The sequence below is a fragment of the Zingiber officinale genome, chromosome 8A, assembly GCF_018446385.1.
Source record: "Zingiber officinale cultivar Zhangliang chromosome 8A, Zo_v1.1, whole genome shotgun sequence".
Classification (NCBI taxonomy): Eukaryota; Viridiplantae; Streptophyta; class Magnoliopsida; order Zingiberales; family Zingiberaceae; genus Zingiber; species Zingiber officinale.
Window position 1 is genome coordinate 47,451,248 of NC_056000.1, and position 60,948 is coordinate 47,512,195.

General features: G+C 38.9%; 3 protein-coding genes and 1 pseudogene across 9 annotated transcripts; 3 read left to right on the top strand and 1 right to left on the bottom strand.

The window, feature by feature from the left end:
• Positions 1 to 34,886: 34,886 nt before the first annotated feature.
• Positions 34,887 to 35,580, top strand: LOC122011528 (plastocyanin-like). The gene has a single exon (XM_042567918.1). It carries the CDS (start codon positions 34,961 to 34,963, stop codon positions 35,459 to 35,461), a length of 501 nt encoding a protein of 166 aa, XP_042423852.1. The 5' UTR covers positions 34,887 to 34,960; the 3' UTR covers positions 35,462 to 35,580.
• Positions 35,581 to 36,406: 826 nt separating this feature from the next.
• LOC122008866 (probable protein phosphatase 2C 60) lies at positions 36,407 to 46,707 on the top strand. Of its 3 annotated transcripts, none has more exons than XM_042564755.1 (5): positions 36,407 to 36,582; positions 37,063 to 37,474; positions 38,050 to 38,417; positions 39,759 to 39,995; positions 46,073 to 46,210. In XM_042564755.1, the coding sequence occupies exons 2-5, from the start codon at positions 37,156 to 37,158 to the stop codon at positions 46,079 to 46,081; spliced, it is 933 nt and encodes a 310-aa protein (XP_042420689.1). In that variant the 5' UTR covers positions 36,407 to 36,582; positions 37,063 to 37,155; the 3' UTR covers positions 46,082 to 46,210. The 3 variants fall into 3 exon arrangements, with proteins under 3 accessions (XP_042420689.1, XP_042420687.1, XP_042420688.1); XM_042564753.1 differs by having other exon boundaries at positions 36,410 to 36,582; positions 46,110 to 46,707; XM_042564754.1 differs by having other exon boundaries at positions 36,410 to 36,582; positions 37,117 to 37,474; positions 46,110 to 46,707.
• Positions 46,708 to 47,831: 1,124 nt separating this feature from the next.
• Positions 47,832 to 54,534, bottom strand: LOC122008867 (E3 ubiquitin-protein ligase MARCHF2-like). 5 transcript variants are annotated; one of them, XM_042564760.1, is made up of 7 exons: positions 54,363 to 54,530; positions 52,372 to 52,659; positions 52,132 to 52,217; positions 51,809 to 51,955; positions 51,071 to 51,173; positions 49,274 to 49,386; positions 47,832 to 48,689 (listed from the first exon to the last, which is right to left on the bottom strand). In XM_042564760.1, the coding sequence occupies exons 2-7, from the start codon at positions 52,610 to 52,612 to the stop codon at positions 48,597 to 48,599; spliced, it is 783 nt and encodes a 260-aa protein (XP_042420694.1). In that variant the 5' UTR covers positions 52,613 to 52,659; positions 54,363 to 54,530; the 3' UTR covers positions 47,832 to 48,596. The 5 variants fall into 5 exon arrangements, with proteins under 5 accessions (XP_042420694.1, XP_042420691.1, XP_042420693.1 ...); XM_042564757.1 differs by having other exon boundaries at positions 54,347 to 54,530; XM_042564759.1 differs by lacking the exon at positions 54,363 to 54,530 and adding an exon at positions 54,162 to 54,331.
• Positions 54,535 to 55,049: 515 nt separating this feature from the next.
• On the top strand, positions 55,050 to 60,203 carry LOC122008868 (annotated as a pseudogene).
• Positions 60,204 to 60,948: the final 745 nt, after the last annotated feature.

Here is a 60,948-nt window from a genome sequence, read left to right on the forward strand (position 1 = left end):
TTTTTCCTTATACTGTAGATAAAGGTAAAGGAAAGATGGACTAGCAGAGAGAGCTGGAGGACAATGCAAAGGATGGTGTGTGTGGCAGGAACTGGAATAAAAGACCTTGGAGAGTTTAGCAAATTAGAAACTAGTTCTTCCTTAAGACATTTTCTTATACTTTGCTTTTTATGCATTTCTAGTAGTTAAAGGTTATGAGTTGATGAACCTTGCTTTAGCTTAAGTTTAGAATTGTTACTATATGTTATTAGAATAGTTTATCATGCATTAGATAGTTGTTATGCGGTATTTTGGCACGCCAGTCTTGAAATCGAGTTCAGAATCGAACTCGATCGGTCTCGACCGATCGAGCTCGGCAATGTCATCGATCGGCCGATCCGAGACGATCTGATATGCTCATCAGATTCTTCGATCGGCCGACCGATCCAGATCGAGTTAAAGCTCGATCCTGGATGACGGTCGGAGACCAATCCAGAAGACATCTGAAGCGATGCGACACGGATCGGTCACCGACCGATCCAGGTGTTCATCCGTCGGAAGGGCTGGATCGATCCGTGGATCGATCCATCGAAACGATCGATTCAGTTTGGATCGATTGGGAAGCCGATTCCCAAGAAACTCAGTAGATCAACTTCTAGTCCATGGGGGATGTAGGATACGCTTTGTGTTCCTCAGATTACATCCTTTAGCACATGTAGAACCAAGAACAGTCATCAATTAGTAGAAAAGTTTAAATTAGATCAGTTTTCCGCACAGTCAGTACAGCAGCAACTGTAGCGATTCGCCTTACAGCCTAGTAGTTAGAAGGCGGGTCATTACAGAGTGGTATCAGAGCAGTGTTCCATACTTCCTACACACACATCAGCATTGTACCTGCAGCTTCCAAGTAAGAATACCTCTACTCTCTTTATTGTTCTTGCTTTCTAGTTACAGTTCATGTTTATATGTCTACTGCTTGTTAGCGTGTGATAGCTTTTAAACCTGATATCAGTAGTTATATAACTGTAATTACTTTAGATACGTTATGTTCTCTATGACTTTAGAAATGGCACGAGGACGCCCAGCTAGAAGGGCACTAGCTACTGAGCCCCAGCAAGAGGCAGGCAGTTCAGTGCCTCCTCCAGACCTTACAGCACTAGTGGCTCAGTTACAGTAGCAGCTAGCTGAACAGCAACAGGAAATAGCCACCTTAAAGGCTAATCAGCAGAATACCCCCACAGTCACCCCGGAACCGAATTTGACGACTCCAGTAGTCTTGGAGGTTCCACCAGCTCAGCCTACAGCACCAGCACCAGCAGCCGCAGCAGCTGAGCCAAGAAAGGAAGCCTATCTGATCCAGTGGCAGCGGGTCAAGCCAGAGAACTTCTCAGGCGCTAATGAACCATGGGATGCACAAGCCTGGTTCAAAACACTGGAGAGCACGATGGAGCTTCTGAACTGGCCAGAACATGAGAAGGTGAAGTGTGCCTCCTTCTGCCTGACAGGAGACGCACGCATGTGGTGGGAAAGAATCAGAACGAAGCGCCCAGTGAACCAGATGTCATGGGCTGACTTCGAGAAAGAATTCTTCGAGGAGTTCTTTCACATACGGGTTGCAAACCGCCACTACGACGAGTTCACCGAGTTTCGTCAGGGCAACCTTTCAGTTGAGGAAGCCGTGAAGAAATTCAACAGGTTAGCTCGTCTGTGCCCAGAGCTAGTCAGCACAGAGAAGGAACGAATCCGGTTGATGCTCAAGATGTTGAGGCCAGAGATAGCAGTGAACGTGGCTGGTGGCATACATAGGCCACAAACCACAGAGGAGCTAGTGAGCAGTGCCTTGACCTCCTTGTACCGCAGATAAAGCAAAGAAAGCAAGTCTCTCCGAGTCCAAAGGCCAAGGAAACTCTCACACTCAAAACAGCAAGGCAACTCTAACTGGAAAGGGAACTCCAACAGCAAGCGCAAATCAGGGAGTGACCCAAAAGGAGGACCATCTAGCAAGCGACCCAGTTATCCAAAATGTGCTACTTGTGGGAAATTCCACCCAGGGGTTTGTCGCAAGGGCACACGAGGATGCTTCGAATGTGGACAAGAAGGGCACATGGCCAAGCAGTGCCCGAACAAGACCGGTCTTCCTCAGCCACAGCAGATTCAGTATGCAGGCAAGCCAGCTCAGTTATATCAGATGCAGGCCGCTCTAGAAGGTCCACTTATCAGCCAGGGCAGATTAGAAGCCCCTCCAGCTATGGCGAATGCAAGGATCTACTCACTCACCAGAGAGGACGTAGCCAATGCCTCGACAGTTGTTACAGGTCATCTTAGCATTTTTCAGCAAGTAGCAACTGTATTATTTGATACTGGGGCAACCCATTCCTATATAGCTAGGGTGTTCGCCGTAAAGTCAGCAATAGCTCTAGAGGTACTCAGTGGTCAGTTTCTGACGACACTACCTTCGGGAGAAGTTATGGCGTCCACGCACTGGCTCAGGGCAGTGCTAGTCATTATAACAGACAGGGAGCTCTTTTGTGATCTGATCCTGCTAGAAATGACTGACTACGACGTCATCCTTGGAATGGATTTCCTTATCAGATACGGTACTTCCATAGAGTGCCATAAACAGAAAGTTGTGTTCCAACCCGAAGCAGAAGCACAGTTCGAGTACATCGGAGAACCAAAGAGAAAAGCCAGAAAATTTCTCTCAGCTATGAAGGCACAGAAGTTGATGGATTCAGGATGTACGGGGTACCTAGCACATGTAGTCAATACCAGCCAGGACAGGAACCAACAGCTAGCAGAGGTCCGAGTTGTATGTGACTATCCAGCAGTCTTCCCTGAAGAGTTACCAGGCTTAGCACCAGACAGGGAGATCGACTTTGAGATAGAGCTCATTCCCGGTACAAATCCTATCTCCAAAGCGCCTTATCGCATGGCTCCAGCAGAACTGAAGGAGCTTCAGGAGCAACTACAGGAGCTGCTTGACAAGGGTTTCATACGCCCGAATCACTCACCATGGGGAGCGCCTGTATTGTTCGTGAAGAAGAAGGATGGAAGCATGCGACTGTGCATCGACTACAGATCACTGAACCAAGTCACAATCAAGAACAGGTATCCCCTTCCCAGAATAGATGACCTGTTCGACCAACTGAAGGGAGCAGCAGTGTTCTCTAAGATAGATCTCAGATAAGGTTATCATCAGGTGAAGGTTAAAGAAGGGGATATACCCAAGACAGCATTCAGAACCAGATACGGACACTACGAGTTCGTAGTCATGCCCTTTGGCGTGACCAATGCTCCAGCTACATTCATGGATCTCATGAACAGAGTATTCAGGGAGTATTTAGATAAGTTTGTTATTGTGTTTATTGATGACATTCTTATCTACTCAGGAACTCAGGAAGAACACTGAACACCTGAAACTAGTATTGCGGACCCTTCAGAACCAGCTTTACGCTAAGTTCACAAAATGTGAATTTTGGTTAGATCAGTGTCCTTCCCGGGTCACATCATCTCAAAGGATGGTATTATGGTAGATCCCAACAAGATGAAGCGGTAAGTAACTGGAAGAGACCTAAGAACGCCAAAGAAATCAGGAGCTTTCGGGATTAGCAGGATATTACGAAAGTTTGTGAGGACTTCTCAGGATAGCCTCCCACCGGCTCTTACCAGGAAGAATAGGAAATTTCAGTGGACGGAGGATGTGAGAAATGAGCTAAAAGGAGATTGACCGGTGCTCCCATTTTGGCTCTACCGGACAACACCAGCTTTGACATCTAAAGTGATGCCTCTAAGTTGGGACTAGGAGCAAGTCTTGATGCAAAACGGCAAGGTGATCGCCTATGCCTCCAGACAACTCAAGGATTATGAGAAGAATTATCCTACTCATGACCTTGAGCTTGCAGCAGTAGTGTTCGCCCTCAAAATTTGGAGACATTACTTATATGGAGCTCAGTGCAGAGTGTATACAGATCATCAGAGTCTGAAGTACTTCTTCACTCAGAAGGATCTGAATATGCGACAGCGCAGATGGTTAGAGCTGGTCAAAGACTACGATATAGACATCCTCTACCATCCAGGGAAAGCAAATAAGGTAGCAGATGCACTTAGCAGGAAGTCCAGTGCTACCTTATTATCTCTAGCAGCCATGTCACCAACCCTACAGAAGGAGATCGTAGATTTCGGTCTCGAACTCATCGTTGGACAGCTCTCTACTATGACCTTAGAGTCTACCTTACTTGGTGATATTCAGTCAGCTCAGGAGCAGGACCTTGAAATTCAGAAAATCAAGCAAGGGCTAGCAGAATCAGAAAGTAGAGAATTCAGAGTGTCCGATAGCGGGGTGTTGTATTTTGGTGACAGACTCTGTGTTCCAGATCGGGAGGAGCTACGGAGACAAATTTTAGATGAGGCTCACAAGACTCCCTATGCGATGCATCCAGGTTCCACCAAAATGTATCAAGACCTGAAGAAATGTTTTTGGTGGCCCGGGATGAAGCGAGACATCGTCAGATATGTTAGCGTCTGCCTCACCGCCGAGGGTCAAGGCGAACATCACGACTGGAGGAGTTTTGCACCTATACAAATTCCGAATGGAAGTGGGAGGATATCTCTATGGATTTCATAGTGGACTGCCCGTAACCACGAATGGTTTTGACGCCATCCGGTAATAGTCGACGGGTTGACTAAATCACCCACTTTTAGCTATCAAGATATCCTACTCCATGGAGAAGCTAGCTCGGTTGTATCTCCGGGAGATCGTCCGACTTCATGGAGTCCCACGTACCATTATTTCGGATAGAGATAGCAGATTTACATCACACTTCCGGGAGTGTACAACAAGATCGGGCACGAGTTAAAGTTCGACAAGATTCCATCCACGCATGATGGTCGACAGAGCGAGTAAATCGTGTACTCAAGATATGCTCCGAGCGTGTGCCCTAGACTTGAGGAAGTTGGTGCAAATATCCGAGCTTAGCAGAATTTGCATACCACAACAACTATCGTGCCACTATCGGCATGGCACCTTATGAGGCTCTCTATGGGCGAGGTGTAGATCTCCAATCACGGTATGAGAGTGGTGAATAGAAAGAACTAGAGCTTCAGACGGATCTAGTAGCAGATACCACAGCCGCACAACAGATCCGCCAAAGGATAGAGACAGTTCTAAGAGCTATCTGATACACGCGCAGACCCTTAGAATTTTCAGTTGGGGATTCAGATTCCTCGAGTAGCTCCCATGAAGGGAGTAATGCGTTTTGGGAAGAAGGGCAAGCTAAGTCCCGATATGTGGGATCATACCTTATCGCCAGAAGAGTGGGCAAGGTAGCATATGAGCTAGAGCTACCCCAGAAATGTCACCGTCCACAACGTATTTCATGTCTCTATCTTGAAGAAGCATACCCGGATGCCACCGGTGATTGAGCCGTACAGATCCGCGAAGACCTCGGCTATGATAGTCGGCCTATTCGGATAATAGACCGAGCGGTTAAGAAATTATGGAACAAGGAAGTACCATTAGTCAAAGTCATTTGGCACAACACAGAAGAGGCAACTTGGGAGATGGAAGCTGAAATACCCAGACTATTCTAAGTTCGAGGACGAACTTTTTATAAGGTATGGGGAGTTGTAACGCCCGAAAATTCTCAAATTATTTTTATAAATATTCTATGATTTTTCTGAAATTTTTAGATATTTTTCCGGAATTTTTCGAGTAGCGGAAGCAGCAAAAAAAATTAGAACCACAAAATAGCTTAGGCGGGAATCGAACCCGAGACCTATGGTTTCGGGATAATGTTAGTAACCGGTTGAACCCAGCAGGGTCGTGCTAGAAGAAAGAGGAACCAATTACATTTATATTAGAGTTGGGTTTAATAATCCACTTAATATAAATTAAGAACTTAAGTTGGGTTTGGTTTAATTTGGTTCGGCAGCCCTCTCCTCACAAAACCTCACGCCACCTTCTCCTCTCAAACCCTCACCGCCGCCTCTCCCTCTCCTCCTTCTCACGGCACACCAAGCCCCAAGGGCCAAGGGAACTTCTTCCGGCGACGACTCCAACACGAAAAAGGTTCTTCTCCGCGAGAGGAACGTGAAGACGCTAGTGGATCGTCGAGAGGATCGTTTCCATCGGAAAACCAACGATTTGAATCGTAAGAAATTACGAATAGGAGGTAAGAAACCCCTCACCTGCAGTATAATAGCTCCGTTTGGTTTCTACGCATTAGTTTTAGCTATATGCAGGTTTTTCGGCACATAGGGTGTGTTTAAACCCTCCTCAAGGATTAGGGATCTAGTTGAGCACCTCTAGACGGGCCGGACACGTTGGTCTCCTTTAGTTGGAGATTCTAGACGTTGTCGGGTGCCTAAAGGTGATCTCCCTATTAGAGGAGAGAGTTGGAGCACACCAAGTGTTCGGTAAAATGTTAGTGTAGCTAAATACCACCTCAGTTATGTTTAATAGCTCAGTTAAATGCATTAGGAGCATTTAAAATAGCACATTAGTTTAGTTCAGTTTATGGGACTACGGTCCAATGGGTGGGCTCCCACAGTCGCCTCTAGGTTCAGATAACCTAGCTCTAGGTTCAGATAACCTAGAAACAGCAAGTTAAAACAGTTAGCTATATTCAGTATTTTATTTTCAGTGGCACTGTATCCATTGGGTTGGACTCCCACAGTCGTCCCTAGGTTTAGATAACCTAGTTAACCCTACTAAATTCGGGACTTGCAAACCCGGGTCTAGTTAGGGATGCGCGCACAGCAAGTACAGTTGCCGGGCCCAAACAGCATGATTACTATTTTCACTTATTATGATATTAGCTTTCAAATTCTTAATCTAATCCAGTGATTATAGTTTAAGCTCAGTATTAGCGTAGCTCAGTTTCAGTATCATGCTCCAGTTTAGTTTTTCCCTGTGAATATGCATGATAACTTATGTGCAGTTGTTATACATGTTTTTATGTTCCGGTTTAGATATGCCATGATTGTATGCTTATATGCCATGCCATGCTAGTTTATTCAGTATATCCAGCATATGTTTTAAACAGCATGATTTAAAATCATATTTGCATCGTTGCATGTTTTTGTGAGGTAGATGGTTTCTTACTAAGCTTTAAGCTTACAGATACTATTTTTCCTTATACTGCAGATAAAGGTAAAGGAAAGATGGACTAGCAGAGAGAGCTGGAGGACAATGCAAAGGATGGTGTGTGTGGCAGGAACTGGAATAAAAGACCTTGGAGAGTTTAGCAAATTAGAAACTAGTTCTTCCTTAAGACATTTTCTTATACTTTGCTTTTTATGCATTTCTAGTAGTTAAAGGTTATGAGTTGATGAACCTTGCTTTAGCTTAAGTTTAGAATTGTTACTATATGTTATTAGAATAGTTTATCATGCATTAGATAGTTGTTATGCGGTATTTTGGCACGCCAGATCAAATCGAGTTCAAATCGAACTACGATCGGTCTCGCACCGATCGAGCACAAGCAATCCTTGGATCGGTCGACCGATCCGAGATAGATATAAGATATCCTCTGGATCGATCGGCCACCGACCGATCCAAAGACGATAGTTTCGAGCTTGGTACGGATCGGCCACGGACCGATCCAGACATACTGGATCGTGCCGCCGATCGATGTACTCTGGATCGGTCGGAGACCAATCCGAAGATCTGACGATGCGACGGATCGGTCGGTGACCGATCCAGTGTTCATCCGATTGCATGTACTGGATCGATCCGTGGATCGATCCAGCGAAAGCAATCGATCGATTCAGTTTGGATCGATTGGGAAGCCGATTCCCAAGAACTCAGTAGATCAACTTCTAGTCCATGGGGGATGTAGGATACGCTTTGTGTTCCTCAGATTACATCCTTTAGCACATGTAGAACCAAGAACAGTCATCAATTAGTAGAAAAGTTTAAATTAGATCAGTTTTCCGCACAGTCAGTACAGCAGCAACTATAGCGATTCGCCTTACAGCCTAGTAGTTAGAAGGCGGGTCGTTACAGATGACCACTGGGTTTCGGCAACTAGACATATAGATGCACTCAATACTTCAAGCTTTACGAGTGTCTGATCAGCCCCACCTCCACCTGCCGATGATGATCAGACTTGATTGTATTCAGTACACTGCTATATATTGTATATTTGTTTGACTTGATCTATGTATTCATCTATTTTTACTTGACCACTTTATTTGGATAATCTAGGAAATTCCTTATTAGAGTAGGATATGCTTTTCAAGTGATTTGTAAATTCTAGGGAAGCTCATTATTTATATTTTCTTAACATTTTTATTTCTCTTGCATTTCAAAAATAATTTTAGCCTTAGTGTAGATCGCACCCATAGAAAGTATGATCCTATAGATCTAGGTAGCGAGTAACTTACAAACACACTAGGTATACCTTATTTGTTTATTTAAAACCTTAGAATGATATGAGATGTGTAAACCTATTGCCTAGACTTTAGATGTTAATATCAGTGATCAGGTTAAGTAATTTATTATAGTCAATCACTAACTGGATGCATTTACTTAATTTGACTAATCAAGTGAACACTTCTATCTTTTGATAGTCAGTTATTAACTAATGGTTAGACATTTAAGGATAATTTTTAGATGATTATTTTTTTCAAAAAAATTATAAATATCAGGTTCAGGAGGAAGACATTTAAAAACTACTCTCAAAGTAATTTAATTCCTTTCTTACTCCTTTTTGCAAACTACAAAGGATTTTGAAACTTACTCATTTTCCTAAAAAATATTTTGGTTAATTTGCTTTGAAAAACCCTTTGTAAACTTTGTTAGAGAAATAGTTAAAAATACTTTACAAAAAAGATTGATTTGAAAAACTCTTTTCTTTGAAAAGTTTACTTTACAAAAATTGCTTTGCAAAAAAACTCTTATACTTTCTCAAAATGTCTATTTTGAAAACTAAGAAAATATGTTGCAAAATCAATTTAAAAAATTCGTTGAAAAAGTATTTTATCCCTTTAAAAATTATTTTAAAAAGTACTTGAAAATCATTTTAAAAATATTTGGAAATTTTTTTTCTCAAATTACTTTGGAAATATTTTAAAACTCTTTTCAAACATTTTTTTGCTGCAAATTCACACTTTATAAATTATTTTTGGCAAGTGTTTTGAAAAATATATTGAAAAAGTTTGTTGGCAAACTTATTTCAAACTTATTTTTTCTTTAATGCTATATTAAAGATGTTTTCAACCTTGTTTTGCTCAATAAGTGTTAAAACCTTTGAAAAGTTCTTTCAAAAATACTTAAATTTTTTTAAACTCTTCCCTTTACTAAAACTTGTAGATTTTTGTAATTACTTTGAAAGTTTTATACTTTACTACATTTATCTGAATTTTTTGATGAATTCTAAAGGGGGAGGGGTAAGAGTTAAGTAAGAAAAAGACAAACTAAATCTTGAAAACCTTAATCCTAAAATGATCAAGAGAATAGAATAACAATTGATCTTAAGTTTTTTTTTTCTTGAATCATATTATTACTCTTTTATTTTTGCATATCTTTTCCTAAATTTAACCCACATCATCATTGCATAAAAAAAGAGGAGATTATTGGTACAATTTTCACTAATAGTCTAACTCAGATTTTGATGAATAATGAGTGAGTTAAGTTAGATGTTATTGTGATCTAATACATTTATGGAGCATGCAGAGATTGGTGGGTCTAGGGGACTTGACACTAGGATGAAGACCAACTAGGTCTGAGGACCTGATAGTTGGTACGAAATCTAGATAGGTCAAAGGGCTAATTTTATATCTGGCGAGAAGTCCGGCTAGGTCCGCGAGACCTGATAGCTGGCCAAAATCCAGTTGGGTATGCGGACCTAACAATTGGCGTGAAGACCTAGTGAGTCGAGAAGTTAGTCGATAGACTGTAAGTTGATAACTGAAGGTAAATCATTAGAGGAGTGTGACTCAGTGAGAACGTATCACGATTGAAGAGACAGTAGGCACCTATCTAGTCTAGGTCCATTTTGGATTCATAAACTGAAACTTTGACTAATTCCTAGTCCTAGAAGGAAAGGAAGTAGGTTTACTGCTTATTATTATTTGTGCTAACTTTATTTTGTAGGTTAAATATTTTAGTATTGGACTAGCATATTTTATAGGGTAAATGGAGCACAAAGTGCCTCGGGTGAACAGTACCCAAGGCGCTTTCAGGAGCTTCAAAGGCGCCTTGAGCACTGTTCATGGAAGGCGCCTTCGAAGGCTTGGAAAGCGCCTTCCATCGGATAAAATCAGAGACTTTGTCGACAATAGGGACCAACATTTTTTGGAATAAAGTTTTGCCTATGGAAGGCAGCTTTAGAACTATGAAAGGGGTCTTCCACACTATAAAAGAGATGCTTGACCAAAGCCTCAAAGACATCACTTCTACGATCTACTGCACATCTGTTTGAAGTTCTAATCGCTTTGACTTACTATTGTTGCTTCCAAGAAGTTATTCTACCGCCAAGTTATCTTCCGAGTCATCCAATCATCTTCGGCGGACCAACATCAACACATCGAGAGCTTTAACTTATTAGTAACATTTTATTAGTATTGCATTCTTCATACTATTGTTTTAAAAGGGAAGTGTAGGCTATTACACTATCCCCATCTTTTGTATTTGATTACCTCTTCTGACAATTATGAAAGAGACACTTAATGGATTACTCATCGATAGGTCTGCCGGACCTGAGTTTTAAAATAGGAGTCACCGAAGGCTCCGAACCAAGTAAAATCAACTGAGTTTTTCTTGTATATTCTTTTAATATCTCTATTGCAAATTACTCTATTTTCAAAAAATACGTGATTCACCCCCCTCATGTGCTCACGATCCAACACACAGTCTAACTTCATTATTTTTCCTAAACTTATCAAGCTTAATTAGAACAAACACGTGGAGTCGTTTGAAGCATCAATCTTAAAACATGGTAGATTAACTCCTACACCTATCAAGATTAGTAACTGATAAGTTGAAATACACTATTACAAACCTTATCGGGGTGTAGGGCACCTCTGCCACTGATAGTGCTCTAGGGTTGTGCCTCTGCTGCTGAAGGACCTCAATGAGGGACGGGGTGCTACGCCTTTGTCATTAAAGGAGCTTGAAGAGGGATGGGAGTGCTATGCCTCTGCCATTGATAGAGATCAAAGAGAGGGGGTGATACAGAGCTGCTCGAAGAGGGAGGGGTGGGGGCAAAGTTGATTCGCTGATAAAGCTTGAAGAGGGAGGGAAAGGGGGTGCAGTGATTCCAAGAGGGGAGGGGTGGGGGGGGGAGGCGATGCCGACAAAAGAGGGAGGTAAAGGGGTTCGAAGAGTTGGAGGGGGTGCCAAGATCTTGAAGAGGGAAGGAAAGGGAAGGGGGTGGCAATGCTAGGGTTGTAGTAGTTAGGAAATTGCTCACATGAAGAGGACGGGCGACGACTTGCGCTAAGAGGAAGAAAAAGGGTTTTAAAGTGAAAAAAAGGGGGTTTTTTAAACTACGCAAGAATGAAGTTAGATATTTAACAACATATCCACAACAAGCTGTGATGCACTGTTAAAAATTTTTTTAACTTCATATCTTGCACGCTACAGATGCTCTATTATTAATTAATATTAATAGCATGCATTGAGCACTGTTAAAATTATATTTAATAATATATTATTTTTATATGCTATTATTCATAAAAATATAATAGTATCTACAACACGCTTTATTTGGTGTGCTATAAAAATAATTATTAACAACGCGCTATAAATATGTGTTAGTGATGACACATTGCAGAAAATCAGATTTGTTGTAATGACTATTGGGAAGGTATTAAGAGAATTCTTCGTTATTATAAAGGAACTATTTTACATGATCTTCTTTTATATCGTCAATCCTCAAGAGAGATGATTGCCTACAGTGATGCAGATTAGGTCGGATCTCCTGATTATATCGCCAGTCCTCTACTAATGGGTATGCCATATATTTGGGGTAAAATCTTATTTCCTGGCTTTCAAAGAAGCAACATACTATTGGTGCAGTTAGCACCAATGATAAAACCTGAGTTTTGATGAATGATAAATAGATTAAAGTTAGATGTGTTGCGATCTAACCTTGTTACCGAGTGTGCAGACTCCAGTTAGGATGTTCGATTCCTGATTAGTTGAAGACCGGATGTCTGGTTCCAGCAAGTCGGGATGTTTGATTCTCGACAGGTTGAAATCTAGATGTGAGATTCTGACAAGAGTTGGGATGTGCGATTCCAGACTGGAGAAGATCGGATGTGCGACTCTGACAAGTTGTGATGTACGATTCCCGATTGGAGAAGACGGAATGTGCGATTTCGGTAGGTGAGGATGTTTGATTCCCAAAGTCCAGATGTGTAATTCTAGAAGGTAACTCTACACCTGATAAGTAGAGGTAAGTCACTAGAGGATAGTGACTATGTAAGGATACATCCCCGTTCGAAGGGACAGTAGGCGTCAGTCCAATTTAGGTCTATTTTAGAACCTAAATTGAGACCCTAATTGGATGTTGGTCTCAAGAAGATAGGGTCCAATTACTACTCCTTATTATTACTATGCTAACATTTGTCTTGCAGATTATTGGACTAACATTTTTTGTAGGGCAAAATGAGCAAAAAGGTCTCGGGTGAACAGTACCCGATGCTCCTTCAGACATGAAGGCACCTTTGTATTGTTCACAGAAAGCGCCTTCGGTATTGTGGGGGGCACCTTCTGTAGGATAAAATTCAAACTTCGTTGCAGATAAAGAGCAAGAAGTTCAGGGCCAAACTTCACAGGTTGGGTATCTCGACTAAGCTTCAAGTATTAACTTCAATATGATCTCCTACGCACCCGATTTGACTTTTCGACTGCTTCGGCTTGCTGCTACTGCCCTGCTATGACTCTACTACACTCGACTACCATTGAGAAGCTGTCTAAACACCAAGCTCAAAGTAGATCGTCTACGAAAGTGTTTAGTAACCTAATTTAATTTATTGTACTTACTTTCAGCAAACGGGAAGTGTAGCGTGTTATACTTCTCCGACTCTCTTTATATTCGATTACTCTTCCGCGGTTCCGGAAGAAATTTTAGTGAATTACCCATCGATAGGTCCGCGGGACATAGGTCTTGGAGTAAGAGTCGTCGAAGACTCCGAACCAAGTAAATCCTTGTGTTTGTGGTTTTTTATTTCTATCTATTTCTTTTTTCGCTACATACTCTTGTTTTTTTTTAAAAAAAAAGATAAGTTTTTCAAAACTACGTGATTCATCCCCCCCTCTCACGTGCATCTTGATCCAACACATACAATCTCTCTTTCTCAAACACTAAAACTGAATATAAAGCTATAGATAACGTGACATCTGAAATTATTTAGCTATAATATTTTCTTTCAGAATTATATCTTTCCCTAACCGCTACATCTAAAATTTGGTATGATAATATAGGAATGACTTATCTTATGGTAAATCCGGTCTTTCAAGCTCATACTAAATATGTGAAGATAGATTTTCATTTTGTCCTTTAACATGTGACAACTCGACAACTTTCAGTTTCTTACGTCTCTACAGAAAATTAAATTGATGATATATTCATCAAGTTAGTAATCAAATTCAATGTTCAAGCACTCTTGTTGAATTTTTTAGGGGGGGGATAATTATAGGGCCGAAAATCATGATAGAGAGGAGGTAAACATCGCTCGTTTGAAAACTTCTTTATACTTCTTCTATCTTCATAAAACCAAATCAAAATATATTAGTAGTAGAATAAAAGTAAAGACAAAAACATAATCAGTTTTACTTGATTTATAGCCCAGCCTACTACTACACCATAGCCTGCGATCTTTGACCGCTTAAATGGACGATCCACTATATAGATGAAGCAAACTCATACAATAAATGAAGGTGGATAGTAACAAATTATTATCACCTTAAATAAATACAAGTAATAAAACAGATATACCGACAATCAAAGAAGCAGAAGATTATGTAGATTGTTGGAGAGCCTCTCAGCATCGTAGTAATAACACTTGCACGATTTAAACACCATGAAGAGTATGAGATGTGGAAGAATTGATTGTGCGGCCTCTAACTTCAAGACTCTTTTTATAACCTTTTTATTCGGTTGACTGATCCTTTTTGGTCAACTGACCTCTAGAATTTGCCCAACTTCATGTCTAGGTTCATGATCTACCTAGATCATATCTTCCACGAAATCTTCCTTTTATCGGTCGATCAAATCCCAATTTGGTAGACTGAACAATACCAATCACTTCCTTTTGTTGCTTGATCCAATCTGATCTGATCTTCGCTTATCGAATGTGTTTAGTTGACCGAATACATGTTTGGTCCACTTAACTCTATTATTTCCCTCCTCATGTGACCGAATACATGTGATTCGATCTTATCTGATATCTGGTTATCAAAGTACATTTGGTTAACTGATCATTCTTTCGGTCGACTGAATCATTATTTCTTTCTTTAATTTGACTCACTTTGAATTTGATCTAATCACTGGTGATTAGTCGACTAGACCACTTGGTTCGGTCAATCAAACCTTTTGATTACCATAAAATTTATTTTTCTACAAAATAAAGTTAGCACGGTGTAATAATAATGATCCTGTAAAATAGAGTTATGAACAGATAAGTATGCATGCATTAATATGATAGTAAAGGCAGTTTTGATCTCAACTTAGATACTTTCGTTGGTTTCTTGAGTTAGATCATTGCCTAAGGTTGTCTTTGTTGGTGCAGTTTACATTAACGGTCTAACTCAGGTTTTGATTAATGACAAATAAATTAAGTTAGATGTATTTGTGTACTAAGTACTTACCAAGTGTACAGGAATTGACGGATCTAAAGGACTAGACACTAGGTTGAAATTCAGCTAGATCTGAGAGATCAGATAGCTGGTGCAAAGTTTAGATAGGTCAACGGATCGACCTGATATCTGGCAGAAAGTCTGGTTGGGTCCGCGAGACCTAACAACTAGTAGAAGTCCAATTGGGTATGCAAACCTGACAACTGGTATGAAGACTTGGTGGGTCAAGAGGCTGGGCAATCGACTGCAAGTTGGTAAGTAAAGGTAAGTCACTGGAGGAGAGTGACTCGGTGAGGACACATTCCAATTAAGGGACAATAGGCGTTATTCTAGTTTAGGTTCATTTTGAATCCCTAAATTGAGACGTTGACTATATCCTAGTCTCTAGGAGTCAGAATCTAATTACTATTCAGTATAATTATGCTAACACTTGTCTTGTAGGTTATTATTTAGTTTATTAGACTAACACACTTTGCAAGGCAAAAAGAACGCAAAAAGCCTCGGGTGAACAGTACCTAAGGCGCCTTCCAGGAGATGGAAGGTGCCTTGGCACTCTTCATAGAAGGCGCTTTCAGTGCATGGAAGGTGTCTTCCGCAAGATAAAGTTTAGACCTTGTCGCGGATGAGGGCCAGCTTGTTCGGGATCAGAATTGCCGCATTGGAGGCGCCTTCAAGGCTTCTAACTTGTGTTTTTTATTTCTTTATTTTTCGCTGTGTACTTTGCCTTTAAATTTGAAAAGAAAAGATAAGTTTTAAAAAATCACATGATTCACCCCCTCTCACGTGTGACTTGATCCAACAAGTGATATCAAAGTAGATTCTACTCTGAATTGATGCAACCATCAATCAAGTAAGGGGGAATTGATTTATTTTCTTTGAATTTTAGTTTTTCACATTCTATTTGAATTGGTAAAAGTTTTTCTCTTCAAATAATTTCTTCTCGTTCGGTTTTTTTTCTCAAAGTTGGTGCAACACCAATCGAGTTCCTCGATTTCTCTTTCTTAAAACTCTACTAATCCAAGACCAAGTCTTGGTACCTTCTTCAAGTTTTCTATTTTAGTTCTAAATGGCCCAAAATGAAGGATATAGCACCGTTCATCCACCACTTTTCAATGGAGATAATTTTTCATATTGGAAGAAGCGGATAGAGGTGTACCTGAAGACTAACTTTGACCAATAGTTCAGCGTCACCAAAGGATACAAGGCACCTGTCGACAACGTCGGAATTCCAATAGACCTAGAAAATTAGAATTCAAAAATGAAGGAAAAGGCCCAGATCGACTTCAAGACCCTCAACAAAATCCAGTGTGAATTAACAAAGGAGGAGATGAACCTCATCGGCCCATACGAAAACGCAAAGGAGCTATGGCACAAAGTTGTAGAACTACACGAGGGAACTAGTGATGCCAAGGTAACAAAAAGAGACCCACTTTTAAATAAATTATTTAATATAAAAATATAGGAAGGAGAATCCGCTAGTCAGCTACACGTAAGAATAAAAGACATCCTCAACAGGTCTACACAATCGGTTATCAAATGGAGAACTGAGACTTGATAAGGTATGCCCTAAATGTCTTTCCTCAGAATGCATTGTAGGCATCCATCGTGGATGCCTACAAAATATCGAGGAATCTATATAAACTTAAATTAGATGAACTTTTTTGTGAATTAGAACTACAAATAGACTAATGCTAACCCCGAGAAAGGTATTGTTCTTGTTGTAGGAATTCCAAAAGAAAAATTTAGAACTATACCAGAACCTGAAGTTGAGTCTGACCCAAACTCAAACAATGAAGAATACTTGGTGAACCTAGTAAGAAAAATGTTCACCAGGAGAAAGAAAATTTTCACCAAAAAGGATCTGTAGAAGATCAACACCACTTCTAACTCCAACAACAACAAGACGAACGTCACGTTCTTTGGATGCAATAAGAACGAGCATTACAAGAAAAATTGCCCAAATCTCAAGAAGAAGAAAACCCTCAAGGTGACTTGGGATGAATCATCCGTGGAGGAATCAGACGACAAGAAACCAAGGCATACCAACTACCTCGCACGGATGGCATATGGACCAGAGTTGGAGAGTGAATCGAAGACGGGTCTGAACCCGAATCGAGCCATGAGTCCGTACTCGTTTTCGAAGGTTCCGACGAGGTACAGTTTACCTTAAGCAAAAAGTTTTTTAAATTATTGCTTGCTTACATAAGAAATTGACTGTATCTAAAGAACAAATAAATGAACTAACCAAAGAAAATAAAATATTTAACAAACAACTAAATTCAAACTCAATAATTAAGCCAATTCAACCTGAAATTTTGAGTCAAGTTGCACAACTTGAGGAGGATAATTCCAGATTGAAAAGCAAAATACTTGAACTAAAATAACTATTAGAAAAATTCACAATAAGATCTAAGTATTTGGATATGATACTTGGATCACAAAGAGCTGTGTACAATAAGCCAAACTCGGATACAAGTCTAGCTCAACTAACAAAACATCTATATCTTTAGTCAACCAGTATAAAAATCAAACCAAAACCTGGGTTCCGAAAGCATGCCTAACCACGCAAGTTGGAATCAATCAATAGTACGTACCTAAGAATAAAATACACTACCTAAAACCAAATAAACCAAGTAACTCAACCTCAATCTCAAAAGTTAAACCCACTAAACTAAATTCAATAAGATCAAACGAATCAATAACCAAACCTAAATTAAATAACAACAAATTAATCAAAACTCAAGCTATAACCAAGTCTACTATAACTATAAAATAAATTGGCACAAAACCTAAACCCAAAGTCCAACAATTCAAGGGGAGGCTCCAAACTAGTTGGCGCCTCCAAAATCAATAACTTACTTGAGTGGGTAATTAGTGTTGGATCGTAAGCGTTCGATAGAGGGGGGGTGAATATCGATTAAAAACTTTCGTCGAGTAAACGCAGCGGAAAAGTAAAGACAAAGTAAGAAGGCAAGGCTAACACAGTTCGGTTTTACTTGGTTCGGAGCCTGTGTCGACTCCTACTCCAAGGCCCGCACTCGTCGAGTGCTTTCGTTGGGCAATCACTATCAATTCGAAAGATGTTACAAATAAAGTACAGGAATTAATAGAATGAAAATATCGACAAACTGAAAAGAAGTAAACTGAAGACAGCGCTTTGTCGGAGCAGCCTCAAGGCGTCGCAGGAGCACAGTAGAGCAGAGAGTTCTGAGTTGTGTTTGAAGCTCCACCCCTGTCCCTTCTTTTATATGAAGCTCGGGGTGCCCCGGATCCCTTCCAGGCGCCCTGGTGAGACGTGGCAGGTCCAACCAGCGAGCTCCACGTGGCGACGCGCGATCGGGATAAAACTTGCCTCCCGGGCGCCCGGATCCCCTCCGGGCGCCCGGACCACCTTTCTCTAGAAATCAGCTTTCCTGCAAGACAAGGTTAGTCCGAGGCAAATAAATAGTATATATCCTGCAAAACAGAGTGTTAGCACAGTTCATAAGTTTAACATAAAAAGTATGACTTAGATTCCATCTTTCCGAGACCGGAATCTAGTCACGATCTCGACTTAGATATCCGAAATGGATCTAAGCCGGATCGACGCCTAATGTTCCCTTCCCGGGAACGCGTCCTCACAGTCACTCCCTTCCAGTGACTTACCTTCACTTACCTGACAGACGTCCGGTCAGCCCTTCGGCCCGTCTGGACTTCTTGCCAAGCGTTCGGTCTGCCCGTCGACCCGCTTGGACTTCTCGCCAGCTATCCGGTCAGCCCGTCGACCTAGCTGGACTTCTCCCCAAACGTCCGGTCAGCCCGTTGACTCGCTTGGACTTCGTGCCAAATATCCGGTCAGCCCGTCGACCTGTCTGGACTTCGTCTGCACACTCGGTCAGAGTGTTAGATCACAACAAGCCTAACTTAACCCGATTTGTCATTCATCAAAACCTGAGTTAGACCGTTAGTGCTAACCACACCAACAATTAAGACTAGTTTAAATAAGGTCAAAAGTTTAACTTGATAAATGATACTGGTGAAGTTTAGATAATAGTAGGTTAGGAAAACTCTATCTATGCATATTTAGGAAGATATGACTTCGACCTGGTGCATTTGACTTAGTGGAATTAACTAAAGCTATCTCTTACAAATCCTAACTGGTTAGACCAGAGTTTTATATTAAGTTCAATGGATGGGATTATTTAGAAAATTTTGAAGACGTGGTTACTCTAATGATATCCAGGTAACTCACCATAACTTAGAAGTTTATCCAAAAAATGTCTATTTGTTGAACCCAAAACTAAACTTGAATCTAACATAAAGCTAAACCCAACCCTAAAATTCAACCTAATTTATCTCACAACATTATAAGATTCCCTAATTGAAAATATAAATCAGGTGAGATGATTAAGGATTTAAAATTAAAACTAAAATTTAAATTAAATTGAAATTAAAACTAAATTAAATTTGAAACTTAAATTAAGAATTAAAAAAAAACTGCGCCACTGAAGGTGCCTTCGTGACAATCAAAGGCGCCCTTGGAAGGGCGGGAAAAAATCCCGCCCTAATCAACTGAAGGCGCTTTCAGTTGATTGAAGGCGCCTTTCATAGCACATGGAAGGTGTCTTTCGTCAGGTAAAAGGCGTCTTTAATCGAATTTTTTCTAGCAAACAGAGGGCAACTCTGTTCGCGAATCAACTGACAGCAAGGCACCTTCCAGCGATTATTTTTCACGACTTCTCAAATTTTTCACCACCAACCCTCAATAATACCTCGTAGGTATACTCTAACTCAATCTATCTAGTTAATATTTGAATACTTGTGTGTTCCCTTTGTTAAATTTGTGCTTACATGTTTACAATTTTAGGAAACAATGACATGTTTGTTGGCGCAGCGGGACCGGTCAGAGGGCACAGTGTCTGTAAGAGAAAAATAAAACCTTTCTCTATTTTTCAACTAAGATTAGTAGCATTATCACAATAATTATAATCTCAAAAATGAACAACTAATAAAAAGAATAGGTAAACATATTTGACTTGGTTACAACCTAGGTGGTTGTTAATCCAAGGCGATTACCAAGCTCTACTAGAAAAATCTCCTTCTCTGTAGGCGGAGAAGCCTCTTGCACTCTTTGAAAAGCTTAGAAAGGACTAGAAAATGATTACAGTAGTTGTTCTCAAGTTGTTGTTCTATTTTCTAGCTCTATGGGTCTTTTTATAGCTCCTAGAAATCCTATCCTAAGCTTGAGGGTGCCTCCAAGGTGGATGGAGGGCACCTCCAGCAAGGCAGCAGCGGATAAGGCTTTATCCACTACCAACGGTTCGTTTGACTGGCCGAAGGTGCCTTCACACTATTCATCGAAGGCACCTTCCAGTCATGGAAGGCGCCTTCCATAGAAGGTGCGAAGGCGCCTTCAACAGCCTTTGAAGGCACCTCCAGCAACACTTGCAGCTCCATTTTGCTCCTTTGCTTCTACAATCTCCTGGGTGATTTCGGCCACCGGAATAGGATTCATCCGAACCCAATTTCCGGCCTTTTCCTCAAGCAGGCTTCCTCTCCAGCTTCTCGTCCTCGAACATCACGTACATTCTTCTCATCAACCGATGTACTCTTCCACAACCCTTTCATTCCTCGGATGCACCGAGCCCGTCAGCTCCTTTCTCGTGTCATCCTTTTTGCTAACTGCGTCTTCCGCTCAACTTTTTGTGCTCCTAAGCTCCTGCACACTTAGACACAGAGATCAAAACTAAACATGACCCAACCTAACTTAGTTGATCACATCAAAATAACTACGGGATTCAACAATAACCCTAGCTCTTGCAATACCCCATCTGCTGATGCTAGATTCCCCACTGAACGACTTAGGTTATATTTTTTACAACATACATATGTTGTACTTGTTGGTGCAGTCAACCTCTAGGGTTTTGATGTTTAACAATATACCTAAGTCTGGTCAGTTTGACCAAGGGTTAATCCAAACAGGACTTGATGTTTAGAAAAGAATAGTCTAGTCAGGACTAGATGACTAGCAAGGAGAAGTCCTAACTGGAGGTTCGGCAAAGTGGAAGTCCTGGTGAGTGAATCCAGGCCCTAGTGAGCGTAGCTGGGTAGTGGATGGAAGTCCTAGTGAGTGAAGCTAGATAGTGGAAGTCTTGGTAAGTGAAGCCAGACCCTAGTGAGTGAAGCTAGGTAGTGGAAGTCCTAGTGACTGAAGTCGGGCCCTAGTGAATGAAGCTAGGTGATGGAAGTTCTGGTGAGTAAAGCCGAGCCCTAGTGAGTGAAGCTAGGTGGAGGAAGTCCTGGTGAGTGAAGTCGGACCCTAGCGAGTGAAGCTAGGAGGAGGAAGTCCTGGTACGTGAAGCTAGACAATGGAAGTCCTAGTGAGTGAAGCTAGGCAATCCTAGGGGAGATAACCCTAGGTTATACTTGAATTCTATTTTACCTTACCATTTTATTGTTGGAATGTATACTAAAAGCCTAACTTTTTGTATAAACATTTATTTAGAAATAAGAATCACATTGGTCAAATGTCTACATTTATGCTAAGTGTAGTTGTCCATTTAATTTATATTGTAGATAACATGGTGTGAGGAGACACACAGAAGATCATGTTATCAGATCCTTATAAATTATAAATAGTAGCTCACAACTAAGATGGAATGAACAAACCATTGGAGTGGTTGTAGTGTAATTTGGTATTAGTTTATCTAGACTATAAAATTATACTAGTACACTATGAGTATATTGAGCAGGACCATTTGAGATAGTTTCTTTTTATATTGACTATATAAAAGAACAAAACCTCTGTTATTATGGAAGTACGTACTCTTAATCATAATATAATAATAAGCACGTATATTTAATATTTATTTCTTTAATTTATCAAAGGGTGTGATTTAGCTCATTAAATCAATAGGCCCGATAAGTTAGGAAATGATATTATTTATATGGTGTGTTGTTGATTATAGAATGAAACTGTGTCCTAGTAATTTAGGTTGATGATACCCCCTTGAGGAGCTCATAAGGATTGTCATGTAAACTCTGCAGATGGACCTAGTCCGACATGACAATGAAGTTGAGTGGTACTACTCTTGGAGCTAGATATTAATTAAGTGAGTTGTCAGTAACTCATTTAATTAGTGAACATTCTATATCTTAAACACAGGAAGATTAATGCACTTATAATAAGAAGGAGCCCATAATGTAATTTGGGATTGGTGCGATAGTTTAATAATAACTCTTTAGTGGCATGAGTTATTATTGATGAACTTGTTGGACCTCTTGGTAGTTTTGATGTGATCAACCAAGTTGGTTAGGTCCTGCTGTGTTTGATCCCTGTGTCTGAGTGTGCAGGAGCTTAGGAGCACAGGAAGTCGAGCAGAAGACGCAGCTAGGGAGAAGGATGGCACGGAAAGGGAGCCGACGGGCTCGGTGCGTCCGAATGACGAGAGAGCTACGGAAGAGTACTCTGGTGGGCGTGAAGAGCGTGCGCGACGTTCGAGGGACGTTAAGCCGGACGGAAGGCTGCTCGAGGAGAAGGCCGGGAATTGGGTTCGGGTGAGCCCTATTCCGGTTGGCCGCAATTACCCAAAAGAACAGAGCTTCGGAGGCCAAAGCGAAGAAGAAAAGGAGTCAAAAGAGGCTAGAAATTACTGTAGCAGGAAGTTACTGTAGCAGAAGTTACTGTAGCTTGAAGGCGCCTTAAACAAGCTTGAAGGCGCCCTTAAAGGCGCCTTCAAGCCTGTTGAAGGCGCCTTCAACAGGTCTGTTTTGACCATTTGCACTGCGGATAAAGTTTTATCCGCTGACCAAGCTGGAGGCGCCTTAAACCTTGTTGGAGGCGCCTTGGACCCTCGGGATAGACTTTCCAGGAGCTATAAAAAGGCCCCTGGAGCTAGGAATTCAACAACAACTCAAATATTCAATCTGTAGTGTTTCCTAGCAATAGTTCTGAGCTTTTGAAAGTGTAAAAGGTTTCTCCGCCTTCAGCAAAGGAGATTTTTTTTACTGCGCTTTTTCTACTGCCCTGGATTAACAACCTCCTTGGTTGTAACCAGGTTAATTCTCCTGTGTCTTTATTTTACTGTTTTATTTAACTATTGCACTAATTGAGTTGAAAGTATGAGGAGGGTATATTTATTTTTTTAGGAGCAATTCACCCCCCCCCCCCTCTTGCCGGCCTCCGCTGCACTAACAAGTGGTATCAGAGCCTGATCGCCTCAGAAGGACTAACTGCCAACTGAAGCACTATGATCAAGACAATGGCCGGCGCGAACATCTATCCCTCGAAGTTCGACGGAGATTTCGCTACATGGAAGCAAAAAATGGAGGTATTCTTCAAAACCGAGTTCGATATCTTACTAACAATGAAATATGGTTTTTCAGCTCCTAAAGACAAAGAAGAGTTCCAATGGACGAAGAAGGAGCAGGCAGATTTTGTGGCGAACGGAAAAGCTGAGTTTCACTTGCTCAGCGTTCTTCCGCTCCAAGAGGTAAGTCGGATCGGAAGCTATGACTCCGCAAAAGACTTCTGGGAGAAATTCCTAAAGCTCCACGAAGGCACCTCGGAAGTAAAGCTAGCGAGGCGCGACATTCTTCGAACACAACTAACGAATCTCCGAATGAACACCGGCGAGAAGGTAGCGCAACTCCAAGCATGGATCAAGGAGCTGAAAACGCAACTGACGAATCTAGGCGAAACGGTAACGAACCGAGACTCCATCCGATACGCGCTCAACGCCTTCCCGAGGACTCCGGAATGGGCGTCCTTAGTAGATGCTTACTACATCTCTAAGGACCTTGAGGTAAGTACCTTAGAAAGTTTGTTTTCTACCTTTGAACTTCACGAGTCTTGGATTGCAGAGCCTAAAAAAGTAGTGAAGTCAAACCTCGACGTCGCCCTACAAGCAAGGAGGGACGATCCCGATTCCGAAGCTTCGATCGACGAATCCGAAGCGGCATTACTGGTAAAACGGTTTAATAAATTTGTAAATTCTAACAAATTTAGATTGCAGTCGAAAAGCTCCAGCGAAAGAAAAGGGTGGTTCGTTGCTACAATTGCAACGAAGAAGGACATATCAAAGATGACTGTCCAAAACTGAAGAGCAAAAGTAAGGAAAGGAGCAAGAAGCCCACTCGACCCAAACACAATCTAAAGGTCACGTGGGATGATTCGTCGTCCTCCGACTCCGAAGTCGAAGAATTCTCGGGACTAGCACTGATGGCCAACCATCAGCTAGAAGAAACGTCCAGCTCAGAAATGAGCATAGATGAAGGGGGAGGAACATCAGAAGGAGAAAGCAATGATGAAGGGGGAGCATCGCAAGATGAGGTAAGTAAGGTACGTGCCCTAAACTCTAAACAATCTTTTGAGTTTATTAAAGCTTTGTCTAAAGAATTAGATCAATTAGAAAAAGAAAATGAAAATTTAAAATATGAAAATAAAAATCTAAAATTAGAAATTGAGAAATTAAGAAATAATACATGTTTAAATAGATTTCCAAATTAAAAAATTAAAGTTTATGGAAAATTGAACTGGTACATTAGAAACTATCAGGGTCAACTTAGAAGAATACCCAAAAATTATGTACCCCCTAAGTATCTGAATAATCCTGTAGGTAGGAACCTCTATTGGGTTCCAAAATCTGTGCTTACTTAATTTTTCAAAAATTAAAAGCTTACAGTAAGAAAATTAAACATTGAAATTCTTTATGAAAGTTTTGTCTAAGGAAGTGGTTGTTGCTCCAATAACCAAGAAGGCCTAGTGCCTCGCCACGACCTGGAAGCTAAAATATTGAAAGAAAATGTTTAATTAACTTTATGAAAAAGCATTAAACAATAATTAAATAATGCTTTGAAAGTTTATCAAATGTTTGTTAAAATAAACAAAAATTCCTTAGAATTTTTTTTTTTAAAAAAAATCTAACTTAATTTTTTTGTGGGTTAGAAATTTTCTTCTGGAAAATTCTAAAAAATTATTCACTTGACTTAGAAATTTTTTTTGGAACATTTGAACATTTACTTAGGATTTTTTTACTTAGATTTTTTTTTGGAAAATTGATTTTAACTTAGCAATTTTTTTATTTTCAAAAATTCATTTTTAACTTGGAAAATTTTCAAAAACTTCAATCTTACTTGAAAATTCTTAAGACTCCATTTTTGCTGTGATCAAAGGGGGAGAGAAAAGTACAAGTTTAGGGGGAGTTAGAAATTTTTTTTTTAATTTAAAATTCTTTGTCTTACAATTTTACTAATTGTAAAAATTATACTTAACTTGTTAGTTTAGTAATTTTTTCTTTAAAATTACTGTTTATGTCTATTTTTAACCCTAACTTGAACTTGGGTTGATGCACATCAAAAGGGGGAGATTGTTGGACCCCGTGGTAGTTTTGATGTGATCAACCAAGTTGGTTAGGTCCTGCTGTGTTTGATCCCTGTGTCTGAGTGTGCAGGAGCTTAGGAGCACAGGAAGTCGAGCGGAAGACGCAGCTAGCGAGAAGGACGGCACGGGAAGGGAGCCGACGGGCTCGGTGCGTCCGAAGGACGAGAGAGCTGCGGAAGAGTACTCCGGTGGGCGTGAAGAGCGTGCGCGACGTTCGAGGGACGTTAAGCCGGACGGAAGGTTGCTCGAGGAGAATGCCAGGAATTGGGTTCGGGTGAGCCCTATTCCGGTTGGCCGCAATCACCCAAAAGAACGGAGCTTCGAAAGCCAAAGCGAAGAAGAAAAGGAGTCAAAAGAGGCTGAAAATTACTGTAGCAGGAAGTTACTATAGCAGAAGTTACTGTAGCTTGAAGGCGCCTTCAAGCCTGTTGAAGGCGCCTTCAACAGGTCTGTTTTGACCGTTTGCGCTGCGGATAAAGTTTTATCCGCTGACCGAGCTGGAGGCACCTTAAACCTTGTTGGAGGCGCCTTGGACCCTCGGGATAGACTTTCCAGGAGCTATAAAAAGGCCCCTGGAGCTATAAAAAGGCCCCTGGAGCTAGGAATTCAACAACAACTCAAGCATTCAATCTGTAGTGTTTCCTAGCAATAGTTCTGAGCTTTTGAAAGTGTAAAAGGCTTCTCCACCTTCAGCAAAGGAGATTTTTTTTACTGCGCTTTTTCTATTGCCCTGGATTAACAACCTCCTTGGTTGTAACCAGGTTAATTCTTTTGTGTCTTTCTTTTACTGTTTTATTTAACTATTGCACTAATTGAGTTGAAAGTACGAGGAGGGTATATTTATTTTTTCAGGAGCAATTCACCCCCCCTCTTACCGGCCTCCGCTGCACCAACAGAACTTGAGTTGGGTGTTCGGGGCGAACACAAGAAGCTCAAGCTCATCGGGAGACCAAAAGTAATTTTTCCTCTCAGTCCCTGTTGTAGCCTCTATAAAACCTTATATCCACAAAGTTCATTTCTTACCCAAGTAATGGGTCAGCTACATCCTTGCTTGGTGCAAGGGGTCGGCCAAGCATGAGCTTGGAAGCCAAGAGGTGGTCGGTCATAGCTTGGTGCCCAAGCTAAGGGTCGGCCACATGGAGAATAAAAGGAAAATGAAGTTTTGTTTTGAAACAAAATTTTGTTAAAATCTTTCCTTATTTGATCTACAATGGATAAAAGAGAGATTTTATTTTGTTAAAATCTTTCCTTATTTGTAGTTATCTACAATGGATAAAAGAAATATTTCAATTTCCTTTTATAGTCATCCTCATGGTTTTAAAAGAGAGTTTTAAAATTTTAAAATCTTTCCTTTTATAGCTATCTATAAAAGATTAAAGAGAGATTTTAATTTTGTTAAAATCTTTTCTTATTTGTAGTTATCTATAATGTTTAAAAGAGATATTTTAATTTTTGATAAAACTTTCTTTTTTTGTAACCATGATTTAAAAGGAAAAGTTTTAATTAATCTTTCCTTTTTGTAGTTGTCTACATGTTTTAAAAGAGAGAGATTAATTTTAAAATTTTCCTTTAATGTCATGTACAATAGGAAATTTTAAAAGAGAGATTTTAATTTTGTTTAAAATCTTTCCTTGCTTAGAGCACAAGCTTGTGGCCGGCCACACCATGATAGAAAAGGAAGTTTAATTTTTTTGTTATAAAACTTTCTTTTTTTACCTTGACCAAGGATTATAAAAGAGAAGGAGAGGGTGCCTCATGGGGTAACACAACCCTATTCTATTCCTCTCTTCTATTCTTCCTTGGTGTGGTCGGTTTCTCCACTCCCTTCTCTCTTCCTAAGGCCGGCGGCACAACCTTGCTTCCTCTTTCCCTTTCTTCCTTCTAGGGTTGCACTCCATATCATCTTTGTGGCCGGAGGTTGGAGAAGAAGATAAGAAAGAGCATAGAGGTGGCCGGTTGCTTGGAGAGGAAAAAGAAGAGAAGGAGTTTCCTATTTTGGCATCCCTTGGTGGCTCGAGAGTCTTGGAGGAGAAGAAGTGGTTCGAGTGGATTCTATATTGGTAGATCATTGCCCACACAACGTCTAAGAGGAGAAGAGGAATACAACAGAAGATCAAAAGGTCTTTAGCTACTAAGAAAGGTATAACTAGTTATTTGTTTCCGCATCATAACTAGTTCATGTTCTTTGTTTAGATTTTGAAAAACCAAACACAAGAGGCTATCTGTTTTAGTTTATTGTTTTGTTATCAATTTTATTTTTCAATTTCATGTTTCAATATTGTATTTCTATTGAGGTCTCTGTGGTTAAACCTAGTTTACTGTGAGAAGTTTAAATATCCAATTTCTTTGAAAGGCTTTGTCTAAGAAGTGGTGGATGATCTCATACCCAAGAAGGTCTAGTGTCTCGCCACGTTTGACCTAGAAGTCGATCCTTGAAATAGATATTTGATCAAGTTCTGTAATATGATTTAACTTAGGAAGATCACATTGGTTAAATTTGAAGTAAGAATGTTATGTTTCGTTCCCAATTCAAGTTTAACTTCTGAAGGACAATTTGGATTAATAATGTTAAGCATCATTTGCAATCCAAATTTAACTTCAGTAGAGCACATGGGTAGCTAGGATAGTTCTATGCTTATACAATTTTTGTAAAGGGACCTAGGACGGTAATCTGAGTAGCAACCAACATTTATCTATTGTGCTAACTCAGTGTTGCAGGGAAGTCCAGCTAGTTCAACGGGCTGACCAGATAGCTAACACAAAATCCAGACAAGTCGACGGGCTGGCCAGATGTTTGGCAAATAAGTTAAGGTAAGTCATTGGAGGGGAGTGACTTGATGAGGACGCGCTCCCCGTTCGAGGGAACAGTAAGCGTCAATCCAACTTAGAACCATTTCGAGAATCTAAGTTGAGATCGTGACTAGATTCTGGTCTCGGTGAGACAGAATCTAATTACTACCCTTTTACTATAATTATGCTAACACTTTATTTTGCAAGGTAGTATAAATTGTATGTTGTCTTGGACTAATATTTTCTTATAAGAAAATGATTTTCTGGAAAATGGTGGTCTGGGCATCCGAAGTTGGTCCGGGCGCCCAGAACTGGTCCGAGCGCTCGGAAGGCAAAACTTATACTCATCACAGCGTGGAGTGTGCTGATTGGCTGGGCCAACATCACGGTCCAGGCGCTCGGAAGGGATCTTGGCACCCGAAGCACTCCTATAAAAGGAGTCTTCCTCTAGAGCTACAAATAACAACTTCTTTCCATGACTGCTCTGTTGCGCTCTGCTCCTGCAACGCTGCAAAGTTTTTCCGACAACCTGTGGCTCAAGTTCTTTTCAATTGTTGTCGGTATTTCTTTTAAGAGTTCTTGTATTTATATTTGTAATCCTTTTTGCGAACTGCTAGTGAATTGTCCAACGAAAGCACTCGACGAGTGCAGGCCTTAGAGTAGGAGTCGATGAAAGCTCCGAACCAAGTAAAATTGGTTCGTGTTAGCATTGTGTCTTTCTTATTTTCGCTGCGTACTCAACTTGACTTTATTACGAATTTTTCGATCGCTATTAACCCCCCCCCCCCTCCTCTAGTGAATTCTACGATCCAACAGTCCTAAAGTCTAGGTTTTTGAGTAGGTATTTCTTTATCAGATACTATGCACCTATCATAGAGATTATTGATTACTACCCCTTAGATAGGCTAGTTTACTGTAGTCATGCCGTAAATCTAGACTTATGTGCATAGTTTTACAACAATCTTAGCTTATTAAAATTAATGACCAGACTTATTCTACTAGAGTTGGTGGGAAGGACTTTCACTTCTCCCCCACTCTATTATATCATAGCTTTGAACTCAGGAGGTCAGCCTGTCCATTTTTATGCTACCTTAGTAGGGATTTGTCATTTGGTGAACTCTACTCCCATATTACATTAGATACTATCTATATGTATTTTTTGGGAGGAGAGACTACCTACTGTGACTAATTTTAGGTCACTCTCCCTTAAGGTCCAGAACTATATCTTGTATCGAGTCCTGACCACATGCATTTTGTTAATCACATCTCGCGATGTTGTGATAATGCAACCCTCTCACTCTTTCTTCCTATATGCACTTTGTTAGCGTCTTGACATCGGCATCACATGACACATATTTCATAATGTCATTCATGCATCTAGTCTTGTCACTAGGCGTCAGGTTTATATACCTTATTGTCACATTTTGACATACATATTCTCGATCATAGGGGTAGATATGACACAGGGTACATCCACTCCACTTAGTGCATATGACGAGATTGATCAGCGATAGCTCGTACTAGTGCATAAAGAGGTTACTGCTCAGGGGGGACTAGCATGGAGAGTGGGACCATAGCCATACATACCAGGTGAAGCCGAGGATGATTTTTCACCTATCATTTTGGTTGAGGAGAGGAGTGTTGGTGCAATTGACCTAGGTTTGATCAGTACGATCATGGTTTTGATGTGTGTGCCAAAGAGTTTAAGTTAGACTTTTATATGTATTTGATATGTATTTGAGTCATGCAGGACTTGGTGAAACATATGAGGAACTTGGTGCAGCTAAGTTTGGGAAGCTCATCCAAGGGCTCGGATCCTTGAGTCGGTGAAGGATGGTGTGAAGACATCCGAGGGACCGTCAGACGAGGAGCAACGAAGTGAAGTTAAAGGAAGCGGACTTCAAAGCAACGTGAAGGATGGCACGGAGAGGAGCTGCGGGATCGGGTGCATCTGAGAGACGAAGGCTGAGGAAGAGGGCTTCAAGGGCGACTTCGGAAATGATGAGTGTGAGTGTGTAACCAGGACCAGTCGACTGATGGAAGTTCCAGTTGATTGGTCCAGCTAACTATGCACTCGACTGGGAGTGAACAGAAATATTATGTTCGCTTAGCCAACAGTGACCAGTCAATTGGTATTTTCACTAGTTAACTGGTAAGTGATCGTTGTCGATCATTTGCAGAAACTCTGATGTTATCAAGTAGCCGTTGGCTGTGTTCAATGGTTGCACTAGTCGACTAATGGAAGTGCCAGTCGACTGGTGATCAACTCTTTCCTCTCTATATATTGGAAGCTTAGGGCATTGAAGGAGGTTACTGATCTTTTTGATACACTCCTAGTCTTGGCCTCTAGGCTTCCAAAGCCTAACACTCTTCTTCCAATTCCTATTCTCAATCTTGTAAAGAAAAAGAGTGCCTTGTGAGAGGTTGTACTCCACCGAGAAGGAGTAAGGTTTATCTGAAGATTGCTAGGGACTAATCCACCGAAGGATTAAGGGTTTGTCCATCTCAAGGACAAGCCATGGAGTAGGAGCAAATAATCTTCGAACCACGTAAAAGGAATCGTGTTAGCGTTTGCCATTCTTTCTCTACATTGCTTCGAACCACACACTAACCTTGCAGAGAAGAAATCAAGTTGGGGGTGACCTAGCCTATTCAACCCCCTTCTAGTGGCCATCCGATCCCCAACAAGGAGTTGCCGACATTCACGGCCAAGGTGCTCTTTGGACAGCCTCTGACTCTAACCCAGCCCTCGGCCTCGACCCATCCTTCGACCTCACTATCCATTGAGGATCGACTAGCACGACTTGAGGAGTCTTCGACATAGCTCTTGCAGTCAGTCTCGGACGGATTCAACACTCTTTGGGGAGAGTAACCACCAGATTCTCCTTGCTCTGGGAGGAGATGACCACTGGACTTCAACAGATTCTCCGAGCCTTGCGAGTACCTGAGCAATTCCCACCCCCTCTAGCTAATGAGGACTAGATTTGATCATCCTAGTACACTATCATACTTTGTATACTTGGTTGACTAGATCTATCTAGTTGTCCACTTTTTGTCATCTTATTTGGATAATTTATGATTATGTCTCATAGACTAGGCCTGCTATTCTCAAAATATTTTTTCAAATAATTTATAAATTATAAGAAAATTTTCTTACTTTCTAAAAATTCTCATTTGCTTAGATTTTCAAAAATTGATTTTAGCCTTAGTCTAGATCAAATTCATAGAAAGTATGATCCTATAGACTTAGAACTTGAGCATCTCACAAATACACTAGGACTCCCTTGATTGTGTATTCAAAAACTTAGAATGGTGTGAGATTATAGGCAAATTGCCTAGACTTATGATGCATATATCAGTGCATCGATACAAGTCTAGACAAAAAAAAAATACTAAAACTATAATAATCAAGTTAGGTAATCCATCTTAGTCAAACACTAACTGGATACATGTACTTAACTTGACTACCAAGTGAATACTGCTATCTCATGATAATTAGCTAGTAACTAAAGCTAGACATTTAAGGATAATTTCTAGATATTTATTTTCCTTAATATATATCAGTTTCAGGGGGAGAACACTCTCAAAAATATTTTCTTTAACTTACAAACAAGTTTGAAAAACTTGCAATCTTTGAATATTTTTCTAAAATAATGTCTTCAAGTATAAACTCAAAAAGTACTATTTTGTTTTAAAAATTTGAAAAATGTCTTTGAAATTTTTAAAACTTTTTCTAATTTACAAATTCTTATTTAAAATTACTTTGAAAATATTTCTAAAGTTAAAATTCTTTTTTTTTCAAAAATATTTTACAATTATAGAACAGAATTTGGGCTTAAAACTAAGGTTGGTTATTTTAAAAAGATAAAAAATACTTTTGAGAAAAATTATTTATCTTGAAAAACTACGTAATTATGATAATGTTGAAAAATCATATCATTTTTAAAAAACCTGAACTTTTTTCAAAATTATTTTTCTACCTGCTTTCCAAAAAAAACCTTATATTTTTTCAAATCTATTATGCAAAGTTGATTTTTTTGGAAAGGTGGTTGAAAAGTGTTTCACTTAACCCTTTTTTTAAAGCTATTACTAAACAAAAAGCTTAAGTAATTTTATGTTTTCAAAATTTAATTCCTCCCTCCAAATTGGTGTTTAAAATGTTTTTACTAACATTTTATTACTTTCAGTGTTTCTTTTACTTAACTTATTTTGAATTATATATCTATATATTTTTTTTATTAATGTCAAAGAGAGAGGGTTAGGATTTAAATTAGAAATCCAAGAAAATCATGAATACTTAAACCTAAAAGTGATTAAGAGAAATAAGTTTTACTACATATCTTTTTCTTCTTTTACTTCTCTTAAATCATTTTCTATATTTGCTGCATATTTTTTCTAACTTTAACTCAGATTATTTTTTTATCAAAAAGGGGGAGATTGTTAGTGCAATTTACACTAACGGTCTAACTTAGATTTTGATAAATGACAAATGAGTTTAGTTAGGTGCATTTGTGCACTAAGTACTTTAGCAAGTGTATAGAAATTGACGAGTCTGAAGGACCTGACACCAAGCTGAAATTCAAGTAGGTCCAAGAGATCGGATAGCTGGTGCAAAGTCTGACAGTCGGTAGAAGTCTAATTGAGTTTACGGACCTGACAACTAGCATGAGCACCTGGTGGGTCAAGAGGTTAGTCAACAGATTGCAAGTTGGTAAGTAAAGATAAGTCATTGGAAGAAAGTAACTCGATGAGGATGTGTTCTGGTTAAGGAACAGTAGGTGTCGATCAAATTTAAGTCAATTTCAAATCCCTAAACTGAGACCTTGACTAGATCCTAGTCTCTAGGAGACAAGACTTAATTACTACTCAGTATGATTGTGTTAACACTTGTCTTATAGGTTACTATTTGGTTTATTGGACTAACACACTTTGCAAGGCAAGAAGAGCACAAAAAGCCTTAGGTGAACAGTACCCGAGGCGTCTTCCAGGGGAAGGAAGATGCTTTGGCCCATAGAAGGCACCTTCTGCATGGAAGGTGCCTTTCGCAGGATAAAGTTTAGACCTCATCGCGGATAAAGGCCAGCTTGTTTAGGATCAGAATTGCAGCATTGGAGGCGCCTTCAACGCTTCTGAAGGCGGCTTCTATAGCCCTTATAAGGGCTTCTCGACCTAAGCTTCAAGAATAACTTCAATGTGAGCTTCTACTCGTCCATTTGAGGTTCCAACTACACCGGCTTTTTGCTGTGACTCTGCTACGATGCTGTTACCCCTGACTACTACTGAGGAGTCAACTGACATCGAGCCTAAGCTAACAATCTTCATAGGAGTTGGGTAACAAACTTGTAATTTGTGTACTTATTTGCAAAAAGGACAAGTGCAATGTATTGCACTTGTTCTATCTTTCTTTATACTCGATTTCCTTTTTCGGGGGTACCGGAAGAGGTTGTTTAGTGAATTATCCATCAATAGGTCCACGAGATCTGGATCTTGGAGTAGGAGTCGTTGAAGGCTCCGAACCAAGTAAACTGACTGTGTCTAATTTGATTTTTTAACTTGTGTTTTTTATTTCTGTGTTTTTCATTGGGTACTTTGCTTTTAAATTTGAAAAGAAAATAAAAGTTTTAAAGAACCAAGTGATTCACCCCCTCTCACGTGCAACTCGATCCAACAGTCTTAACTCGGACACGACCTCACCATTCCACTCCAGGAGTTTACTTCAACTTAATCACTAAAAATCTGGTCCTACAGAGCTGTTTGGACTTTTTTTGATCCTGCTTAATGTCTGATCAACTTGATCGACTAAGATTTTCTTGTGACATTGAGTTAGCACAATAGATATAAAAAAGTAGAGTAGTGTTAACAACATTCAAGATTCGCTGGTCCGATCGATCACGCACGGTCTACCAGAAATCATTTGGTCACACTTGCTCAGAGTTTACTCCTCCAAGACTTCTCATCTGCCTAACCTCCAGTTAGGACTAGTTACTCGATAAACTTCTCACCATTGCCAAACTTTCAGTTATCTTGACCACTTGGATTTGCTAGTCACTCGGGAAATTACTCACCATTGCCAAGCCTTCAGTTACCTTGACCACTTGGACTTGCTTGTCACTCAATGGACTACTCACCATTGTCAAGTCTTCAATCACTTTGATTTGTTAGTCACTCGGTAGGCTACTCACCACCACCTAACCTCCAGTTAGAATTCCAATTAGGACTTCTTCTTGGTTATGCCAACTTTGACCAAACTCCATTAAATATATTGATAAACAAATATCAAAATTCTATAGGTTGATTAGACTAATAATAATGATAATAGAAAATTAATTATAGAAAATAATTTTAAATTAATTTTAATCACTCGATCGAGATATATTATTTTGACATCATAATTTAAGATCGATATTAATCGATAGTTGGAGATAATATTTTTAAATTCAATATATTAAGCCCTTCACTTCATCAAATAAAATCATTCAAAAATTACTATTATATGTCACTTTATCTTTCCTCTTCGTCTGATTAAGATCCCTTGCTCGCTCGGTTGGTTACTCTCGAAGTTCCAATTGGTGTGCTCGACCGCATAGGAATGTTTCGACAAATATGCAATGACATTTTTAGAACTTCAAATAAAAGAGGGGCCTAATTTGAATTTCTCTTACCATTTTTAAGAACATATGAAACTTAATATCCTCACATAAGGCCACAAACCCCACACGTTTGCCTCTTCCTCACCAGTCACAAAAATAGAAACAAAAAAACAAAAACAAAGACAGATCAAAATGAACCGGCCGGTCTACCATTACTTGATCAAACCGGCTCAATTACTGCTTCACGCTGCTAATTCACTTGGATTATATCATTTTTACGGTCCAATTTGCCCGGTCCAACCGCTAAACCGATCCAAGTCCCTGTCGGAAATAACGATAACTACTCTGCTCCCGGCCACACATGGCACGCCATCGAATCCCTTCCTCTGCACGCTATAAACCTCACCGATTACCTCAATTCTCCGGAGAATCTCCATGGCCGCTACCTTCGCCGCCTCTCCGGCACTCGCCGAAGCCCCTGCTTCCTTCGGAGGCCTCAGGGGCCGCAGCAGCAGCAGCGTGAGGAGGGGCAGTGACAGAGTAGTAGTAGTTCGAGCGTCGCTCAAGGAGGCGGTGGGCTTGGCAGTGGCTGCGACGGCGGCCAGCGCGGTGGTGGCGAGCGGCAGCGCGCAGGCCTTTGACGTGCTGCTGGGGAGCGACAGTGGGGAACTGGCGTTCGTGCCGAGCAGCTTCTCGGTGGCGGCGGGGGAGAAGATCGTGTTCAAGAACAACGCCGGGTTCCCGCACAACGTGGTGTTCGACGAGGACGAGGTCCCGGCAGGCGTCGACGCTGGGGCCATCTCCATGGCGGAGGAGGACCTGCTGAACGCTCAGGGGGAGACTTACTCCGTCACGCTTAGCGCCAAGGGCACCTACGGCTTCTACTGCGCCCCGCACCAGGGCGCCGGCATGGTCGGAAAAGTAACCGTCAACTGAGCACATTAACGGCGACGTTCACGCAGAGTGTTCATTGTGTACGCGCGCTAATTATATTGCTGTAAGCATAATTCTGGAACCTTCGTCAAAATAATTAGTCTTAAGAAAAATTAAAAATATTTTTAATTAATTTTTTAAACAGCAATAACATGGATGACTGACACGTGTAACAAAATAGATTAACGTGGAAATCGTTCTGCCACACGTGTAAAACATATAACGGCACTGAGAAAATCAAAATGGTTCACGTCAAACTTATCGCTCTCCCAAAACAGCGAACTTTGTCACGTAAAAGTAAAGAAAAATGATATGAAGTGTTTTCTTTAACAGAAAATTAATAAAAACTAGAAAATGATATTTGTGTAAAATAGGATGTGCTTTTTATTGTATTTTATTTTTATTTTTAATTAGCGTCATATATTGAACTTAGGCCGATTAATTTCTAAGGTGATGAATTTAATCATATAAATTTTTTTTATAGGGCTATCAGAATAAATAAAAAAAAACTTTGCAATGGACGGTCTATAAACCTAATATTTAAGATCATCCATCAAGAAAAAATAAAAAATAAAAAAAATCAACCGTTAATTTTTTAAAATTAAGAAAACACTCCAGATGCACTTCCGGCGTCCTTTTTATTTTTAATGAAAATAGAGATAAAGATCCCTTTTTATTTTATACAAATAATTCAATGTAGCTCCTAATAAATAATGGGCATTTATAGTTGACTAGATGGAACATGAAAAAAGGGTATATATGGAAAAAACAAATGGGCGAACTTAATTTAATTTTCTATAATTTCATTTGTAATTAAATATAAATTAATAATATATTTTTTAAATATAATATAATTACCTTTTTGCCCCCACTAATTTCCAAATATGGGTCGATATTCTCTCTCCAACGGCGTGCTTTGCTGGCGTTTGCGAACTGTGACTTTTTATAAATGTGGTCCTTTCCGTGTGCTGAAGCATTAGAGCAGAGATAGAGAAAGCAAGCGAGGGGTCGGCCTCCATCAGCCGATGCAAGCCAACCTCAATCCTCTTCTTCTCTTTGATCCGTGGAAGAAGCAAAGCATCCGTCAGATCTGGGGCGTTGGGGAGCAGTTCTCACCCCGTAAGGTGTGTTTTCTTTGCCTGTTCCTCTTTCGAGTATAGATTTTGCGGTTTTTTTTTTTTTTTTTTTTTTGGCGGGGCGTTGTATTTTGCCGTGACTTCGTCAGGAATCATCGGTTGAGTGGGAGGGTTTTTGGAAGAGTGAACAGATCGTGGAAAGTTGAGTGGGATTCTGCTTTTCTGATTCGGGGAGAGGGATGGCCCTTAGAAGTGATCACGTAATCGTAAAGTTTAATGGTTAAGTTTGTATTTGCGTGTTCTGTCAGATGAATCGACTTCGTAGTGAGTATCTAATTTGGATACGCAAATGGAAGAGGAGTAAAAGAGATTTGAAATATTCAAATAGTTTGATATTGTGTTTCTTTCTTTGAATTCTGGAAGGGGAGTTAAATCTTTGATGACCTTCCTGCATTCAGTATCTTTACCTGCTTTAGTTACTGCTTTATAATCCAAATGATATGCTTTATGGGGTTTCTATTGATCCAGTCTCACAGGTGAAGTTGCGCATTCAGTTTCTGATATCAGATTATTTGGGTGTAGATGCTAAAAACACAAATGCGGGCTTAGACGAGATGAGGGATGTTAACAAAATTGATGAACCTTTTTAAGGCCTGCTGGCAACCATCTTCAGACAGATACACCCACACAGATTCTGATTTGGCTGGTCGACAGGATGGGCTTCTATGGTACAAGGACAGTGGGGAGCATGTTTATGGTGAGTTCTCCATGGCCGTTATACAAGCAAATAACTTGCTGGAGGATCAGAGCCAACTCGAGTCCGGACCTCTCAGCTCACTGGAATGTGGCCCATATGGAACTTTTGTTGGTGTTTATGATGGGCATGGTGGTCCAGAAACTTCTCGATATGTCAATGATCATCTCTTTCAGAACATGAAAAGTAAGCTCTCAACATTTAGGGCCTTCCTATAATATAAAGGTTTAGGTACTTCAGTAATTCTTATGAATCATGATGGGAAATATGCTTTGATTTGAATAACATAAGTTACACTAGCACTACTATCAGAAAATCCTCATTCAAAAAAATATTGAAATTTATATTATGAATAGCGTGCATCTTTTTTATAAATATTCATAATAGAGATTCCTTGTTTATCAGTCAACCTTTGGGGAATACACTTCAGGGCATCATAAGTGTTTTTTGGTATGACTTGATCTACTTAATTGTTTGACTGTTGCTGATTTGAGATTCTGTTTAATATTAATATTATATTTTTGATGATTGATGGGTAAGACGAACTGTTGAATCCTTTATGTTTCTTGGAAGTTATCCCATGTACTGATTGAACTCTAAATTGTTTCTTTGTGGTCTTTGTACTTCTTGTTTATTGGTACTCTGTGTTGCTAATTTATAGGCACACTATGCACTGAAATGGATACTTCTTCCATATCAATAATATGCTGTATATTTACGGTGTTTTTAGACCATTATCATAGAATTTTGTGCTTTGACAGGATTTGCAACAGAGCAGCAGTCAATGTCAACTGATGTAATAAGAAAGGCATACCAGTCAACAGAGGAGGGTTTTATCTCCTTCGTAACCAAACAATGGCCTGTGAAGCCTCAGATTGCAGCTGTAGGCTCATGTTGTCTGGTTGGGGTGATATGTGGCAGTACACTTTATATAGCTAATGTTGGTGACTCCCGCGCTGTTTTAGGAAGAGGTGTGAAAGCAACTGGAGAAGTTTTGGCTGTGCAATTGTCAGTGGAACACAATGTAGCAATTGAATCTGTGAGACAAGAATTGCATTCGATGCATCCTGATGATAAACAAATTGTTGTTTTAAAGCATAATGTATGGCGTGTAAAGGGCATAATCCAGGTATATACATGCTTATGACATAGTGATGGATTAGTTTAGTTCTATACCTTCTACCTCTTGCTTTCTTGAATTTATTATTCTGTCAAAGAAGAAGCATGCTTGATTTGGAGGTAACCAAGGTCCAACGGTTTGCTAAAATAACCCATGTATCGGTTGGTTTGATGTCATATATGCTACAAAGCACCATCATATGCAAACCTTTTGTTTTATTTAATCTATCATGCAATACTCATCCTTCATTTATGAACAATAGACTTGCCCTTCTTTCCTATCATAAGGTTGGTTGTCAGATTGTTGTTCACATCGAAAATCATTTGGTGAATTTCGTGTCCAATTAAAAATTATGAAACAAGTTAACATATCTTTCTAACCGTAAAGAATATTTTTTACATAATAAAATATATCAAAACCTAATGTGAAGCATGAAACATGTTGCTGCTGATATGTAATTACAAAATATTATTTCATTTCATTTAGAAACTTGATATTTCTAACCATTTATTGTATTTGTCGACACAACTTTTCTTCAAATAGGTAGGATCGATAACAAGGAATTTTTTTTATGAACTATTTATGACAACTCATCCCTCGCTGTCCACTTGGAGTCTCAATGACATTGACAAAGTTGTAGAGAGGAGGAAAATGACGATACTACCTGGAGAGGAAGAAGACGTATCATCATTTACTATCAATTCAATCTCAATGTGACAAGATTTGTTGTCCTCAAGTCAAGTGTTAACTCCACAGAGCAAGATTTCATCTTCTAGGATAAATTTCACCCTCCTTGACCTCTCCACTTCTGCTGTGTAACATAACATACTTCATCCTTCTTTTTATAATGGAATGAATTGATAGATTGGTTTAATTTTTGGTAAGTTGGGTTTGTTAAACAGGTCATATTTAATCTCAATGTGAATTGTGAATCATATGTTTCTAGCCACTAGAATTTTGTCATATGCACAATACCTGCTTTCCAATTGTTACTATGACAAGAACTTAAGTTTGCAGGTATTAAAGGCTCACTGTTTTTTAAATGTTTAGAATAGTGATGTAACAGTTGAGGGCCTTTAGGCTAATCTTTTTCTACATCTCTTGGGATATTACTCTGTTAATGGCATTTAGTGTCTCTCATTAGGAGGTGACCGAATTCTGATATTAGTGTGACACTACCATTCTTCCTTTGACATCATATGTTTCATAGAACACTTGGTGATGTGCACTGTACCAATTACGCCCTTTCTGTTGCATTCTATCTCAATCGTGTATGTTTATAGTTTATGTATGAATTGTGTATTTAAAGAATATTTTCCTTTTAAAGAAAATTACTTCATTCTATTTCAGATCTCCAGGTCAATTGGTGATGTATATCTAAAAAAGGCTGAATTTAACTGTGAACCATTGCATGTAAAATTCAGGCTTCGAGAGCCATTCAAGAAGCCTATACTGAGTGCAGAACCATCAATTATTGTGCAACCACTACAACCTCAAGATCAGTTCCTTATATTTGCATCTGATGGGCTCTGGGAGCATCTTAGTAATCAAGAAGCTGTTAATATTGTCCAAAACAACCCTCGAAATGTGAGTTTAACTCGTTTTCCTCATTACTGACGTTGCAGATTTCATTAGCATTACAGTTTTCCTGCACCATTGAACTTATATTGGAATCCTATTACTTTCCAGTTGTGTATACAATACTCCAAATTTCATAACAAACTGCATAGATAAGCATCTGCCAGGGTTTTTTTTTTCATGCATTGCACCTGGTACTTTGTGTTGTTTTTCTATAGTAACTTTATGAAGGAATTAGGTGAAGTTGGATGTACTCATTCGTCTGCTCTAACCATTAAACATTGTATAGTCTTACAGAACCTGCTGCTACTGTTGAACTAGCTGGAAGCAGTGTTTGATAGTGAGTTGCATTTGCACAAATATACACTTTGTGTAGGATCGAACTCGACGTTAGAAGGAGTGGCTGATGAATAACGTTACGAATTTTACGAGCTAATATTTTCAGAAATAACTAATAACAGAGTAAAAATATTAACCTAACACAAATTTAATCACAAGCAGCAAAGCAATGTAAACATGCAAAACTTGTTCAATAGTTAATCAATTAAAACAGAGATAGACATGCACAACAATAATAAAATATGATTCTGATTTTTTAATTTCTCCTTACAGCCTCTGGAAAGGTGGAGAAACTTTACAAACAAAAAAGATCTAAAAATTAAGCACAAATAAAATAGATATGACAATATAAGAATTGATGCGTGAGGTTGCAGTGTGTCGTAACACAGAAAGCAGAGCACAGTATAGCACGAGCACAATTGCACAAGAATGGAAAAAGATTGAGTGATTTTAAAGCTTTGCCTGGAGGCCCTTTATATTACCCTCTTCTGTTGCTGACGTGGCATCCTCTGGTCGACTTGAGGCTCCCCGATCGATTGGAGGGTGCTGATGTGGCTGCAATGTCTATCTAGTAGATAACGTTGTCCGCATTCTCCGATCGACCTGCGACCCTAGAGAAGGGTCAACCTTGATCTTGACCTGACTTGTCCGGATCGCTAGATAACATCTTCTACTCGAAGCATTTCCGGTCACCCATATGCTTCGGTCGCCCGTTTGCCCGAGAGTTATTACTAGCTAGTCGCTCGGACTTCCTCCAGTCGCTTGGATTCCTTCCAATCGCCTAGACTCCCTGACTTCACTCGTCGAGATCATCACCAGCCAGTCACACTTCGCTTCCCTGGTTACGCATAATGAGTATGATATAGGATTTTAAGTTACACTTTCTTTGTGTCTAGATGTCTAGCTTCCTGCAAACTCATCTAAACTGAGTTGCCAAGCTACAACTTCCAGTTGAATTTACTTGGACTTGTTTGCTAAGCCTTCAACTCTCCTCTAACTTCACTTGGATTTTTCTGTCAAGCCGTCAACCCAACTGATTTCACTTGGTCTCCACTTGGATTTGATCCACCTAATTCCCAACTAGGACTTTCTTGCTTGGTTTGAACCAAGACTTAGCTCCTACTTGATTCTTAATCAGGACTTTAGTTGCCTATTTCCACTAGGACTTAAGTCATTGCCTGATTCCCAACCAGAACTTTAGTTGTCTAGCTTTACTAAGACTTAATTATTGCTTGGTTTCCGATTAGGACTTCATCACTGTCAAGTAACATACTCCTGCACACTTACACCAATTTGTTAGATCTTAACAAACCTAATTTTAACCTTAGTCATATATCAAAACTTTGGGTTCAATGTTGTGCTTCCAGTACTAACAATCTCCCTTTTTTTCATAGTATGAAAACTAAGTTAAAGTTAGTTAAATATAATCAAAAAATATTTTTTTAAGTTTATATTCAATGTATGACAATAATAAATGATAAGTGCAATCATATGTGAATTAATTTAAACTTATAACTCCCCTTAATTATAACTTGCCCTTAATCATATAAAGATTTTGGAAGTCCTAAATTGGGAAGTTTTGAACTTTTGCAAATAATAATTTAAAACAATTTGAATTTGAACTTTTCTTTAACCAACCCTCCCCCAATTAAACAAGACATAAGTTAAACCATAATTCCAAATAATTAATTGTAAATTAATAAGCAAGATTAAGGCAGGCATGTAATTAATTATAAATTGGAAGTCTAAGCTATGTCATATCACATATACAAAATAAGACAAGACCAAAAAGATAATAGAAGTCAAAATCCAAGTCATAACAAGTTATAACTCCATAAACTAGTCAAGTCAACTATGAGTCAAGACACCCAAAACCAGACAATTATATATCCAAAAAAAGTCAACTCCAGGTCCACTAAAGAGATAAGCTAAGATTGATCTAGTTAGGAGGGGATGCTGGCCCATGTGCTGAGCAACCAAATTGTAGGATTGAACTCGACCCTATAGAGAGGGGGTGAATAGTGTTACAAATTTTATGAGCTAATATTTTTAGAAATAACTACTAACAAAGTAGCACAGTAGAAATAATTGAAATATTAATCTATCACAGATTTAATCAGAAGCAACAAAGTAATGTCAACAAGCAAAACTTGTTTTAATCAATTAAAGCAGAGATAGACACACGCAACAATAATAAAATATGATTATTATTTCTTAATTTCCTTTTGGAAAGGCGGAGAAACCTTCGAAAAAAAAATCTAAAAATTAAGCACAAATAAAACAAATATGACAACACAATAAATAAAAATGAAAAGATTACGCTAGATGTTGCTGATCAGAATTGAAGCACGAGGTTGCAGCATGTCGCGACACAGAAAGCACGTGAGCATTAGAGCACGAGCATAGTAGCACAAGAATGGAAAGAGATTGAGTGATTTTAAAGCTCTACCTCGAGACCCTTTATATAATCCTCTTCTATTGTTGATGTGGCATCCTCAAGTAGACATGAGGCTCCCTGGTCGACTTGAGGCTCCCTGGTCACTTGGAAGGTGCTGATGTAGCTGCAACGTCTATCTAATAGATAATGTCGTCTGTGTTCTCCGGTCGACATGAGGTCCTCCGGTCGCTTGGAGAAGGGTTAGTCCTGATCTTGATCCAACTCGGCCGGATCGTTGGATAACATCTTCTACCGGTTTGGAAGTCGCCTGTACGCTTCAGTCGCCCCGACCTCGCTACAGTTGCTTGGACTTCCCAACTGCATTCATCGAGAGTTATCACCAACCAATAGAGCTGTTAGACATAAAGACTTGTGGTGGAGCAGGTCGACCTGTCATCTTGGTGGGTTGGGAAATCCCAATCCAACTTAAGGCGGATTGTGGGTCAGGCGAGCCAACCCACGAGCCTACCCAAAAAAAATTATATATAGAAGAAAATTAAAATCTAATTAATCTAAATCCAACCAAATATGCTAGAATGAGAAATTTACGTACCTTTTTTTTAAGTGACTTTTGAATCTCTACCACTCGATTTGGAAATCTAATTATATTGATTATTCGATTTTATAGGTGAGTTGGTTCTAGAAGGTGAAAATTGGACAAGCATTTGTTGTTTTATTTTAACTTTCTATTCTAAATGTTCATGACTCTATAATTCATATTTGTTAAATAAGTTGCCAACTTGAACTTTTTTCCATGATATCCCCTAATTCATGTATTATTTAATCTGTTTATGCCTTGTAAATCACAATTTCAAGGTAACTCGCTTATAATTTTTTTGTTTCCTCAACTCGTGGGTCAACTCAAGCCCACCGCAGGCTTACCCGTGCATGTCAGCCCGCCTTAACCCATCTTTAAATAGGTTGATAAAATTTTAACCCAATCCACTTAAATTATTTGGCGAGGTAGGCCAAGCCGATGAACCCAATCCAAATTTACAACTCTACCAACCAATTGTCGGGACTCCTCTCTGGTCGCTTGGAATCGTCGAATGTCGCTTCCCTACAATGGTTACATGTAATGAGTATGATAGAGGATTTTTAAGTTACTCGCACTTACTTTGAGTCTAGATGTTCAGCTCTCAGCTGACCCATCTAGAATGAGTTGTCACGCTACAGCTTTCAGCTAATTCTACTTGGACTTGTTTGCAAGTCTTCAGCTCCACTTCACTTGGATTTTTTTGCCAACCCTTCAGCTCTCAGTTGACTCCACTTGCACTTGATCCATTTAGTTTCCAATTAGGACTTTCTTGCTTGGTTTCCAACCAAGACTTAGCTCCTATCTTATTCCCAATCAAGACTTCATCTATCTAAGTTCTACTAGGACTTAACAACTATTTGGTTTCTAAGGATCTTTCAATTATTAGATTAGACGATCTTTTTCATGAAAAAGCGAATAGCGCGTTTCACTTTTTCATGTTTTTCGACAACTTGAGAGAGTATGCTGCGGAAATAAAGAAAACAAGCACAAAGCTTGCTTTTTCATGTTTTTCGACAACTTGAGAGAGTATGCTGCGGAAATAAAGAAATCAAGCACAATGCTAACAAGCTTTGTTTTACATTGTTCACAGCCTGTACTATTAGTCCAAGGCCAGCGATTGTTATTCACTTTCGTTGAGCAATCCACTATCAATTCGTTAAGTACAATAATCAAAATATGCAATTACACTTAACAAAATAAACAGTACCAACAACACAAGAAGATTCAGAATATAGCATTGTTGTTAGTGCGGCGTTTCGACATAGGGAAGGTTTCAGAGTAGCACACAAGTATGGAAGTTATAGAAAATGATGTGTCTTAGGTGCTAATTGAACCCTTCTTATCCCTTCTAGGCGCCTCAATAAGGCTAACGTGGCATGACCTCCTCGAAGCTTATCCTAATTCCGGTGCCCGGATCCCTTGCGCCTGGACGTTGATATGCTCCGACCAATCAGAAGTTGCCGCCTCATCCTGCCATCGGGCTGAGTTTAGGGCGTCTAGATTCCTTCCAGCTGATTCTAGAATTTAACTCCTATATCACAGAGTTAACACAGAATAATAATAATAAAGTGCAAAGTAGTCAGTCCAATTTGGATTGTCTAGTCTTGACTTTTAAGTTTCCAATGAAACCCTAGGTCAGACCAATACTGATTGTTCCCTCTCGAGGGGAGAGATTATCTATTTGCCAAACATCCTGTCCTCTGGACCTGTTTGAACTTTTGCTCAGCATCCGATCTTGACCTTCGGGACTTCTAGCTAGACGTTTGATCTTCAATCCGTCTAGACTTCTACCTCGTGTCTTGACTCCTGAGCTTCCTGCCTAGTGTTCTCGACCCGTAGGACTTCTGCCCGACATCCTCGATCTACCAGGACTTCTTTGCTTAGCTACAACTAGGGCTTTCTCTTTGATAGTGTCAATGACTTTTGCCTTGTCTAGTATCCACTCAACTTGACTCTGTCTAGCCGCAACTAGAGCTTTCCCCTTTCCTAGTGTCCAGGACTTTTGCCTTGTCTAGTATCCAGTCAACTTGACCTAGTAGGACTCCTGCCTAGTGTTCTCGACCCTTAGGACTTATGCCCGACATCCTCGATCTACCAGGACTTCTTTGCTTAGCTACAACTAGGGCTTCCTCTTTGATAGTGTCAATGACTTTTGCCTTGTCTAGCATCCAGTCAACTTGACTCTGTCTAGCCGCAACTAGAGCTTTCCCCTTTCCTAGTGTCCACGACTTTTGCCTTGTCTAGTATCTAGTCAACTTGACCTAGTAGGACTTTCTGGTTGAACTACTTGCACACGTAGTCAACCTTGTTAGATCATAATACACTTTAATTTTGAACCATTTGCCAATATTAAAATCAAATTCAACCTGTCATTTTGCCATGTTGAGCCGCCGATGAGTTAACATGCTCGTCACCCCGAGGACAACAAAAGTAATGCAAAGATAAAGTTTAATAGATAGATTGAGCAAAACTTCGTGAAACTTCTATTTTTTTTATTCGATGCTATTTAATTCTTGAAAATGCTGGGATTCAACTATCAACTTAGGCAACTGTTGTCTGAAGATGGTTTCCGTTTCATGTAAGATACAATATTCAGTTTGATAAATATCATCGCATTTGCTTTTATAAGCTATGCATGCCATTGAACAACTTCTATTTCATCTATTTAGAGTTTGCTGTTTGTTTGATTTGTTAGATTAACCTGTAATTTCCCCTAGTGTTGATTAAATGCTCAAGTGCGGCTCTTTCAATTATTGAACTTTCTTCTTGCAGCCATGGTGACTAAAACCCTTTTTCATAAATCCTACAGGGGAGTGCTCGGAGACTCATCAAAGCTGCGTTACAAGAAGCTGCAAAGAAACGTGAGATGAGGTACTCGGATCTCAAGAAGATCGACCGCGGAGTTCGTCGACATTTCCATGATGACATAACTGTAATAGTCGTATTCCTTGACTCGGATCTTGTTAGCAGAGCCAGCTCACTCAAGGGACCCTCCCTTTCTGTACGAGGAGGTGGCATCAATACCCGAGCACATTCTCTTGTTCCCTCTACAATACCGACAGAAGATCTTGCTAGCTTGTAGGTAGATCCTTCTTGTTCTATTCACTGAAATGTACCAAATCAAAGCAGGCCAGCCTTCTTTACCTGCCTATTAAACAAGCAAAGGGTGAACTTCCTCAGCGACTTCACACGGTAACCGAATATAGACCTTGGAGGGTGTAATACTTGGCCAAGGAGGAGCTCTAAAAGACAACAATTTTTTGCTAATTTCAAAACTTTGTTCAGGTTATACTTTGAATTTATCATGTATCATTGTTTTGACCCACTCTTTTCACTTGTTCTAGTATCTTTAATTCAATCAGCTACCGGATGCCCCCACAATAGATACAAGGGTATGTTCAAATCAACTTTTAAACCTCTTGCTACGTCTTTACCTCTGATATCAGTTTCGTTGGATGCAAATTCTGTGTGCTTAGCCATAAAAATGTCGACTTTAATAATCTAAATTTTGAGGAAAAGCACGTCTATACCATGCAGTTGATATGATAATATACCGTTTTATCGTTTTGGTAAAGTGATTTTGATAATATGTTATGTAGGATACGATTGCATACTAATTTCTTGAGATCTGTATTATGTAGGATTTTGATAACACGTTAAAATTGAACTACCTTCTCGGGATCATCTTTAGTCTTTTTTTTAGTAAGTTTTCATTATTGCGAAAAACTTTTGGGTGAACGATATCATCCGATATATGGATGATATATCTATCATATATAAGCTCTTCCACCAAGCACATTCACAAAATCTTTAGTTTCACCATACAAATAAAAATAAAAATCTAACATTAGTTGAGAAGAGGGTCATTTAAAATGAGGCTCAATGGGTAAAATTTTAGGGTTTAGGGTTTTGCTATGAGCGTTGACTAAGAATCAATATTAGTTGACACTACAAAATAATTTATATTGTATAATAAAAGTGCCTTAGAACTTGAAAATTAAAACTCTGATCCGCCCCTATCCAAATAACCAACAAAATCTATATAAAAAATTAAAATAACAAGCTAAATCCGCCTGACCATTTTTTTAAAAGCTTTCCAGTTTAGGGCCAGAGATGTATCTTTAATTTTATTTTTTGGGCAGAGAAAAACATTCTATTATTTTCCTGACCTAAAGCCACACTTTTCCCTTTTCCTAATGAGCAGTATGATCCTAGTTAGTTACATTGATGCACAAGTTTCCACGAAAATTCGATCAAACACCTTTAACAATAAATGGGGGAGAAGAATAAATATTTGCAATGCAACATAATCCAAGGATGTGAACCGATTAGGAAGACACGTTATTCAGTCGTCAAGGAGCTCACCAGGAGAACTCATGTAGTACAAATGTTATTACGGCACAAACCCACACACACAAAAACAAGAAATGAATCGGAAAAACAATCTAATAGGGGAAAGGTGAGATATCTTATATTGATCTAAGTTCGTACAGTTGCAATAACTCTTATGATTCAGGCTACGTAATACAAGTTTGAACAAAAAGTTCGTGTTGCAAACTCAACAAAAAAATAATGGCTGTGGAATGTTCTTAAATTGTACATACACAAAGAATCAGATAGTTACGCTTAAACAATTGCTCAATCATGTAGTAAAAAGAAGAATATAACAAAAAAGAAAAAGAAAAAAAAAAGAAGTGAACTTGCCTTCAACTTTAAAGCTCTCTATGGTTAACTCAGTCGCTTACTGAAGCTGAGAAGACTAATCCATCTTTACTTCCCTCAGTTCTTGTGGCTATGCGTGTGCAGCTCGCTTTGCCTCCTCTAGCAGTGTCGTTGATTAAACCCAGAAAGATTATTCCAATAGCAGAAGGCAAAATATAGCCAATGGATAACCTAGCAGTGAAATATAGCAAACCTGATACACAAGTATCAGCTCGGGAAGGATCAAAATGAAGACATGCAGTTTGGAGATCGTGACACAAGGGTATTGCTTGGGGCTAAGTGTTGATGTAAATCAGCTTTGAAGAAAGAGAGAAGAGGCAATTGAATTGTGTGGTCTGGAAGATTTGATCCATGCAAGAGAAGCTTTCCTAATCTTAACTTATCTAATCTCAAATTGATGCCGCGTGAATTCTCAGCAAAAGAAGGAAAAAGTACTGCATGTTAAGAGAGAGAGAGAGAGAGAGAGCGAGACAATGACATGGGAATACTGGGAAACAATTGTCATTGCTGATCAGAAACATTTTACTGCAAGTTTTTCTACCAGAAGCCACGTACTTGAGGAATTTAGACCGTCTCAATATAGCCCCAGCATTTGCAACTCAGTAACATGACTAGGATCAAGTTCAGGCACATTCTTATTTTCATCTCGACTTTCCACCACGTACTCCTGCGATTATATTAGTTGGATGATCTCAATTAAATTTTCATCGATCAGAAATACCAAAAATCTAAAAATGAAATAGAAGACCAATGTGTATATATTCTGAAATCCAGCAGATACCTAAGTCTGATTGGAAATATGCATCCACATCATACAAATAGAAATATTATGGTCCAGCTGGAAGAAGGAAAGGGTGATATCGAGAAACAGGCAGGTTGTTAATATCTCATTAAGGCACATTTAATTTTAACAAATTTAAAATATGCTAAATTTGCATTACATGTCCTAGAAGGCAGTTGTCTCATAAGTCATAATATACTCTTTTTTTGTTGCAAGAGAGGGAGATAAGAAACACACAGAAACTGCTGTCTGTTTCTTTGTAAATGGATTAGACTTGGTGAATGTTAAAAACTCCAGACAAGCCATTTTAAGAACGATTTCAAGAATGAAGCCATGTGTTCGCAGTAGATTATGGTAAATCCCAAAATACTTTTGTATTGCTCGAGAGGAACATGAGATGTGACTATATAAGAAGAAGATAAGCAAGAGCAGTCTCCTGGGAGATCCAGGAAGTAGGCAACATCTCAAACCTTTGTCAGCTCCTGTTTTGCAAGAACATGGTAATGCCTCTCATTAATTCTCTGTCCACAAATTATAGCAATGAAGAAGCCATATAGCAAGCCCACCAGAATTACAGCCAATACTGCTTCATGGAGCAAAGCATCAGCAAAAAGAATAACTCAAAAAAAAAAAAAAAAAGAAGAAGAAAGAACGAAGCAGAGGGCTTCAAACAATACAGAAGTAGCAGATAGCAGAAAAGGACATGACTACAAACACTTTTCTTGACAAACAAATCGCTACACTTACTGAACACCTGATTAGCAAGAGTATCTACACTTTTGTACTTGTAACTTTGATTCTTTTTAGCAATGACAATAAATTGTCTAGACAGCTGCAAGGATGCTTAAACGAAATGAGACAATAATTTGAATCCCAGGTAAAATTAAACCATTTTTTTATCCAAAATCAAATATAAGAAGTTCCTCTATTTGTAGAAGCTCAAATTTCAAATATGATTCAAATATGGACGGTGTACAAGTCTAGCAGAAAATTGCTCTTAAGGAAATACTTCTAATCATATTCCAATATCAGTATGTCCTGACAATTGCAAATCAAGGAAAGTAATGGAGGAATGTCTTATTCCAAATGACCTATCTATAGAAATTTGAATGTTGAGTTCAATAGATTCCGCTCCTGCAAAGGTTAACTAGGAATGAAGTCTTTGAGTTGAGGCAATGTGGTGCCAAAGCAATACTGTGAATACCTTTCTATTGGTTAATAAGCCTGTTGAGTCAATATCCTAGATGTTTTTTGTTCTTTTTCTGAAATCAAATTCCCAACCAATATGCAAGCAACTATCAGGATGATAAAAGGCTATCAGAATTACTCCTATACAACAAGGGTTCCACAACACATGCAATGATCTGAGCAAGGACAATATAGAGAAATCAAAATAACTGATTTGTATATCTGAGCATTAAATTTTAATACAAGCAACTTCAATGTTTGAGAATATTACAAGATATTAGTTGTTTCATGAGGAGTGGGATTAGATTTGTATGACATGTGAACTACTACTATGGAGCTTGTTACAAGAGCATGCATCCTTATTACAGCAAAAAAATGTGAAGTGGAACTATAATCCGCAAACGCATGTGTTTGATAAAATATTTGAAATCACATTTAGGCCGCAGGTATGTATTATGAGTTCATCGGGCCTTTGAAGATCATAATATACCAATAACGAAGATTTTGGTTCAATCCTGGGTGATGTCATTTTATTAGTAATAGTAAAGTCATTTATCTTATTATAAGATTAATCTTCAACATCATGCCACGATGGCAAAGTGTACTTTGTAAATTCACAACCCTTCTATTCTCACGTGATTGATGATGGCAAGGTCTATTATTCATAGAAAACCCATAATTCCATGCTGCCTCACCTACTGTGTCAATTAAACTTGCCCTATGCAAGGAACATTAGCTTAAACCAAGTTGGATGACCATGTCATTCTAAATCACCTAAATAGCTGGTAAACGTTTTCTGATCAAATCATTTATCATCTGAATCATAGTTATGATTTAGAGCCAATTCTTGGATGCCAAGGATCATGCCCTGCTGGTCAGTTCACATCCAGATAATCACTCTATATGCTATGCAGCCTGAAGTACAACCACAACTGATCCAGATTGACTAAGCTAACGTTTTTGCATCCATCACAAAATAAGGAAGATTTCAATGACTAATTAACTAGAAAATTGCAGATTATCTTTACAACCACCATGCAACAAAACAAATTTAACAAGGTCTCAACAAAAAGACTTACTCGCCATTGTGTAAAAACCATAAGGATGTTCTTCGTACCCAAACATTTCTCGCAATTCTTCACCATAAAATCTGTACACCAACATACCCAAGACAGCGACAACCTATCAAATGCATTTAGAGAAAAAATTTAGGTAACAAAATAGAAAGGTTATCTAACATCATCAAGTTATTCAAATTAGAGTATAGCTCTGACAAATGATATGAGATAGTATAAACATTTTCAGAGTTCGGACATCCAATAAATTCTATAGTTAGAAGAATTGGATTAATTAGAATAACACTTTTGCAAGGGGAGAGGAAGATTAGAGAAAAGTTTAGTTCAATGTTACAAAACATGATCTAATTGAATTGAATACTACTAATAATACAGTCTTGCATAGAGCGAAATGATAAGATCATGTAGTCAAACATAAATAGTTGAGACAATCAGAGCAAGATGATGATGTTGATCAAGTTATTCAAATTACGGCAAACTACAAATCAAGGCAAAGTTCATAGGATAAATTGCAAACAGGGCACAAATTCTTATAGGACTAGAAATAAGTTTTCATAATTAAAATTTTTGTCATATATAGATGGCTAACATATGAAACAAAACATAGTTTGAATAAATGCATAGAAAATAATACCAAAGGTAATAATTACCATAGGAAAATTGCAAAGAAATGCTTACTAATAGATAGCTAACCAAATCAATACATATTACAAAAAAATAATATAACACAGTAATATCTACCAGTTGCACAATAAAAAATATAAGAACATGGTCCCTGGCTACAAGGAGTTGAAATTTCAATCTAAGCCACCACCGATCTGGAGGCACATTTGCTCGCAGTAAGAAAGCAGCTCTGCACTCTGTGCAGTGTGCAAACGCAAAGCCCTCCTGTTAGAAAAATGATATAGAAGAATAAGAAAACAATCACTGGGCTCAAAACAAAGGACTCCAGGCAGTTTTCTCAAAAATAATTCTGTTACAAGGGAATACTTATGACTTATCCATGCTGAAACTAGATGCAAATAAAAGTGGTGAACAGCTGATATCAACTTGCTTAACTGTACCTTTGTTGATCTCCAATTGTCAAGACAAGATCGATGAACATACTTCTGTGTTCCCCTGCAATAGCAAGGCGCAATCAAGTCATCTCCTGCAAGCAAAACTAAAATGTCAATAGAATAAGTCTGGAATGACTATCAATAGTTCTCATAATTTTCCTATTAAGTTTGCATTAGTTTATAGTTCTTCTCTATATCAACTAATTTGCACATAATCTTAATGTACCAATTATAATTAGTAAAGACCTCCTGTATCAAGGCAAATTCTGCATTGTGGACAATCTTGATTGACCAAATTACATCGCTCATCATCAATATCATCCAGGTCACACTCAGTAGCCACAACCCTAATTTCACTTGAAGATGGTGACTCAGAGCCAAATGTAGCAACTGACTTTGGAAGAATTGGCTCAGTATCAGATACTTCTTGACTATCATTAGATATTGTCAACTGCATCTTGATGGCGATCCACTCATAACCAGACATCAACAAGTAGATCAATTTGGTGGATCATATCAAAAGCTCGAAAAGACCTGCAAGTAATTCTTTCCTCTTTTAGAGAAGAGTATAAACAAAGAAATTGGCAAGGCCTGATGTGATAGCAACAGGAAAAGACTTAGTCTCTGGTTACAGATTATACAGGGAGGCCCCAACCTTAAAACGCAAAATTATTAGGAGTAATAGCCTCCACTAGCATCTAACATAAACAGTTTTCAGATGGCCTCTATTGCTATATAATGTCCAAAAATGTTATTCACTTAGGTCTAGATATTTGACATAATATCCAAGGGGCAAACAGAGTACATGAATGCAAACAATAAATAGGAAGCACAAGTAAAATGATAAATACAGAAAAATTCAGAAAATGAGGAGTTGTTTTCTTGAACCTTTATCCAACCAGTCAATTTCATCTCAAGTCACAGTTTTTTGCAAGTTCATTCCTAAGCAAATGTTTTATCTGATCTGCAAATCACATCCTGGTTTTTACACACAACTGATTTAACATTGGGAAGTGTATATAAATAATGTCATAAGAAGTGTAGATTAACCGTGCGACATCAATAAAGTACTTAGAGAGAGAATTTGAGTCCCCATGGGGGTGCCCAGTTCGCTGGTGGATGGTAGATTTGTTACAATGGAGCAGTAATCAATTCCCGACGGGCGCATGGCCTCGGGGAAAAACTCCTCCCACCCCCTAGCCACTTGGGGGTCGGCTATAAGCTGACCCCGTAATTTACCTCCCCTCACATAACCTGGGACGGGTTGTGAGGGGCGTTTCAGGTTTTGCTACAATTAGAGAGACAATTTGAAAACAATTTATAGTTTAAATATAGGATCACTGGATTCAAGAACTTGCACTTGTATTTTCAGTGAATATTGTGAATCCACAACTAAGGCTTGAGTCTCTTTTACAAAAAATTTGGAATATGATTGGCCCCATCTTGAATGCCTAGTAAATAAGGATTCTTGTATAAAATCAGCCAAGATACAACTTCTATCTTCTATCCGTCATACACAGATGAGGCAGTGCAACAAAGAAAATGAAGTTGGGATGCAAACTGGAAAGTATACAAAATCCTTCCATAAACTAAACCCACTTCTATGGCAAACATGATAAATAATACGAATCACAACTAGCAGGGGAACAAAATGGGTTCAATCCCATTAAATAAAATAAGAATCACAACGTTAACATATCCAGCTCATGCAAGAACTCAAAACTTGCAGCTTTTACTATACTAGTTCCAATTTTTTGAGAGAAAGAGTAAGAGTAGTCATCCGGCGCTGCTGCTAATTCATGTCGAATAGTGAAAGACCGTCACCAAGAAACCACATTGGCTGTTTTTCCTATCACCAGAAAAATATTTCAGCTGAGCGTCCAATTATCAACGCAAATGATTTACGGATCCAGATATCAAGGTAGTTAGGTAGTTATTTGTAGCATCACCCGCAGCTATGGAATCCAGAGAGTAAACTAAGTGAGAAGACAACAACTTGTAAATCACAAAAACAAACTTCAAAAGATGACTTATACTTGACCAATAGCCTCCAGATCCAGAAGAAGCCAAACCCAATAACAAAGATAAAATGTCTCGAGTGTCCAATTCCGCCAATCACAAAAACGCACGAATTGAATTAGACAACTTATTGGCAATCATTTGGAGTAAATACAAACAGAATACAGATAGATCAAGAAACCGACAAGAACAAGGGAATTACCGTTCGGAGGAATCACCTAAAGCGCTGTTGGATCTAGCATGGAGACAGATGTACGCCGAGGGCAGGCGCGCGACAGATGGAAGAAGAAGCGAAGAGGGAGATCCAGTCGTCGAAGGAGTCTAGGGCTTCTTGCTCTTCCTGGAGATCAAGCGAAGACGAGGAAGAAGTGAGATTCTAGAGACCAAACCAAGAGAAACACAACAAAACGTGTACAGGAATTGACTACACGCCCTCAAGAAACGCACCCAGTGCCATCACCTCCATCTTCGCTGTCGACGACCCTTTGGGACCCACTGCGCAGAAAAGAACTGATCCGACCGGAGTAGGAATGTTGGTAACGAATTTTGGGACGTCAAATTTTGAACACTAGAGGATGGGATGGGGGTCCGTCCTTACCCGGTGATTGACTGATGCAAAACGATGGGTCCCACAACTCCAGGCCAGGTTGCGCAACGCGTAAGTGAGTAGACATTGTGTGTGGTCGAGTTGCCTTCGTGCGACGGTAACGAGAAGATGCAGTGGACGATTAGGAACGATGACTTGTTTGTGGCGCATAAGGGAGTACCCCAAGTCGTTTCCTGAGTTGTGATCGCGCATTTAGGTTCGACCCACAATCTAGGAGGCCCAATATAATCCCATATCCCCACATAAATTTGAGATGAATCAGATCAGGCATAACTTCTCTTGGCCCGGCCCATTTATAGTAAGTTGTGTTAACTTTCCTCTTCGACTTCGAGATCAACTCGTCTTGGGAGTCGCCGTTGCTACCGCCCGATCTCGTGCTCCTCAGCTGGCCGGAGCAACTCCTCGAATCGTGTTTTTTTTTATCCCTCCTTCCTCGATCTGGTGATTAGGTAGGTTGGATTTTGCTTCATCCTTTATTTTCTGTGATTTTATTGTTTGATTCTGGATACGAAGATATGCCGCTTAGATGGCTTTACCGCTCGTTCGATCCTTAGATAGGTGCTTGGTTAGGTCCATATCAATTTATGAATTTGTGTAATGGTGTGATGATATAAGGATTTATTCAAGGTAATCCTTCAGCTTGACATTATTTTTCTTTATTATCTCTATAATAAGTTATTTAATTAAAATAAGTAAATTATTGCATTTTATCTGGAATTAATTTTAGGATCTAGTATTAGTTAGGATTTTTATTTACTCTAGAGCTAATTATTCTCCAATTTATTACTAGATATTTGAATTTGTCTTTCTTAATTGTTGATAAGGCACCTCTTTGATGTGTGTAAATAAAAATATATTATATAGCCTTTTAGCAATCAATCAATGAATAATAAAATCAATTTAACTCAATTAAAAGTCTTTGGCTAGCAGAGGCTGATCCCTCGAAGTGATTATCCTATTTTATCAAGTATCCTTCGATATAGGATGCAAATTCCTATCAACTTAGTAGGATTTTTATTTACTCTAGAGCTAGTTATTCTCCAATTTATTACTAGATATTTGAATTTGTCTTTTTTAATTGTTGATAAGGCACCTCTTTGATGTGTGTAAATAAAAATATATTATATAGCCTTTTAGCAATCAATCAATGAATAATAAAATCAATTTAACTCAATTAAAAGTCTTTGGCTAGCAGAGGCTGATCCCTCGAAGTGATTATCCTATTTTATCAAGTATCCTTCGATATAGGATGCAAATTCCTATCAACTTAGTATCTGAGCTAAGTTCTTCACCACCACCAGTTGCTCTTATATCACAACCACACACACTCTACACTTATTCAATTCTAATATGATGGTAGGAATACTTCATATAATAACAAATTGAAGATCCTACCTGGCACAAGAAGAATTTCCTTATTGGAGAAGTAGAACTTCTACTATAGGGCACGCTAAATGACTCTAAGGTGGATATAACATCTTTATGCCTTGAAAGGGAGCCTCTTCAATGGTACCAATTGCTCGAGTCATGCTATAGCTCTGCATTTTAAGAATAGTTTGTAGATAGTCTTCTCACATGGTTCACCCCCTAAAGTATGAGAATGCAGATGAGGAGGTATCTAACACTCGACACATCTTTACAATAGCAGAGTACTAGAGCCTTTTTTCAACTCTTTGACCAAACTTGTGGCTACTTAGAGCGATAATCATTGAACACTTTTATGGAAGTAATTTGACATTTAAAAAGAAAAAACATTAAGATGTACAATCTTCTCACCATAAAAGCTGCATTGTCCTTTCCAAAAAGTTATATGAAGAGAAAACCATCAGGAAGAATGGAGAAATAACAAAGTTATGATAAATCCATTGTCAAAAATGATTCGTGATAGTACAAGTTTGAAACACAATTGAAAAAAAATACTAGTGGAAGAGAAAAAACAGAACGAATAACAAAAGATAACTATAAAGGCAATCCACTTGAGTACGTAAACCTTGATAATGGTCCGAAAAATTCATCTATCACAATTATTCATAACACCCATATTTAAAGTCACTGCATTAAATCCTTATTGTGAGCTTCTATCATCTGCAATAATCTCTACTTCTGTCATTTAAGAAAACCAAGGGGCAATGCCTTCTCAAAATTTTCTTACAAGATAGGTCACGGATCACTATCATGTAGATACTTTGGAAGGAATTATTACAAAAAGGAAACCTTGTCTAAATTTTCTTATGAGATGAGACGCGGGTACATGAAAATAATTGCTTTTTGTTAGAAGCTCAAACTTCCTTTCCCTCGGCTTCCCGGGCTCAGGTGAGAAAAAAAAGTTTTAAAAAATAGATAAAATTAAGGCTTTTCCTTCCTTTCCTCTTTAGAAATTGATAATATTATTTATTTGCTGCCCTAATAAAAGTTTTTTAGACCATTTTCTTATGTTTTTAAATGTAGGACATCTTATTTAATGTTCTGGATTGACTTCAACTATAGGGATGTAAATGAACCAAACGGTTCACGAGTTATTCGGAGCTCGGTTCGATAAAAAGCTCATTCGAGTTCGTTCGTTTATCTTATCGAGTGGAGCTCGATTTCGAGCTCGACAGTTTTATCGAGCCGAGCTTGAGCTTAAGGATATTCGGCTCGTGAGCTAGCAACCATGATCGTTTGTAGGCTCACGAGCCAAAAAAAAATGAGCCTTAAAACGAGCTTTAAAACACACCTTAAATCGAGTCAAAAAATGAGCTCTAAAACGAGCCAAAAAACGAGTTCTAAAACGAACCTTAAAACGAGCTTTAAAAAGAGCCAAAAAAGCTAGCTCTAAAATGACCCGAAAACGAGCCCGAGCTCGCTTAACGAATTAGGCTCATTAACTATGATAATCGAGCTAATAACGAGACGAGCTCGAACTGTTCGCGAGCTTAATAATTCCAAAATGAGTCGAGCTCGAGCCTTGTAATAAAAGTTTGATTCGAGCTCGAGCCGAGCTCGAGCCCGAATATAACTTAAACGGGCCGAGCTCGAGCCTAATACTGTTTGGCTCGGTTCGGCTTGTTTACATCCCTATTCAACTATTTTCCTCCATGCTTTATTTTTCCATATCATCCATTTTTTGTATTTTTGCTGGAGTGTGCATCGAAGGCATAAGGAAATTCTCGTGTTCATAATTGGAAAAGCTAAAAGGTAGAACTTTCTCATCACTTCTGTTTAGGATATGCATGGATAATTAAAATAGAGTCTCAATTAATATATCTGATACTCATGTTCTATCAGTTTTCCAGTAGCCTTTGGTGTCTTGTGTTTCTGTAGTTTTTGTAACTTTCCTCTACTGCATCCGCATCAATGGTTTCCATTTTTTTTTTTCAAAAATTTTATAAGATAGTGATTAGGTGTTCTTTTCTGGAGATACTAGCATTTTATCTTTTTCTCTGCAGATATGGCTGGAATGGTACCAGAAGGATCACAGTTTGATGGCCACCAATATGATGCCAAAATGAGTGAGCTGTAACACTTCTTACTTTTGAATCACTAGTATGATCGCTTAAAAAATTCTTTTTTTTTTTTCAATTTTGCCTTTCTAGGAAATGCCAATTTGTATTTTATATTTATCTGCTTGCTTCTGGTAACAGAACTTTTTTTGCACAATTTTCTTACTGGTACAGGTTAAATGCTGATTGGCAGGATTTCTTCACATCGTATGATGAGGTCTGTGAAAGCTTTGATGATATGGGTCTCCAAGAGAATCTTCTTAAAGGCATTTATGCCTATGGTAATGGCACAAACAACAGTTTTTAGTTATGCACTTCTGTTACAAAATGGGATGGAGATTTAACATTTTACTTTGTAGGTTTGGAGAAGCCCTCGGCAATTCAGCAAAGAGGAATAGTTCCTTTCTGCAAGGGACTGGATGTTATCCAGCAAGCACAATCAGGGACAGGGAAAACTGCCACATTTTGTTCTGGTATTTTGCAGCAGCTTGATTATGGCCTGGTTCAATGCCAAGCCTCCTTGCTCCAACTAGAGAGCTAGCTCAGCAAATTAAGAAGGTCATGCGAGCACTTGGTGATTATATTGGCGTAAAAGTTCATGCTTGTGTCGGAGGAACAAGTGTTCGTGACAATCAGCGTATTCTTTCAAACAGGGTGCATGTTGTGGTTGGTACTCCTGGTCGTGTTTTTGATATGTTGAGGAGGAAGTCTCTTCGCCCTGATTATATTAAAATGTTTGTCTTGGATGAGGCCGACAAAATGCTTTCACGTGGCTTCGAGGACCAGGTCTCCTATTCTTCTTCATGTTTATTTGTCTATTTTGCATTTATCATGGAACACTCAGTTCATTTGCAATTATGATTCATTTTAAACAGATTCCTTATTTTGCATGGGATTTTTGGTTCTTTGTTGATGATATTTTTACCTTGCAAATATAAACCTATCCTTTGTTGTAAAAGGTTAATATCTAACAAAAACGTTGGATTAACTTCTATTTACCTCTAGAATGACCTAGCAAACAATGTATGGCTACCTACTCTTTTCTGACATTTCTTTGAGTTTTAGTAGTGTGATAACTCTTCATTCTACAAATGAAAGTTTTTTTTTTTGCCTGAATTGAAAATATGCATTGTCTGCTTCAGATCTATGACATCTTCCAGCTACTTCCTTCAAAGATTCAGATGGGAGTTTTTTCTGCCACAATGCCGCCTGAAGCCCTGGAGATTGCCCGGAAGTTCATGAACAAACCTGTTAGGATTCTCATCAAGCGTGACGAACTCACCCTCGAGGGTATCAAACAGTTCCATGTGGATGTCAATAAGGAAGATTGGAAACTAGAAACCCTCTGTGACCTCGATGAGACGCTGGCCATCACGCATAGTGTCATCTTCGTCAATACCCAACGCAAGGTTGACTGGCTTACCGACAAAATGAGGGCCAGGGATCACACCGTCTCAGCAACCCACGGTGACATGGACCAAAACACCAGGGACATTATTATGCGCGAATTCCGCTCAGGTTCCTCTCGAGTCCTCATCACAACTGACCTCCTTGCCCGCGGCATCGACGTCCAGCAAGTCTCCCTAGTCATAAACTATGATCTACCAACGCAACCAGAGAACTACCTCCACAGGATCGGACGAAGTGGGCGGTTCGGAAGAAAGGGTGTCGCGATAAACTTTGTTACGACTGATGACCAGAGGATGATGTTTGACATCCAGAAGTTCTATAACGTGGTGATAGAGGAACTGCCTTCAAACGTTGCCGATTTCATCTGAGCTCGAGCTACTCAGCGAAGACCTCCATCATAAGAAAGCCTGTTTTCCATTTAAAGTCCTTATTAAGGTTATTTATTTTCAGTGGTAATATCTGGAACCTTTCTTTTTTGTTTTCTTTAATAGTTACTCGAAACAAGTGATTGGTTATGCCATCCATCCTTCAAAGTTGGAAGATTTTGACTCCTCGTGTAAGAACTGTTGAAGACTCCGGCGAAGCAAGCCTAACGAATAACTTCTACTGGGTGAGTTTGCTTATCATCGCTTCACACTGCTATTGTTTATGGAGCCGATTTTGTGTATTTCTGTTCCCTTTAACCCCTGTAATTAATGTCAATGCGATTAGTTTGACTTGCTTTGATTAGCCTTTGCCCCCTGTAATTTATGGTTTGGATTACCTTGTTTCGATTATTTGTATAGTAAAGCAAATTGAAAATTTAAATGTAAAATATCTAAAGGTGATTGAGATTTTTTTGAGCGAGTCGATGTTAGATTCGAGTTAAAAATTTAGAAGAGGGTAATTTAATTTAGCATATCATCTTTTTGGATTGGAATCAATGTGGGTTCCAAGAAAAGATTGGGGGCCAATTAGATATATTATATGTGATCTTATGCATTACAACAGGTTTCTACAAGTTGAATCCAGTCTTATCCTGCATTGCAATATATTACTTCTGCAGCTTAAACCACCTAGAGGTACCATGTATGTATAAATTTATTAAATTGAGTCATTTATAGGATTATTTTTTTAAGAAAAGAATTTTATTTTATCATTCAAGTGTACCTTATTTCTATAACGCGGAATGTTAAAATCATTATTTTAAAATTATCAAAATATTTCTAGCATTTTTTAATTATTATTTAGCACTGCATTGTTAATGCTATTATCATTTAAATGATATATACTCGCCATATTCATCACTTCAGTAAAATAATAATG

What these genes read in the sequence shown, in the direction of transcription:
- LOC122008866 (XM_042564753.1), top strand. Translation starts at nt 37,156, where the DNA reads ATGTTAACAAAATTGATGAACCTTTTTAAGGCCTGCTGGCAACCATCT. An exon ending in TCTCTTTCAGAACATGAAAA is followed by an intron (nt 37,475 to 38,049) that starts GTAAGCTCTCAA and finishes GTGCTTTGACAG; the next exon opens with GATTTGCAACAGAGCAGCAG. An exon ending in GTGTAAAGGGCATAATCCAG is followed by an intron (nt 38,418 to 39,758) that starts GTATATACATGC and finishes ATTCTATTTCAG; the next exon opens with ATCTCCAGGTCAATTGGTGA.
- LOC122008867 (XM_042564760.1), bottom strand. Translation starts at nt 52,612, where the DNA reads ATGTCTGGTTATGAGTGGATCGCCATCAAGATGCAGTTGACAATATCT. An exon ending in TGGTTTTTACACAATGGCGA is followed by an intron (nt 49,387 to 51,070) that starts GTAAGTCTTTTT and finishes TCCATGAAGCAG; the next exon opens with TATTGGCTGTAATTCTGGTG. An exon ending in CAAAACAGGAGCTGACAAAG is followed by an intron (nt 48,690 to 49,273) that starts GTTTGAGATGTT and finishes ATATAATCGCAG; the next exon opens with GAGTACGTGGTGGAAAGTCG.
- LOC122011528 (XM_042567918.1), top strand. Translation starts at nt 34,961, where the DNA reads ATGGCCGCTACCTTCGCCGCCTCTCCGGCACTCGCCGAAGCCCCTGCT.